Consider the following 65,822-nt stretch of genomic DNA (forward strand, 5'->3'; position numbering starts at 1 on the left):
TATCAAAACAGAACTCATAGATATATTTTCTTCTGCTCTACTTAAATGTTTTCTTTTTTTTTTTCTTTTAAAAATGTATTCATTTATTTGTTGCTGTTTGTTGTGTTTTTGTTTTGGATCATTTGTTCAGCATTAACTACTTCAGTCTTCAAGCCACTACAGATATTAAAGCTCTAGAAAATAGTTTTAATGTTGCCAAACCTTATTATAGCATTTATAAATATGCCTACACTAATGTGACATAAACAGTCTCAGTATCAAAATGTGGTTATAGTCAGTGTCACCAAATCACTAAAGAGGATCTGAAAGTATTTTATTTGTGTTAATCTGTCTTAAACGACTAGGAGAGTGACTTTATGCCATCAGATCTTTTCCTTTATAAAATAGCGAGAGGCCAATATGAAAAACCAATATTCCACCCACCCCCACCAAGCTTCCTGGGAGAAACACTGAAACAGTTCCAACAGTTAAAGAAAAAGTGCACTATTTATGGCACCCTAAATCAGCATTGCCAGTTGCAAAAGATTTAAACCATACCATAGTATGCTCTATGCTCATGTTCATACCAGGTTGCTGCACACTGGTCACACACACAAAAACAAAAAATAACAACACACACACATTCAAATCCTCTTGCACAAGATATAAAAATACAGTTTGATCTCCTAACTGTTCGTTTCGAAAAACTTCAAAGTTCCAGATCATAAAAGCGAAATTGACCTAAAGTTCAGTTTATTGAAGAAATTCCAAAACAAGTCAGGCGTGGGGGAGTGGAGGGCTCAGACATCTCCATCTGGAGACCTACTGAACAGAAACTCTACTTTAAACTTTATTTTGGTTTATACTTTCAGATATCTGACCATTCATGTGAGTGGTTTCCTTTAAGCAACTCATTGTACATGCCCAAATATATAAAAAGGACAATACCAATGAGGTAGTGGACTTTTTTATTGGATTAATCAATTAAATACAGAGTTTGCAACAACGTGTAAAGCACTGGTTACACATGAAGAACAACAAGGGCAAATTAGAACCAAGACTGACTTGTACCACCAGAATTATGAAGAGAAAAATATGGAGAAGAAAGGAATAGCTGTGAAACATGGTGGAGGCAATGTTATGGTATGGGCATGCCAATGTTTATTTATGACGTGACTTCTGATAAACGTAGGAGGATGAATTCAGAAATGTCTACATGGCTACAACCCATGCTCCAAATCAGCCAAATGCTGAAAAAGCATCATTCAAAATACAAATGGACAGTGTGGATTTTACAGGGACAAAATTTAAAAAAAAGAAAGTCCTCGGCCAAAACTTTATGGACCTGACTATGTAATAGTTACTATTATACACTATTGTTTTGCGCTGGTAAAAATACACATCATGTACCCCCTCTGAAAATGCTTTTTCTTTTTCTTTTTGTTATTGCTCCTTCAGAACATTTTATCATCTGGGATTTTCAAAAATTATCAGAGCTACAGTATATATTCATAATGCAGTCGACTAGGCCACCTACTTTTTTGCCATAAGTGTTATAATGGAGACATTACGATGCGACCCTAGTTCGGCCTGTTTCAGGGTCCCACAGCTCACGAGGCATCTGACAAAGTAAATCCCACAGCATGTCTTTCATGGAAGCCATATAAGCATATTCAGAATGGAGAAAATAGATTGGCTGATGATTGCCTGATGGGATGTTAACATCAGGTAGACAAGCAATTTACTGTACCATTGAGAATTCTTTGTGGACTTCACAAGATTGGAGATATACTGTTTGTTATTTCTTTAAGCTACAAAGCAAAGCTGCCAATGCCATTTTCCGCAATTGTACTTTGGAAAGATGCAATGAATCAGTCATCACTGTCCCTCAGCTCAATCCAAGCTGTCACCCTCTATGAAAGAGTAACTGAGTTATGGCAACATAAGTAAGAGGAAGGATTGTGAAAGCAATCATTACTGGCCAAAGAATTATATCTTGAAAAGAGCTTTAGAAGGCAGAACTGTGACGTGTTGCTTTACTGTCTGAAATTTATAGAGATTAAAAATAAAGATTATATAACCTCGAAACACTTTTAGGTGCAATTCAGCTTCAAATCTTAAGGGAGTGAGCAGGGAGGAGAGAGAGTTGTAGCTTTTTGCAATGTTACTTAAATGGATAGAAAATGATACCACAAAATGACTCAATCAGTTCTTAGCTTTGTAGATCCTGCAACATCATAAATGTCATAGGAAATAAATAAATGCACATAATCATTTGGAAGCATACTGTTGACCATAATGAATATGTACAACACATGGAAATGCACTGATTTGCTGTGCGCAGTATTCAACACTCTTGGTGGTTCTGTCTGTAAGGTGCTGATCCAAAACCTCAAGCGCTTGTACCTTAGCCTGCTAATCACAGCAATCATGGTTTAAAAGAAGAATGGGCAATGGGCCACAGGGAAAATTCCTCACCCCCTGGCAGTACCTCGTGGAAACGCCGCAAACGCTGTACGGATTCAAACGTATCAGGGATTATTAAGAAACCTGAGAACAAGGTCAAAGACTTGCAGAAGAACACAGAGCAAGTTAAACTTAACTTCCACTTCATCCCTGAGGCTCTGAAAATACTTAGGAGATAGTTGAGGCAGGCTCTGTTGAAAGCTCCCCCGCCGGCACGCAAAGCTTTACTTTTGATGTTAATTCCTTGAAAGCTGTTTCTTTAGCTGGGGATTAGTGCATGAAGAGCCAGGCTTACCATGCTCTGGCTAATAAAGATGAAACATCTAACACAGGTACTCGTACATACACTCGCTTGGGAACAGTGCCTATAAAGTTGCCTTAATTATAGAGAACTCACTTCGGTTCAGTAACTGTAAGAATAGGACGACATTTGTAGTTTGAAAATACTGTGGTATTAAATGTTGAAAATCCTCTGTATTCTTTGGACACAAGTCTTGAAGTAAAATAATGAGTATATAGGCACATCACTTTCTCGGCTCATACGATCAAAGCTGCCTTCGTAGTATGCTCTCAGTCTCCCCAGATTAGGTCTCCTTACTAAAAGACTGACAATTATGAAGTGTGTCCATTACAGCTGCTGATTAGCCTCCGTGTCTGTTCTGGCTTGAGCGAATGTTGTAGCTAATGATTCTGTGGCAGTGTGCATGGAAAAGCGACACCACAATTCATCTGCCTGGCCAAAATCTCCATGATTAATAGATGTTTCACAAGAACATTCGCCCCTTTGAATATTTGAAATGGTTCCCCCCATCACCGAGTCCTCTGCTTTGACAGTTTAAGAAGTAAATTAATCAGTCCCATCACTGCATCTATCCTGCTTTCAAGTACAATGAATGGCTTTCCCTTCATCATTTGCTTGGCTATTTTCCAATAATTAATACCAGGATGATTAATTCCAGTGGCCTTTATTTAGTAAATTGATAGGTATTATTTAACACCAGCGTCTACATATTGACAAAAGGACAATATCAGCTAATTACCTCTGTAAGTCAGGGATACAAAAGCAATCGTAACCTTAAATCAAATCCTATTATCACAGCTCAGCTTAGTGGAATTTCATTAGACCGCATTGTTTTTCTACAATGTGGCTATACTTGTTTTTTTTTTGTTTTTTTTTCCATTCTCTGGTCATCTTTGACATTTCCGTAATATGAAAAAACCTTGTACAAGGTGTATTTTGATTATGGATGAATCTGTGACCCAGTTTGCTCAATGCATTAATATACTGTGGTCACGCTTGTCAACTTGCATACAGTTATATCATACAGCAGGAAGGCACAATTATGTTAAAGCCAATGAGGGCTGTAAGCGGGTGGTAAATCTTATCTATTTCATCTATGATGATATAGCTGGAAAACATATTTGCCCCACTTGTCATTATGAATATTTTGTATAGCTAAAAAATATGAAAACATTTGCATAAAATACTCCATGAGAAAATAGTCTCTGAAATTCCTGTCAAGTTCTAAAGTCATTAATAAAATTGTTTATTTTCTTCTTTCATGAGACCTAATTGCCTGTCTGGCAAACATTTACTTAGAGCTTAAAAGTTTATGTTGTATTTGCGAGTTATCAATAATATTTTTCTTGCATTATAATCTTAACTTTGACGCTGAGAGCAACAAATCCACCTTTACAGAATACTCAAGCACCGTAAGGAAAAGGTGATTCACATGTAAATAAATGACATTAAAGTCGATTTCCTGAGGGCTCCAAAGAAAACATAAATCATCACCCTTCTGTCACCATAAATGGCTTCTGCGGTGCAGGTATATTTAGCTGGTTCACATAACGCCCTGGGTGAAATTTAAGACTCAGCAACTCCAGTTCATTTTGTGGCATCCAGCCGTTATGAGTAACAGCAAATAATTATCTTCAAACCTTATGTTAACCTACAGTACGTGTAACACACATGACGCCCATACTGTGGAAGTAGTGGCTTTATTGGTGACAGGGATTAAAAAAAGGAGACAAATAGTGTATAAAAGACTGTATTTTTACACAGAGCACCTAAAGGGTGATATTTTCTCTGGCATCTCAGGACTCAGACCCAAATGCCAGGCATTTGGGTATCAAGGCATCCATCAGCACACATAAACACACAAACTGAGACAGGAAAAGAACAGAACTGCAGATTAAGTACATGGGGAAGTTTAGGCAGTAGCTGGATACTAGATGTGCCAAAATATTGCAAGTTATGTGGTGTGTGATGGGATAAATGAAAACCTCACTCTATTTTGGTTTAGCCTAAGGTCTGTGAAGGGATAGTAATCTCTCCTGACTTTTTTTTTCCACATTCCAAGTAATATATTTGTCTGTTATTGTTAAATTGAGAATTTAAACTCAGAAAACTCTCAAATCCTTTTAAATTTGTGGTTGCTGTAACTCTGATGTAAAAATATACAGTACCTTATTCAAAAACAAGCAGTTTATGAACTTCTCCTGAATAGGTAAAATGACAGGGGAAAAAACATTTTCTGCTTTATAAAAATAAATATATAAATCTTTCTTACCCAAAGTAGTTTACAGCTGACATAATTTGGAGATTCTTGTAATCACTTTATGTTTTCAATAGTATAAAAGTCCTTGCTATGCATTGCATCACATAAGAATTCAGTTGCTACACTCAAACAAAAAAAAAAGGAGAGAAGTGCATTACCAGGTGATGTCATCAGATAGGTTGGCAGAGAGAGGCAGTACTAAAAGAGTATGAATGAACGTAGCTTGTATTACTGAGACATGTCATCAGCACATAGGTAGCAGGGATTCTCCCTTTTTTTTTAAAATCACATATCCAAATAAATATGGACCTACAAAAACCGAAGCAAGACTTACCTTACCTGGTATTTTTAATTAAAAAATTAATAAATAAAGATATAAAATGTAAACTATTCAGTTTATTTCCTTTGCTGATGCACAAAAGATGCTCAAAGCACTTTGACACAACTGTTGTAAACTGGCGCTGTAAAAACAAAATTGAAGTGAATTGAATATCTCATATTATTATTTTTTAAATTGTTTAAAATAATTAGTAATGAACATATATTGTTGATCAGTTATCGTTAGAATGTAAAGGACTGGCCTATACCCACAAGTAGCACCACTTTGTACCTCTGTCATGATTTCTTTGTTTTTTTGCATATTTGTCACACTTAAATGTTTCAGATCATTAAACAAATTTTAATATTCGACAGAGATAAGCTGAGTAAATATAAAATGTTAATATAAAAAGTTTTTCAACAATGATTTGATTTTTTTGGGAAAACAGCTATACAAAACTACACTGTGCGAAAAAGTAATTGTCCCCTAAACCTAACAACATGTGCCAACCTTGGCAGCAAGAATGCAATTAAGTGTTTGCGATAACTGGCAATGAGTCTTTCACATTGCTGTGGAGGAATTTTGTCCCACTTTTATTTGCAGAATTGTTTTTATTCAGCCACGTTTTTATTTTTACACCAAATGTAACAGGATGCAATTTCAACTTTTGTCTCACCAGTCCACAAAATATTTTCCCAGAAAATCTTTTTGGTAAATGGGAGACAAGCGTTTGTGTTCTTTTTGGTCAGCATGTGTTTTTTTTTCCTTGGAGCTCTCCTATGGATGCCATTTTTTATTGATTTCCTATTATTGAATCATGAATTCTGACCATAACTGAGGCAAGTGAGGCCTGCAGTTTTTTTTTAGATGTTGTTCTTGGTTCTTTTGTGACCTCCTGGATGAGTTGTTGTTGCGCTCTTGGAGTAATTTTGGCAGGCCGGCCACTGTTCCAAGTTTTCTCTGTTTGTAGATAATGGCTCTCACCGTGGTTCACTGGAGTCCCAAAGCCTTACAAATGGCTCTGTAACCCTTTCCAGACAGATGGCTGTCAGGGACTTTGTTTCTCAAAGATCTTTTAGCCTGCTTCACTTTGTCAGACAAAGGAAGCAAAACCAAACACAAAGCACAGGGAACACAGGACTGTCAAAATAAAACAGGAAGTGACCAACCATGACATAGACACAGACTTAACAGAACATGAGGAATAGAACACACAAGAGACAAGGGACAAAGCCAACCAGACACCTGAACACAGAGATGCAGGAAGGACAACACAGGGAGCAGGGATTTAATATAAGTACCAGAAACTAATAAGATCTATAACATAAAATAAACTAAGAACCAAAACCATCTGAACACTAAAACACAGGAATCTCAAATGAAAAATTAACCTAAAGAAACATAACACAAAATGCCAGGCATGAGGGCTAGGACAATTTGATTCAGCAGGTCTGGCAGTAATCAGGCCTGGGTGTGGCTAGTAAAATTGAACTCAGCTTAACGAAAAAAAAAAAAAATGTGGTTAATCACAGTCAATTTATAATATAACAAAGGCAACCAGGTAGATTTGGATAGGTTTTTTTCCCCTTGAAATAATCAAGAAAAACATAAAAGAAAAGAAAAAGAAATGGCCACTAACAAACTGTGAGAACCATTCTGGTAGCTAACAGCTGAAATTCTCACAATGGTACCTCAGCCCAGCACTGTGCCAGGAGGTCAACTGCTAGCTAGAAACCTGTATGGTCAGTGTAACTTCCAACATCAGAGGAAGTAAAAGTAGGAATGCCCAGAGATCAAATATATATATGTTATGATTATGATCCTCATGAGAGACACGCAGTCATTGGAAGGATGGCTGAAGCTCTTAGCATATGAATAATGGTTTATTTTAAGCCAAGCAACAGTTGCAGCATTTATGCTCACAATGCCTCTTCCCCAGCCACCAACATCAGGAAAAAATGGTTGATGGAATTGTGGTGCTAAGAAGCAGATGTAGCACTGTTTAGCAACCAGCCACTGAGTGCTACTGTAAAACACCTGTTTTAGGGTAAAGTGTTCTGCTTATGGTATTACACCTTATAAAGAACATTTAACTTCAATGTATTACACAAATGCACTGCTCAAAAAATAAAGGGAACACTCAAATAACACATCCTAGATCTGAATGAATGAAATATTCTCATTGAATACTTTGTTCTGTACAAAGTTGAATGTACTGACAACAAAATCACACAAAAATCATCAATGGAAATCAAATTTATTAACCAATGGAGTCACACACAAAATTAAAGTGGAAAAACACACTACAGGCTGATCCAACTTTGATGTAATGTCCTTAAAACAAGTCAAAATGAGGCTCAGTATTGTGTGTGGCCTCCACGTGCCTGTATGACCTCCCTCCCAACGCCTGGGCATGCTCCTGATGAGGTGGCAGATGTTCTCCTGAGCGATCTCCTCCCAGACCTGGACTAAAGCATCCGCCAACTCCTGGACAGTCTGTGGTGCAACGTGACGTTGTTGGATGGAGCGAGACATGATGTCCCAGATGTGCTCAATCGGATCCAGGTCTGGGGAACGGGCGGGCCAGTCCATAGCTTCAATGCCTTCATCTTGCAGGAACTGCTGAACACTCCAGCCACATGAGGTCTAGCATTGTCCTGGATTAGGAGGAACCCAGGGCCAACTGCACCAGGATATGGTCTCACAAGGGGTCTGAGGATCTCATCTCGGTACCTAATGGCAGTCATGCTACCTCTGGCAAGCACATGGAGGGCTGTGCGACCCTCCAAAGAAATGCCACCCCACACCATTACTGACCCACTGCCAAACCGGTCATGCTGAAGGATGTTGCAGGCAGCAGATCGCTCTCCATGGCGTCTCCAGACTCAGTCACGTCTGTCACATGTGGTCAGTGTGAACCTGCTTTCATCTGTGAAGAGCACAGGGCGCCAGTGGCGAATTTGCCAATCCTGGTGTTCTCAGGCAAATGCCAAGTGTCCTGCACGGTGTTGGGCTGTGAGCACAACCCCCATCTGTGGACGTCGGGCCCTCATACCATCCTCATGGAGTCGGTTTCTAACCGTTTGTGCAGACACATGCACATTTGTGGCCTGCTGGAGGTCATTTTGCAGGGCTCTGGCAGTGCTCCTTCTGTTCCTTCTTGCACAAAGGTGGAGGTAGCGGTCCAGCTGTTGGGTTGTTGCCCTCCTATGGCCTCCTCCACGTCTCCTGGTGTACTAGCCTGTCTCCTGGTAGCGCCTCCAGCCTCTGGACACTATGCTGACAGACACCGCAGACCTTCTTGCCACAGCTTGCATTGATGTGCTATCCTGGATGAGCTGCACTACCTGAGCCACTTGTGTGGGTTGTCCGTCTCATGCTACCACGAGTGTGAAAGCACCACCAACATTCAAAAGTGACCAAAACATCAGCCAGAAAGCATAGGTACTGAGAAGTAGTCTGTGGTCCCCACCTGCAGAACCACTCCTTTATTGAGTGTGTCTTGTTAATGCCAATAATTTCCACCTGTTGTCTATTCCATTTGCACAACAGCATGTGAAATTGATTGTCAGTCAGTGTTGCTTCCTAAGTGGACAGTTTGATTTCACAGAAGTTTGATTTACGTGGAGTTATATTGGGTTGTTTAAGTGTTCCCTTTATTTTTTTGAGCAGTGTAGTACTGTATGAACATTTAAATGTCAGCGATTTAGCTGCTGCAATTTCATCCCACCTGCTTCCCAAGCAAGTGTAATGAACTAGGTCCAAAACAGACTGGCTTCGCAGATGTTAATTGTTGAAAATTATCAAGTAGCAAGACTCAGTTAAATTGTTACATCAGCACATTTACTGATGAAGTTTATAAACATAAAGTATGTATAGTTTTGTTTTGTTCTTTTCAAAACAGTTTTTAATGATGCTTACCAAAATGATAATGTGTGTATTCAATATCTGGTTTAATGGGACAGGATAGCAAGTTCATTAAGCTGGCTTAATTAGAATGGAATTACTGTAAGACACTTAAATAACATTATTGAACAAAATGGACTGCATCTATTAAAAATGCTTCTTGATTGTACTGGAGCGTGCCCGGTGTTGCATCATGCAAACATTAGCTGTTTTAAAGGCAGCTCCCACTTGCCAGAAGTGTGTAGCTGTTTGAGGGCTTTGGCAGAAATCAGGCTGCTGGTCTTTCAGACTCCCGTTACATTAAGGGCCTGAGGTGGACTCATACCTGGCTGGCAAAAACAAAATACTGTAACTATAAACTTAATAATCCTAAAACCTGTCAGTTTCCAAACCATGAGAACAGCTGTCCCTCACATTTTCATGAACAAAAGTCTCACTTTTTAAAAACTGTATCACATGGATAATTTTAATGATGGATACTTGAGGATTACCTCATTATGTAGAATTTTTAATGTGATTATTGTGGGGTGGCTACTGAAATCTCAGTTGATTGAAGTAACTGTTAATTGCAATTGTGTTTTATAATGCTACACACAGATTGGCTTGTTATTGTGCATAAATGTTTTCTTAAGCAAGTCTCTAAGCTGTTGTCTTAGAACTGAGTTAATAACAGCATAATCACTGATGAATTGTCAGATATTTTGCATTTGGTGAAAGGACACTTGATAGAGTTGAGTGATATAAAGTGTATAGTGTACTGTATTATGTCATTAGTAAATTATCTGTGTATCATAAAATGCCTATCCTAAAACCACATATTGATGCTTGTTTGATGTATTAATAATAGATATTTATTTCAATGTGATCAAGAGAGATCACTCTTTGTTCAAAAAGGAGACAAAAGAAAGGCAGGGAATAAAAGTGAGCTAACCACCATTACCAGCTTTAACACTGATGTCCCTGTTGTAGTGTCCAATCAGGGTAAGTGCTTTATATCGATTCAGCAGTCTGTTTCAACCTGTGCTTTTGATTTCGCTTATTAGGTCAACAAAGAAGGTGAACCTATTATCAGCAAGCTTCATCTTGAAAACTACCATTTGTTTTCTTGCTGTTTTTTTCCCTTTTGATACAGGTTAGAACGGATCATGTGTGTGTATGCAAGAAAAAGAAATAGCGATTACCTCGGCTGCTCCAAATGTGACATTTAGATTTGAAACTGATGTACAAAAGCACGTTTTCTTGACTCATTCATCTCTGATATTTAGTTTAAAATCCCTACTAAATACTGAAAACAAGATGAAATAAGAGTGAGTAATGTGGAATGAGGACTGCTACGGAGAAGCTGAATTATAATCTCATCAAGAGCCTGTAGATAATCCGCTAGACGTCAGTTCATGAAAAATCGAACGCCCTGGGTTTCTAGTTCCTGTCACATCACAGGAGCTCACTTCTTGCCATTATACTTAAAAACTTTTTTTTTCTTTTTGCCAACTTAAGATATTTAATAGTTCCACCATATAGCCGTGCCATATGAAGTGGTATTTTATAAACAACACATTTATTATGCACCAATATAAATGTAACAGCAGATGCCACAGTGAAACAAGTCTATAAATGGGCGCACAGCCAGTAAATGCCATATAGTGCTTTCAGAAAACTTGGATAAGCTAATATTTTGAATATAAATTCACATGTAGATACAATAAAGGGTATTATTGCTTGCAAAAAACACATTAATGCTCAGTACTTCAAATGGCAGAAATAATCCCTGCCTAGGCTTGGGTGGTATTTAGAAATCCTCAATCCTAATGAGCAGTATATTTAAAAACATATTGTGCTTCTGTTTTTATTAACCAGACATAGAGATATGCTCTATTAATACAATGTGAGACCAAGTGATGTATTTCAGCTAGCAAACACAAATGGCGCTGGATGCCCTCTGCTACAAGACGTTTACTGTTCTTTAAATCAAATGTAGTGACGCACAAATGTGCTTAAACATAGCATACATACATTCTTCCTCCTCCAGTCATTTTTATATAAGATGATTTCATAACAGCTGTTACAGGATTTGAAAATGTTTAAACCAATTTTTAGTATTTACATACACAAAATTCACTGGTAATGAATTCCACCTTATAGCATCTCTGTCAGGTTTGATGCTGTGGCCGGCAATGCAGAGGACCCCAATGCAGGACTTGCAAGATGAAGAGCTTAATTTTAAATTAAAGCTTTAATAGCAAAACTTGGCTGGGCAAAACATAACATGATGACATGATGACATGAGGCATAGACATAAACTTGAGGCATAAACATGAACTGAAGCATAAACATGAACACGAAGCCTACATGCACACAGCGGGACGAACAAACAACCATGCGACAAGGACCAAGGGAAAACGCAGACAATAAATACACAAAGGGATAGTGAGGGAACAGGCAACATGTGAGGGGCACAGCTGAATGTAATTACACAGAGGCGACAAGGGGAAGCAAAACTAAACACAAGCACACAGGACAAAGGACTGTCAAAATAAAACAGGAAGTAACCAAACAAGGTACAAGCAGACTTGACACATAAAGGGAACCAAAACAGAAACCTAAACAAAACACAACACTGGGGAGAGAAGCAAAAGAATGAGGCAAGGGACAAAGACATGAGAAACAAAACAGACACAGGAATACTGACCACAGGAAAGACAACATTAGGGAAACAGGAACTAACACAGATAACTAAACTGAAAACAAAGGCAAACTAAAATCCTAATTCATAACTTAAAAACACAACTCAAAGAAACAGAAGGCACACTGGGCCATCCGTCCAGGATTATGACAAGTTCTGCACATTACTGTTTTCTGTATCTTGTTTTCACTTTTGGAGATGTGAACCTTCCTTCTGTTCCTGGCTCATGAGAAATATTTTAGTAATCGAGTATTCTATCAATTACTCCATCGATTAATCGAGTAACTGAATAAAAATGACTTTTGTCTTTTTAATGAGCAATAATAAATATTTAAAAAACAAAAATGCAGAAATAAATAAATAATCCCAATTACAGTAACATCACATAAGATAAGGTATACATACAACCTAAATTAACGCATAACATGAAATAACCTTTGGAATGCTTGCTTACTTAGTAAGAGGCAAAAAAATAATAATAATTTCTAAAACAAATTCTCACATTATTGCATCTCCTGGAATTAAAATTAGAATAAAATTTTATTTCTAGACCCCCAAATCACAAGTCAAGCCCAGGTGTTTTGATTTTTTTTATATATATACATACCGTATTTTTCGGACTATAAGTCGCTCCGGAGTATAGGTCGCACCAGCCAAAAAATGCATAATAAAGAAAGAAAAAACATATATAAGTCGCACTGGACTATAAGTCGCACTTTTTTGGGAAGGGGGGGGTTATTTGATAGTATCCGAGACTCAGAGCAGAAATTCCATCTTGAAAGGCAATTTAAAATAATAATGGATTAAAGAACAGGGCGAACACGGTTACGCCTAAGTTATGCTAACGTAACACATTCAGCTACATGACGCACAACGAACAGAGTACGTGTCTGGTATGTTAACGTAACATTAACAGTTATTCAGATAACCATAGCATAAAGAACATGCTAACAAGTTAACCAAACCATCAATCCATTGAATTCTTCATCCATGTGTCACTTCTAAACAACTCCGCACACTCCGTACGTAGACGAAGCGCCGCTTCCTCTTCTGTGTCGCTTTCGTCAGACTCGTCGTCAGCTGCAGTTCCAATTATTCCAGCCTTTCTGAATCCCAACAGGATGGTTTGGTTGTCACTGAAGGCCATGTTTTCTTGATCCATCCAATGACTTCCAGGAAAGTTGGGTGGCGCATTCTCCCAGTTGCCGTTAAGCTGTGCTCTCCGTCCATCATCCATTCGCCCACAGGTTACGCAAGACTGCCTTAAAGCTGCAGTTCACGGAGATGTCAAGTGGCTGGAGTATTTTGGTTCATGTGTTATAAATTTCACTTATAAGTCGCTCCGGAGTATAGGTCGCACCCCCAGCCAAACTATGAAAAAAAGTGCGACTTATACTCCAGAAAATACGGTATATATATATATATATATATATATATATATATATATATATATACATACACTCCTGATCAAATCTTAAGACCAATTAAAAAATTGCAAGAATTTGCATTTTGCACTATTGGATCTTAAGAAGGTTCTAAGTAGAGCTTCACAATGCTAAAAGAAGAAATCGGCACAAGAGACAAAAATTTTTGAGCAGGGAATTTTTTGAAAACTGCATTTACACTCAAACATGATTTTTTCAGCTGATCAAAAAGTTTAAGACCATACCTCAAAAAAACCCAAATACCCCCTCAACACAGAAATCAAACTGTCAAAAAAAGGACTCAGTAATGAGTAGCTCCACCATTCTTGTTGATCACTTCAAACAATCGTTTAGGCATGCTTGATGCCAGTGTTTCCAGGAGGAACATATAACATATGATATATGTTTTATATATATATATATATATATATATTAGGGGTGGGACTCGATTAAAAAAATTAATCAAATTAATTACAAGCTTTGTAATTAATTAATCGAAATTATTTCGCATTTTAATCGCATTTCAATATTTGACATGAGAAATATTTGTTTGTTTTAACAGCTTATTTTGAATTAAAGACTTAAAATTAAACCACAAAAAGGAGAAAAAGTTTGTTCTCTGTTTAACCAGCTGCTTTTACACAGCTGTGCTTTGCACTCACGGTTGCTAGGCGACATGAGCTACGCAGAGGTGACGGCAGGTGACGCTGATATGAAGGCTAGCCGCTCACTTCCGGCCTTTGTGGTCTTCGTGGGCTGCGAAAGACGTGGGCCGGGTCCTTCGCAGGATGCGGCCCCTAATTTGGACATTGTGCGTCGATATAATCTGTATGCCTGGAACTCGCGCACTGAGAAACGTTCCACGGTGCAAAGTGCGATTAAAATGCATTAAAATTTTTAACGCATTAATTTCCCCATAATTAATTAATCGTAATTAACGCGTTAAAGTCCCAGCCCTAATATATATATATATATATATATATATATATATATATATATATATATATATATATATATATATATATATATATATATAAACTTCTGTGAAATCAAACTGTCCACTTAAGAAGCAACACTGATTGACAATTAATTTCACATGCTGTTGTGAAAATGGAATAGACAAGTGGAAATTATTGGCATTAGCAAGACACACTCAATAAAGGAGTGGTTCTGCAGGTGGGGACCACAGACCACTTCTCAGTACCTATGCTTTCTGGCTGATGTTTTGGTCACTTTTGAATGTTGGTGGTGCTTTTACACTCGTGGTAGCATGAAACAGACTCTACAACCCACACAAGTGGCTCAGGTAGTGCAGCTCATACAGGATAGCACATCAATGCAAGCTGTGGCAAGAAGGTCTGCGGTGTCTGTCAGCATAATGTCCAGAGGCTGGAGGTGCTACCAGGAGACAGGCCAGTACACCAGGAGACGTGGAGGAGGCCGTAGGAGGGCAACAACCCAGCAGCAGGACCGCTACCTCCGCCTTTGTGCAAGGAGGAACAGGAGGAGCACTGCCAGAGCCCTGCAAAATGACCTCCAGTAGGCCACAAATGTGCATGTGTCTGCACAAACGGTTAGAAACCAACTCCATGAGGATGTATGAGGGCCCGATGTCCACATATGGGGGTTGTGCTCACAGCCCAACACCGTGCAGGACGCCTGGCATTTGCCAGAGAACACCAGGATTGGCAAATTCGCCACTGGCGCCCTGTGCTCTTCACAGATGAAAGCAGGTTCACACTGACAGACGTGACTGAGTCTGGAGACGCCGTGGAGAGCGATCTGCTGCCTGCAACATCTTTCAGCATGACTGGTTTGGCAGTGGGTCAGTAATGGTGTGGGGTGGCATTTCTTTGGAGGGCCGCACAGCCCTCCATGTGCTCGCTAGAGGTAGCATAACTGCCATTAGGTACCGAGATGAGATCCTCAGACCCCTTGTGAGACCATATGCTGGTGCGGTTGGCCCTGGGTTCCACCTAATGTAGGTCAATGCTAGACCTCATGTGGCTGGAGTGTGTCAGTAGTTCCTGCAAGATGAAGGCATTGACGTTATGGACTGGCCCGCCCGTTCCACAGACCTGGATCCGATTGAGCACATCTGGGACATCATGTCTCGCTCCATCCACCAACGTCACGTTGCACCCTCAGGAGACCATCCTCCACCTCATCAGGAGCATGCCCAGGTGTTGTAGGGAGGTCATACAGGCACGTGGAGGCCACACACAATACTGAGCCTCATTTTGACTTGTTTTAAGGACATTACATCAAAGTTGGATCAGCCTGTAGTGTGTTTTTCCACTTTAATTTTGTGTGTGACTCCAAATCCAGGCCTCCATTGGTTAATAAATTTGATTTCCATTGATGATTTTTGTGTGATTTTGTTGTCAGTACATTCAACTTTGTACAGAACAAAGTATTCAATGAGAATATTTCATTCATTCAGATCTAGGATGTGTTATCTGAGTGTTCCCTTTATTTTTTTGAGCAGTATATATATATATATATATATATATATATATGTTCAATATGCAAAATAATGTTAATAAACCCTTGAAATAAATGTGGTCTAGTACACCACATGCCCCCCTTTAGACTCATCCCTGCTTGCAGCAGGTATAACTGCGACAGAAAGTGGGTCGGCTGCCATCAGCCTTCAGCAAGCTGCCTTATTTAAACATCGTGCCAGACTAAGTGTTCATCTGCATACATATGCTTTTAACTTCTGTAGCTTTACTGTAGATTTCGCTGTGTAAAACAAACAGCGGTGGATGGGAACGGCTACAGAGTTTGCTTTTCTTCCCTTTGGAGCTTGTTGAACAGGTGGTTTGAACTCCTGACAACTTTTTCCCAATAAAGCTTTTTATGGTAATTACAGTAACAAGCACTGCTATTTTGTACGCTAGAAAAACCTTTTCTTTCACTCTATGTAGATCACCATCTCGGTAATGTCTCCGCCTCTTTGGTCTTTTCCATCTGTGTGTAGACTCCGGCTCCATGTTAAACTACCTACATGATGACAACTGAGTGTTACAGAGCTTTGGATTGAATAAAGCATCCAAGCAACACATTTGCATCGAGGATTTTTAATCAGTTTCTTCACGTTACTTTATGAACTATTGCAGCCATATTTCCAAACAATACAGCTATTGATCTTTTCACAAGTATGTGTATCATTAATTTTTGCAAAAGCAACAAACAAATAAAATTAGCTGATGTTTCTTTAGCAGTTAGCCCCCTAGCTACCATTTCATGCATGAATTCTGCAGTGTGCATGTTGCTGTTATGCACTTTTTAGAACTGTCAGTAAAGATTAAGTACAAGATGCTCTGTGAATGCACTCTTATCACAACTTTAATACACAACATAAACAAAAGATTTTACACCCCACCTACATAGCAGTCTAGCTTACATGCCTTCTACTTATACAAACAGTTCTTAGATGCTGTTAAAATTAAGGCAGGGTAAACACTGGACTGTGCATTACTCTAGTAATCACCATATTGCCCTTTTTAAATTTACTGCTAACTGGTTACTATATCCATCCATCCATCCATCCATTTTCTTCCGCTTATCCGGGGCCGGGTCGCGGGGGCAGAAGCCTAAGCAGAGAAGCCCAGGCTTCCCTCTCCCCAGCCACCTCCTCCAGCTCATCCGGAGGGACCCCAAGGCGTTCCCAGGCCAGCCGAGATACATAATCTCTCCAGCGTGTCCTGGGTCTACCACGGGGCCTCTTCCCGGTGGGACATGCCCGGAACACCTCACCCAGGAGGCGGCCCGGAGGCATCCTAATCAGATGCCCGAGCCACCTCAACTGGCTCCTTTCGATGTGGAGGAGCAGCGGCTCTACTCTGAGCCCCTCCCGGATGGCCGCACTCCTCACCTTATCTCTAAGGGAGAGGCCAGCCACCCTTCGAAGGAAACTCATTTCTGCCGCTTGTATTCGCGATCTTATTCTTTCGGTCACTACCCAAAGCTCGTGACCATAGGTGAGGGTAGGAACGTAGATCGACCGGTAAATCGAGAGCTTCGCTTTTACGCTAAGCTCCCTCTTCACCACGACGGACCGGTGCAGCGTCCGCATCACTGCAGAAGCAGCCCCGATCCGCCTGTCGATCTCCCGTTCCCTTCTCCCATCACTCGTGAACAAGACCCCGAGATACTTAAACTCCTCCACTTGAGGCAAGAACTCGTTCCTGAGCCGGAGATGGCACTCCACCCTTTTCCGGCTGAGGACAATGGCCTCAGATTTAGAGGTGCTGATTCTCATGCCAGCCGCTTCACACTCGGCTGCGAACCGTTCCACTGCGAGCTGGAGGCCCCCCCCTGATGAAGCCAACAGAACCGCATCATCTGCGAAAAGTCGGATTTGTTGGTTACTATAATATTACCAAAATATTACTATACTGTTACTAATCGATCTTACCTCATTAGTACCGTTACATGTGTTTCCCTGCATTGCTGTTTGTTTCTGCCCCCTAATTTTGGATATTACTCAAATATACTACTGTCAATACCAAACAATTGAAATTTTTTCTTTGGTAATTATATGTATTTACTTTATTATCACTCTACTATTTCCAGCTTTATTACAATATGCAATACAAAGTGCTCCTGAAAACTTGTCATGTTCTGTGGATTTAGACTGTCTTTCCGTAATCTTGGGCCACTTGCATGACAATGCAGAACCCTGCTTTTCATCTGAACAAACAATTTTGCATCACCAACATGGGACCAATCAGACACCTCCATGACAATACTGAGGAATGATGAGAATCACTGAACAATTACGAACTGAAAACAGCTGCACATTAATGTGTATCTGCCAAACATAAGGATGGTCGATTACTTTTTGGGTGCAATTAAGCTTACATTTTAATCGCATAGGTCGGTTTTTCTATCTTGTTCTCCCAATAGTCCCACAAGATTAACTCTAACTGAACATGATATACACCTTACGAAATTGGAACACCTATTACCATTTTTATTTCATGCATTTCAAATAGATTATTTTTTAACAGAAAATACCAACAAGCTTTATTCAAGTAAAAGCTATTAGACACCAGTATAGACAACTACAATGCTATACATGTCTAACATCATATTCTCCTTTTGAAATGAATTTATTTCATGGTATAATGTCAGGATCATATTAAGGTATAAAAGACCAACCAAGCCTCTGCCTGTCTTTTTTGCCCATAGCCATACTGCCTTATAAATGTTCACTGAAAAACAATTTTGTTGCTATCATGTAAACTTGCACCAATAATTGTGCAGCTTTCTTTAAAAAGAAAGAAAGAAAGATGTTTTTCTTTGTGACAAATAATGAGGATAAACATATCAGAACATATCCCGTCTTGGGATAAAGATCGGCAATCAAGTCTGTCCTGATATCCTCTGCGGTTTGCCACAGCTCCATTTCTTCTTGCTCCAGGGGAAAAGCTGCAGTGTGTCATCCAGCTGAGAGGGTCATTGCTTGCCAGTTGCTCTCCACTGAGCAGTCGCCTAATGCCAGAGCAAAGAGGAGGGCAGTGAGGATTGCCTCCGACACTGCCCACCCAGGCAATCAACTGTTGGAGGATTTGTGGGAGGTGGAATTAGTCCATCTCCACTGGCTCTGACTGCTGCTTCTACAGCCTCTTCCCAATACCTGTCCGCCTACTCAGCTAGCCTTCCAACCTGAACTACATCTCTCATCTGACTGCCTCCATGCAAACCCTACATGGTAAATGATCTTTTGCTGGTTATCCACCTAAAGCAGTCACCCTAGCACGATTGCCTTACAGGATTGTCACCTTTTGAGAGGTTTTCTGTGCTGAAGGTTTACAGTTGAGTTTAGGATCCAATTCAGCATGCTCCATTTATTTCTTTTTTATCTAATGTCAGCAGTATTACATATTAAGACTCTTTTTTGCTTTTCTTTGTGCCCTTGTGGGTGTTTTTATCGTCTTGTCTGATATACTCCCACAGCTCTGTCAGATGAGCTCAAGTATCCCTTCAGTAGCACCACCTGTCAAGTTCTAGTGTGTTCATTTGATTTGGTTTTATGCTGTTATTTACAACTATAAAACATATAAAAAACATTATGGTGGCATATTTAAAGTGACTTACATTATGCTGTTTTATACACAGTAAAGTCCCTTGTGACATGATGCAGTAGTCAAAAGTGATAATCTGCTCTCTGATATTTCCAATTAAACGTACACATGAAATGGATTATTAGTCCATGTATCTATGAGGGATGTCCTTATTAATGTGAGTAGAGTAGAAAAGATAATGTTCATCAAGGCTTAAATGTAAAAAAAAAAACATACTAGCTTGACATTCAGGAAGGGGGCTGTGCCACTTTTGTGGTGCAAATTAAATTGCAAAGAGTAGTAATTAACCTATAGATTACAGGCTTCATCTAAGGCAGTCACCAGCTATAAATTTAGATATTAATCTATTTTACTATATTTTGACAGTGAGTAACTTCAGCTTATTATTATTATTTTAGAAGAAACAGAAGAGGAAATAGAAATGTCTGAGTGGGTGATGATATATTATAAATGTGATAAGAATTTCTGAGACTGTGTCTCAGAGGCACAAACTAATTTAAATTTGACCTCTAGTCCTTTCAAGGTAACCTTTTAGGACACTTACCCCTCCCAGTGACCCTACTATCTTGAGAAAGACTTGTTCTGCTAACGCCCTCTTCCTCTTGCCCAACATGAAATTCTAGTTAAACAGTCAACATTTTGACAAAGCAGATGAAACTCAGCGCTTGTTACAAATGTGCAGAACAGGACTGCCGGGGAATGATCCAAATGTATGAGTGGTGAGTGAGAGTAATGAGTGGTGAAAAGCTGCACAGGGAGACTAACTTGAAGGGGATAACAGACAAATTTAAACCTTATTTTTTACAGGTGTGGTCTCTGTTGCTTTTTGATTACACCCCCATAGAATGGTATAACTTTTTCACACACAGTGTTTTAAATAGTGTTTCAAATAGTTAAATAGCACACATGATGATGGCTAATCAAGAATTTTGAGAAATGGCAAAGAGAAAGACATGAGCACCAATAAGAACTGCTACAGTTAATTATTATTTGTCTTGAATCTTGAAATTAAAATGTATTCCACTTCTTTTTTAAATTCACAATTTATGATCATCTGTTCAACACTTGTCTAAATTGCCTACATTAAACAAGTCATCTCATGCCTATTGTTTTTTTTTTAAAAATACCCCAGCAGAATAGAAATAGTTGGATGTCAACATTATTATTTTGTGCCGAATAAACAATTTTAATAAACGAGTAGTCAAAAGAAAACTGCTAAATTATTAGTCCATCTGTTTGTTATGTTATAAAATTATTATCTCCTGAAATGATTACTATGTATCAAATTCTGCTGGGAAAGCAGCGTTACAGCTTTAGAGAGTATTTCATGTAAAAGCAGGAATGCCTTATTGTTTCCTTTTCCCCCAGATGGTTTTTTTAAACCATATATTACAAACATTCAAGCATACACTTGCATTTGAATTTGATGGCCAAAGAAGAAGGAACATTTATTTTATTTTTTCTAAAACTATTATCATGAATAATTCTATTATTATTATATTGAAATACTGTTTTAGAAACTGAAGGGAAAGGCTGATAAAACTGAATAGCCATATTCCATTAGAAAAGATTGGACAGATGCTGACCTCTACAGGTATGTTGCTGCCTTGCATTGTTGATGGATATCACTTCATATTGTGAAGCTCATAATGCTGCTTTTATCAAAACAAACTGGAATCCAGTGCCATTGTTTACAAGGCACAACGCTACTCTTACTAAGCATAGGTTATAGGCATGCATGGCTGTATGTGCTATATAGTTGCAGACAGGGTAACAATAGCTCATTAAACTGAACAAAATGATGAGCATGTGGTACTGTAAGAAATGCGGTCTTGCTGAGGCACTGATAGATAATGAAATGTCTCACTGGAGACAAAATGTAGTGGCAGAGCAACAGGGAGGCAGACAGCTAAACCAAATAACTGGGCAATCAGCCTCTACTGACAAACAGCCACAAGCCTGACTGAACTGGGAAAAATAGAGTAGTGGAGAAGACATGGCAGCATTGGAGCACAAAGTGGAGATGGCAGCCTTTAGGACACAAGTGACAGCAGTTGAGGGTAGACTGAGTACAATTGAGTGTCAGGCAGAAGGAAAAGCCATGCTGGTGCAACAAGCATTAATGGTGACTGGCACATGATTTAAAGACAGACACAGGGGTCTCATTCAAAGGGTCCTCTCAAGCTGTAACTTGTTGCTTACTGGTCAGTCGGTCAGCTGTTTATAATGACGTTTCACACCACTGGCTTTTAAGCCTTATTTAGAATGGGGAAAGTTAGCAGAGTTTCTTTGTACTTTTATACTGATGCCAGTCATCTCCAGTGAGGAGAAGTTAAGGTCAAATGCCAAGTAAAGGAAATCACATGTGACTGCAATCACAGTAGCACATGTCATAAAAAAAATTGGTTATGTAAATTAGACACTATAAGAAATAAATCCAGAGGTGAATCTTCAGAGAAGAAAAAGCTGTAGTGTAGAAAACATTTACAGAAAGGCAAGCAGAGAAGATTCTCTCTCACACACACACACACACACACACACACACACACACACACACACACACACACACACACACACCTTCCTCCGCTATTTAACAATATAACAAGGCAAACTGGACCAGATTAAAACAGCATTTGTGCTGCCTGCCTTTTATTCCTTTAAATATGCCGACAGCCTCCTGCAGCTTGCAGCACTCTACATGGACATCTTCACCTTTCTGCACTGCTTTCTGACTGAAGAATTGTAAAATATTATTACTTCTATATTTAAATAAATATCTACTATATTACCAAAAAGCTGACAATGACGAGTGGTGGAGGAATTTTTCAAATCTTTCCTTTAGCAAAAGAAGCAATAAAACACTATAAAAAAGACCACATACAACTGCATTCCTGGACAATTATGCATAAACTATCAAAAGCAAAAATAATCATTCCACAGAAAAATGCTCCCCATCAGCCTTAAATGGAACCACATTACTGCTGAATATGCTTATGTTCAGCTCATTTTAAAAGCTTTATATTCTGTTTAATGTCCATCATCTTATTCTGTAAGCGATATGTTTGTAGTGGATGAAAAAATTGATTTTAAAAAGTATAATAAAGTATATTTATAACAAAAAGTCAGCTGAATTAAAAGTTTTGAGCAGTGTGCGACATCATTAACTGTCATTATCTATGGGGGGGATTCAAAATATTAATGAAAAATGAAGGTGTTGTGTTGGCACAGCTGCAGGATAAACGTATTCATTCATTCATCCCAATAATTTCTCCTAGATGCTGATCTGAAAGTGCTGCTGAGCCTGCACCTGTTCAGCTTGCCTGTTTTATTCGGCCGGACATGGTCAGAGCTGCCGTCCCCTCTCCATCATGGTCACAGCTTTCCTTGCTAATGTCCTGAAGGAATTATTAACAACTTTTAAACTTTCCATCTGTCAGCATCTGTCACCAGGATAAATCACAGAAGCTCATTTACTTGCTAATGCTAGTTGTATTTCCACACAAAACGCAGATCGTAACTGATCTTGGAGCAGTGAAAGCCTCGCGCGCTGGTCTCCCATCAGTTTACTGTGAAAGACCAGAGGTTCATGCGCGTGCACAAACCACCAGAGAAAAAAGCCGCTGGCTTACCCACGGGCACGCCAGTAAAACGGGGACCGCTACAGTTTCCTGTGATATGAAACAAGCGGCGCTTTCAGCGACAATAGCGACTGCGGCCACAAGATGGCAGTAATGTAAAGGATGGATGCAAAGAAGCGAGCCGCTTTATGACCGCGTTGTCTGAGATGAAAAGAGAGAGATTGCTTTATTTTTCTGTTTTGAGACATTTTAATATATCCTACCATAGTCCTAACCATCATAAACCATTTTTTAGCTGTGAATACTGGTCTTTTCTTTTGTAGGATTTTGATGGGACTCGACTGCTTTCCAAAGCTCATAAGTTTGTTAAAATTACTTTTGTTGTTTTAGCCACATGTCTGTCTGCCTCCTGAGGCCTCTGCTACAAAGCAAGCTCAAATTACCCAATATCTTTCCCTTATCTGGCTTCACTTACCCTAACACTGGCAATCCTGCTAAGCAGCCACAAACACAGGCAGGTCTACTTAGAGCAAAGCAGACCATATTTTAAAAATGAAGATCAAAGTACTGGCTAAGGAAAAATACAGTCTAAAAGCAATGGTACTGATGCAACAAAAGCAGAAAATCCTCTGCAGTATATTGGCCTATATGATTAAAAAGTGCTGTATAAAAGTGTGCCACTTCACCTGCCTTGATATATGATGATAAAATATGATAAAATTCCATTTAAAGCCAAGAAGAAAGCTGGCAAAAAATGCTGATGATGTCAGTTAATCAACTTACCACTGCTCTTTCTAGCTCTCTCTCCTAGACATACTTCCATACCTCTACAGGTAGGTCATCTAGATCAGTCTCCGTTTCACTCTTCATCCTCTTCATAGCGGCCCTCTTTTCTTCCTTATTAGTTCTTTGCACTTCCTGATTCACTAACTTTCCTCCATCTGTCCTCCTCTCTCTCTTTCTCATTTTCTATATTCATCAGCTCCTCAAAGTATTCCTTCCACTTTCTCAACACGCTCTCTTCACTTGTTAGCACATTTCCATCTCGATCCTTAACCATCCTAACCTGCTTCACATCCTTTCCAGTTCGATCTCTCTGCCTTTGCCACCTTCTCTTTTTGCTATACACCTAGCCTCCCAGTACTCCTGCCTACTTTCTTCATTTCGCTGACTATCCCACTTTTTCTTTGATAACGTCTTCCTTTGAATACTATCCCGTCCTTCCTCATTCCACAACCAAGTCTCCTTGTCCTCCCATCTATCCAAAGGATGCACCAAACATCTTCTTGCCAGTTTCCCTCAGCACTGTACTTTCCCAGTCATCTGGTAACTCTTCCCACCACCCAGAGCCTGTCTCAACTCCTCCCTGAATTCTGTGCAATATTCTTCCTTCTTCAACTTACCCCCACTTAATCCTTGCCTCTGCCTTCACTCGCTTCCTCTTCTTGATGTCTAAAGTCATCCTGCAGACCACCATCTGATGCTGCCTAGCTACACTCTCCCCTGACACCATCTTGCAAAGCTCCTATCTCTTTCAGATTGCACCTTCTACATGAGATGTAATCTACCTGAGTTCACCTTCCTCCACTCTTATATGTGACCCTATGTTCCTCCCTCTTCTGGAAGTACATATTCACTACAGCCATTTCTATACTTTTCGCAAAATCCACCATCATATGTCCTTCTGCATTCCTCTCCTTAACACCATACTTACCCAACAGCTCCTCATCACCCCTGTTCCCTTCACCTACATGTCCATTAAAGTCTGCTCCAGTCACCAATCTCTCCCCCCTGGGGACACTCTCTACCACTTTATCCAACTATGGACAAGACACTGGGTCAAAATAAACCACTTGGTATGAACATTAAGATGAGTGCGTGTGTGTTTTGTGTGTGAGGGAGTGCAGTATTGATGTGCACAGCTCTATTCAGTCTGAAAGATGATATTCATATAAGAGGAACAAAAAAAAATCTAAAATAATAAACAACCAAAGAAAAAAATAGAAGCAAATAAAATTAAATAAATTGATAAGTGGGATTGTGCACATATATGTACAAACATACACGCAGTTGTATTGGAGTTGGAGTACTGGGGAAGGCACTGGGAAATAATCAGCTGTGAGCAGTGGACACTGGGATGACTCAGGATAAAGTCCCCATTAAGAACTGCTGTATTGGTTCAGTGGGACAGAGTCTACCAGGTCTGCAGTGTTTTTATTATGTGTTCAATAAATTGTACTTTTATCTGTTATTAAATTATGCAGTTTTAAATTACCCCACACACCCCACAGAAGGGAGCCGACTCAACGCATCTCTCCTCTTAAAAGAAAAAAGAAAAGAAAGGGGGGAAAGCAAGCTTCCTTTTATTACACATTGCATTTAAATTGTGCCACTTTACAGCTAAGGTTGCTTGCAAACTTGAACTGTTCTTCTTGTAATGCTTTAAGATATGGTTTATCAGCTTGTTTTTCTGTGGTATGAATATAGTGTTTTTATCACAGCCAGAAAGCAATTTTCTTCAAAGCCTACAGATGTTTCCCCCTCTTATCATAAGTGCTAACTGGATCATTGATGAAATCAAGTGTCAAAAATACATTGTTCTGCTGATTGTTTTAGGTTGGCTGCCCAAGGCCTTGTTTAACATAAAAACACTAACAGAATCCAAAACAAGGTCTTGACTGTTTGTTTCATAGAGTTTAGCAGGATAGGGGAGAGTGCTTAGAGTGCAGAGTACAGAGGTAATCTTATTCCAGCATCTGCTGTGAACATATGGTTAAGACTTGGTCACCATTATATCAAAGGTAAAAGTGATGCTGAGTGAACCAGTGCAGTTTTATTTATCTGGAAACAAAAGTGCGTCATTTGTTGGAGACCTTAATTAAAAATGCATAAAGCTTCCTCTGATCATTACCAGTAGCTGTAGCTATGATGCTCGTATATGACGTTCATCAAAGTTATAGCAGTCTCACTGCATAGAAATGTAAGTGTTTTATAAATTCGTGTGTTTCTGTGTCCTGACAGTCCAAGCTGCAACCGTATATTGACTATGAGCGTGCTCATTTACTTTGAAGTACTGTCATGAATGAGTGGAAGTGGCAAATCACATTCAGAGACATGAAAGATTTATTGCCGAAGGAATGATAACGCTCAGCATAACCAAAAGTAAGCTAGGGAGGAGAAGAATTAAAATAGGCATGCTCAATAATTGTCAGATAAAAATAGATTGTCTGCCATGAGAGGTGTGCATACTGCAGAGGACCGGCATAATAGGTTTGGGTTGATAAGATGATGACAGAAGAGATGGGGTGTCAGTGAAACAAACAGACAATTCCTAAAATCAAATCAGCACGTAACATATATATATATATATATATATATATATATATATATATATATATATATATATATATATATATATATATATATATATATATATATATATATATATATAGAGACACACAGTGTGGACAGATATGCATAATTTTCCAGATGTTTCCCATGAAAAATAAAACTTAAGCTTAGACCATCTTAGGGTAATATCTTAATAACCTTGCGCTCATTAGTGTGCTTGGATTACAACTTCTCTGGAGGTTCAGCAGCACAAAATAGGTCATGCATGTGTGAAGCATTGTGGCTTCCAGGATTTCAGTAAAAGAAACGTTCACACGTGGCAGTTCGGGCGCAGAACATCAGCACATTTGAATAAAATTTGGTTATATGTATGTGTAGGCCCACTGCTGCGACTCCAGGTGCAGACTGTGGGAAGGCAGGAGAGGAGTTAACCGGGGTGCCTGACCTGGTTTATCGTAGCTGCTGAAGTGTTGGCTTCTCTGACACGGTTTTATCTCTAAAGTCGGCTGGTTTTCCTCATTTTCTCTGTCGCCCCCGGGTCCTCAGGCGCTGCTGCATTTCGCTGGCATAAATTTTGGTGTGAAGTTTGTGTTACAAAGAACAAATTTTATAATCCAAATCTAAGTGAGTGGCCTAGTTCTAATTAGGTGTATGCTCAACAACATTTAAATTCAGCAACCTGGTCACCTGAGTAAAGACCTTAACTGCACTCCAGTGGAGCTGAACAAAAAAAAAAAAACTGCCACATGAAAATCCAGACGCTGTAAGCATTGATTGTGTGTGACCTCACTCAGTCCAGCAGAGTATCACTAAATAGATTTGCAGGTAAGCACTCCACTCAGCCAAGCTAGTCTTAAGCTGTTTGATCATAACTTGCATAACTAAATCCATCTCTGCAATTATTACTTATATTTTAGAGGCGAATGTTGTAATTTTGCTAAGCTATTTTCTGAGACTTACATTTTTCTGATAAAGGTTTTAAAATACAGAGCATACTGTGGGGGCAGCACAGTGTTTAGCACTGTCAACTCACGGCAAGAAGGTCCTGAGTATGAATCCACCAGCATTTCTCTGCAGAATCTGCATGTTCTGCATGTGCTTCTGCAGGTTCTCCAGCTTCCTCCCACAGCCCAATTTAATTGGTGATTCTAGATTGGCAGGTTGAGTGAATATGACTGTAAATAGTTGTTTGCCTCTGTGTCTAGGCCCTGCAATAGACTGCAGACCTGTCCTGGGTGTACCCCACGTCTTGTCCTATGACAGCTGGGATAGGCTCCAGCCCCTCCTAGACCCTGAATTGGATAAGCGATTATAAAATATGGATTGATAGATGGATGAATCATACTGCAGTCCCGACACCACCTCATTGTTCAGCTATGTCAGCTTGTAGCTATTGTTCACCTGTTTGAAAAATGGCTGTGTGTCAAGTCTACAGCTGAACATTGCTTACTAAGTAGTACTGTGATACAGGGAAGCATCAGAGCTAAGATGAAGAGATTCAAACACTAAAATTGTTATTCTAAGCAAAGAGGGCACCAAATCATGGCTAAATGTCTCGTATTTTGTCTCATTTCAGAGGTAAATCATTCAAAAGAATTGTATTTACAGTAATCTCACCAGTTTGATTACAGCAAGTTCCTGTTCTGTGGCATATGAAAGGCAGATCATATGATAAAATAATATATAAAACAGAAAGAAAAGGGTGCTGCAGCAGGACAATGAGCCTTAAAACCCCTCAAAGTTTTGTGAGAACTACTAGAAGACCAAAGAATATTGACAGATATGGACATTTCTCTACAGTCACCTGACCTCTACCCCTCTCAGTAAGGTGAGAAAGCCAAACATTCTTGATGTTACAGGATCATGCTGTCTTGTCCATGCGGCTCAGGCGCGTGCTGTATGGCCCCATGGTGCAGTTTACAATCTAAACATTCTAATGAGCAACTATTGAGAAAATCACAGTTGTTTCTGCAAAGTCTGCGTGCCATTAAAGTGAAGCAGTGAGCCAACATGCACAGTTCCTGAAAATGAAGCAGCTCAATGCTATTTATTTCTTTAATAATTTACACATTTGCCTTTTTGTTTCCTACTGTGGCCTCTCCAAATGTCTTCTGTTAAAAAAAAAAAAAAGAATCACTACTATTACTTAAAAACCCTGAACAGAGGACACTGTGGCAAATTTATTTTTCAATAAAAGCCTGAGTGGACCTCTGCTAATGTTGAAGGCAGGTGGGAATAAGTGGGATCGCAGAGCAAAGGAGAACAAAAAAGATGTATTTTCATCAAGCACAAACACAACCATGCGGCAACCTGCAGACCTAAAAAATGAAGTCAAAATGATTCAGTTCGGTTTGATTTCAAAAGTAAGTCAATCTCCATAGACTCCCATGCTAAAATTGCCATGTAATTAACATGTTTACTTCATGTTTCTGCCTCCAAAAAACAAAACTTAAGGTACTAAAAAAACCTTCAAAATGTGGAGTCCAGAATCAGCGGTGTCCAGTTTTTTTATATACAGTCAGTAACACTGAGAGAAGAATGAGGGAGAATGAGGGGGAATGAGGGAGATGTGAATCTGTGTGTTAAAAACAAAAATAAAAAGCTGCCAAAAAAAACTGCCAAATTATTTTCAACCAGCTGTGTGAGTTTACCATGACTGCTCTGGAGAAACCGTTGAATCAGCATATAATTGCAGTAGGCATCATTGGATACACTTCTGCTTTTCCTACAACAATATTTTAAAATGCCAGTTGTGAAAATATCTATTATTGAATCCCAAGCAGAGATAATTAGACAAACTGATTACTCACATTTCTAATGTGAAAAAATACTACTTCCTGCAGCCTGTGCAACACATCCAAAAACAAAATTAAAGTTTAATTCAGCAGCTTGAAAAACAGGGACATAGGATGATTGTATATTATCAGCCACAGTAAAAATTTCAATTATAAGCTGAGACTGGAAAACAAGATTGAAAGCTTCACTTACTAGTGTGGCATATATGAGACCCTCATTTTCACCAAAAATTTAATTATTTTCTTGATGCTTCCCTTTTCACATTATTGCAATGATAAAATGAGAATGTCATTGACAACATTTTCAACAGCCTATAAATACCAAGAAATTAGGACAAATCGGCAAAGCAAGTCAAAGCTGGTGGAGAGCATGCCCACTCCCCTCTCCAGTCTGTGTCTCCATCCGTGCTGTTTGTGATTACAGCAAGAGAGGGGAAGCTTCTCAGAAGTGCTCTCTAACAGACCATCCTCTTAGCGATCAATCCTATGCTACACAGACTGAGCTGTCTTTCAGTTGATGCACGTTTGTGAGCCGTAGCACAGGAACATCTGCTTGTTGGTGGGGGCAATTATTTAGGCTCTCCATATCCGGCAGTGACCCGAATTATTCTGTAATCTCTGAGGCTGAATGTTAAGACCAACTTTCTTCTTCAGAGGCAAAGGCAGTCATTGTCTGCTGTCGGTGTGTGCGGGTTTCTCAGCAGGAACTACAAGTGTGGTGACTTTGTGGTGACAAAAATGACGAACGAGTCATTAAAAAAAATGATAAATAAGAAATATTGATAAACTGCTTAATGTTGGGTCACAGGTTTCTCAGTCGTCATCTGCAAATAAAATCTTAATAAATAATGAATAAAGTTAAAATTAGTATCCAATCTAGTTTAAAGTATAAAAGTTTTGTTAATAAAGTTTAACTTTTTTTTAGGAGTCAAGATGAACTATGACATCACTGTTTGAATCTGCATCCCAGTTACTTGTGTCTTACCATCACTTCACTCTCATTTGGTTTTAAAAGATATGAAAAATATCCAGGAAGAATGTGAATGACTGCAATATTACAATTAATCTGTATGTGGCCAAGAAGTCCATTTGAGAGGTCATTCTAACAGAGCTGGGTTTATATCCACTAATTGGTTCATGTTTTCAGTTCAATTTTATTTATACTGATTTCTATGAAGGCATTTTTCCATGGTGGATGCTTTATTAGAACCTTTTTTGTTGCAGTTAGAGGATAAGAAGTGCTCTATCAGTGGGGAAATGCAAGATAAAGCATAATGTTATCATGGAAAAAATGATATTCTGCTTTATATTGTGCAGTAAGGAATGTCTGAGTTTTTCGACAGCTCAGGCACAATATGATTTTACTGTTATGTTACAAAATAGCTGTCATTGTGCTAGCTGCATGATGAATAGTGTGCTCATTCTGACTCCACGACAATTTCTGTAAAAATCGAGTGAAGACAAAAGCCTTAATATCTCACTTCCTCTCAGTTTTTTCATTCACTGACTTTTTTTGTTACTCTGGGGGGGGGGGGGGGGGGGGGGGGGGGGGGGGACAACAGTTTTGTGGCGCAACAAAGACTTGATTAAAAAAATAAACATGCATGAGATAATATCCAAATTGATTTTTTCCCCAAAGACTGTTCCATTACTTTTAATGAAAATCTGTGTTTACAAAGGCAAAACCTCTTTTTATGGTGTAGTGTTATTTAATTTTTGATGAGTGCATTTAATAAACTCAAATCATCACTTACTTTCTTATCTACCCATATGTGAATGTATGCACACTAGACCGGCATATTTTGCACAACCTTTACTTGATTGACAAACTGTGGGAATTCACACTGTTTATAACAATTTAGAAACTATGCAATGTTTGTGTCCCTGAAATAACAGGAAAGCATGAGGGGTATTTAAATACTACGTGGCAAGACAAACACGACGGTAGTTGTGAATGAGTCTTGTAATTGTGACAGTCAATCATGTGAGAAGACATTGTTAGTCTGCTGTTGGCATTTCATGCCAGGTGATGCGTAACATCTGCGGTGCTTTGGAAGGGGTTAAATAGAATTCAAAATAATTAGCTGCACTCAGAGCATGTTGCATGACAGGCAGACCATCTAAGCAGGATGCAAAACACAGTTTCCAATGCTTAATGTTCAAAAGGGAGGGGGAAAAAATTGCAAAAGTAGGCTAACCTATTCTAATCCTGCAATTTTAAAGCTGAAAAGTGGTTAAAGACAAAGGGATTGATATTCTACTTTAGCCCTTTAGTGGGGAAAGAGGAAAGTGGAGAGAGATAGTGTGAGTGTGTGTGTGAGAGAAAGAATGGGGGGGGGTGACAGTGAGATAATCTCTTTTGTGTTTTTGATCCCTAAATGTGGTGGTTGTGTCCCCTTATCCTGGCTACTTAGTTTCTGCAATGCGTAAGTGATGCCATGTACTTAGGCTGTGAAAAGCAGGTCAGTATGACCACTGAGAGGAAACCACATGTGCATCGCATGGATAGCCTTGGGATTATTCCTCACAAAATGTCTTAATTCCACTGTTCACTAATGATCCAGGGAAAATGCCCTCTAATCTCCATTCCATTAATTAAAAAGAGCATGAGCCAGTAGAAAACCTCACCATCTGCTGCGGTTTCATTCCTGCGGACAGATTGTGTTTTCAGTTTGAAACAGGGGAATGGGGCTTTTTCTGAGCAAATGAGTGAAGTTAACATCGAGGTGGATAATAAACATCATACAACTGCTTTATTTAAGTACTGATACACTAAAATATTCTTGGGAAAAGATGCTTTAAACGGGAACAATCCCTGCCAGGGTACTCTGATGGTGTCCGAGCTTACACGTGACAGTTTTACAGCTCACAGACTTTATGAGGTTATCACAGTCAGAATGACTTTAACCTTTAGAGACTTTGTGTTTTGTTATAAATATATGTATGCTGACTGGGTTCCCTTCTTCTTTTATTCTAATCTAACAAAGGGTCAAATGAGATTCTTACTTCTTAAGCTGAAAAGAATTTTACACTAATAAATCCATCCACAGTTCCAGTTCAGTCATCATAATGAGGTTATTAGTTTCTAATAAAAATAATTTCTCAATCATTTCCAGAGGGACCATTTTGTCCACTTTTTACTGCCTTGTTTTCTAATAGTAATATGCATTTCTTGAAAATGTAAATGCAGTTTGATTACACCGTACAACTTTAACTTTTTACCAGTTGTGTGAGTTTGTGTTAATACACTGCAGGAAGGTGTGTTTATATCCGATTATATTTCACTATGAGTTCAAAATGATGAAACACTCTTATAAGAAATTGGTTGTTGTACTTTTGACCTGCGGTCAAAGTCTAGAGGCTGTGACATGAATTTGATCGAGCTAGTAGGCGAAAGATTATCCCACCAGATGTCGTTTTTCCTCTATTGGAACAGTGGGGCCAATAATAAACACACACACAGACACACAGACACAGTAATCTGAGGCAGGCGAGTAGCCCTTGCACATCCCTTTCTCTCTTCTCTTTTCTCTCGGCCAGACAGTGACTGTTCCAGTCCAGCCAATGTCAAGTTTTATCCAGACCGCATATTGCACAGTTCATCTTTTATGAATGCACTATTCATTACTGTGAGTTGCGGAATTGCTTCAGCCTACAGATGGACATTCAAGGCGCGATGAAAAGACTGAGTGGGAAATGGCATATAGTGCATTTGGCGCTGTTCACTTGTTTCTTGGATGCAGTCTGTGCACAGATACGTTACTCTATCCCAGAGGAACTGGAGCATGGAGCGTTTGTTGGCAATATTGCAGAAGACCTGGGTTTGGATTTGGACAAGCTCTCTGCGCGCAGATTCCGGATAGTCTCTGGTACTAAGAAGCAATATGTGGAGGTAAATTTGGAAAATGGAGTTTTGTTCGTCAATGAAAGAATTGATCGCGAAGAACTATGTGAGCAGAGTTTGTCCTGTTCTTTTCACTTGCAAGTGGTTATAGAAAACCCTCTGGAGCTGTACAGGGTAGAGATAGAAATTTTGGACGTGAACGACAACTCTCCTAATTTCCCGTGGACAGAGTTTAATCTGGACATATCGGAGTCTGCTGCGCCAGGTTCCCGTTTCCCACTTGAGAGCGCACAGGACTTAGACGTGGGATCCAACTCCCTCCGAACCTACTTGCTAAGTGTAAACGACCATTTCTTTTTGGATATACAGACGCGGAGTGACGGCAGTAAATTCGCAGAGCTAGTCCTGCAAAACCCACTGGACAGAGAGCAGCAGAGTGCGCATCAGATGGTGCTTACGGCAGTGGACGGAGGCGCACCGGAGAGATCAGGCACTGTGCAAATTGATATCACCGTTCTGGACGCAAATGATAACGCGCCTGTGTTTGATCAGTCATTTTACAGAGTGAGGCTTGCTGAAAACGCACCCAAAGGCACCGTTGTTATAAAACTAAACGCATCCGATCTCGATGAGGGTCCCAACGCTGATATCACCTACTCGTTCAGTGGCCACGCTCCCATCAAAGTGCGCCAGCTTTTTAGCGTAGATTCGGAAACGGGAGAAATCAAAGTCAAAGGAGTGATAGATTATGAAAAAGCCAGGATGCATGAAATTTATGTCCAGGCTAAAGATAAAGGGCCCTCCGCCGTAGCAGTTCACTGTAAAGTGCTGGTCAACGTTTTGGATAAAAATGACAACCTTCCAGAGGTGATCTTGACTTCTGTATCTACACCTGTGCAAGAGGACGCGCCCCCCGGAACGGTAATAGCCGTCATCAGCGTAATGGACAAAGACTCGGGTGAAAACGGGAATGTGGACTGTGAAATTCCTCATCACGTCCCATTTCAGCTTCACTCCTCATTTAAAAATTACTACACATTAGTTACTTGCGATTTTTTGGACAGGGAGACAATCGCAGAGTACAACATCACCCTCACTGCCCGAGATATGGGCTCCCCTCCTTTATTCACGAGGAAAACTATTTTAGTACAAGTGGCTGATATGAATGATAACGCGCCGAACTTCAAACAGCCTTCATATACAGTGTACCTGACCGAGAATAACGCGCCAGGGGCATCCATTTGTTCGGTGACTGCACTGGATCCGGATTCTGGTCAAAATGCATACTTATCATATTCAGTCCTAGAAGGTGACATACAGGGAATGCCCGTATCCACGTATGTGTCCATCAACTCAGACAACGGCAACATTTACGCGTTGCGATCCTTTGACCATGAACAACTTAAAAACTTTCAGATCACAGTTCAAGCTCAAGACGCGGGGTTTCCGCCTCTGAGCAGCAACGTTACAGTGAATATCTTCATTTTGGACCAAAATGACAATACACCTGTAATAGTTTCGCATGTTCCGCAAAACGGCACTGCGCCGAGCGAAACAGTGCCCAGATCAGTTGACGCCGGCTATCTTGTCACCAGAATCAGCGCGGTGGACGCAGATGCGGGTCAAAACTCGCGACTTTTCTATGAGATGCTCCAAGCAACAGACCCGAGCTTGTTTAGCATTGCTCTTTACACAGGCGAAATCAGGACGATACGCCAGTTAGTGGAGAAAGACCCCACAAGGCAAAGACTGGTCATTCTGGTGAAGGACAATGGTCAGCCGCCCCTCTCGGCCACAGTTTCCATCATTCTGTCAGTGGTTGACAGCCTGCCAGATTCCCCGCCCGATCTGGGTGACCTGTCACTAAGCCCACATCACAGCACCAACTTTACTCTGTACTTAATCGTGTCTCTGGGCGCATTCTCCTTCACATTTCTAGTGGCTATTATCGTCCTCGTCGCGGTGAGGAGACTGAAGGGCAGACCTTCCAACAGAGAGTCCAAGTTTCCCTCCATCAGCGGATGCTGCTGCCGCTGCTGCTCTCCTTCAGAAATAGCCACCACTACAGAGGTGTTCAAAAAGTCCAACTTAAATGTTCGCATGTCCACAGGCGCGTCAGGCTGCGCAGAGTTAAATAGCAACGGCACACTTCCCCAGGTCTACTGCTACAAAATGTGCCTGACGCCGGAATCGTCCAAAAGCGACTTCATGTTCCTAAAGCCGTGCAGTCCGGTAATGTCAGTGCAGCAGAATAATGCCAAAAGCACAGATTACCTGACGTCTGGCTGGAGCGCGCTGGACCACAATGAGCTGGCGAACAAAAGAGCAGCAACCCCAAACGAGGTAATTTAGAATGAATCACCACTGAGCAATACAGTTTCTCTCTGACTATCCACTTTAAGGCATCACAAACAATATCCACTCTGCCCTGTCTCACAGCTTTATAGGTGTACTACAGGTATAAATGCCATCAACACTTGAGGAAGATATAACAAAAATTTAGCCTTCATCAATGTTTCCAAAACGCATAAATGCTAACCTGTAAAATCCTAAAGTCAAATATATAAAAAAAAACAAAAGAAGTCTGACTGCTCTGCACCGGGAAAGTAATGAAATAGCAAATACAGGCTCAGCTCTGTAGCTTGTAGCACATAGACTACCTTGCTGTTTGAAAGATCATAGTGTGACAAGGTGTGTAACACAAGGCATAAAAAAGGTGCTGCAGGGATAAAAGAGCTACACGTTTTATCACCAACTTGAAGCTATCTTTTGATGGTAACACAGCTCCTGCTGCATTTGTGCTCTAGTCAACAGCATTACTGTCTACACCTCACATTAGCCGCACATTCAGATTAAATGGTAACTCCTTCATCGCTTTTCAAAGCCTTGCATTTGTGTGCCTAATATCTGACAGTTACAAAAGATATGTAAGAAAAAAAATGTGTCACAAGTTTAAAGCTTAAAACTGACTTTGTGTGGCTTTCTCTTGACTTCAAACCTATCCAGTGCTGACAGCCAACCATACTACACTTACACAGAAGTGCGGTGCAGCTGTTCTCCCTGAAGTGCGTACTGATATGCAAAGTTTCCTTCTGTCTTAAACTTGCAGATTAAGTATTCAAACAAGGACTGGACGTGGACCAAGAACCAACGCAACTCAGCATACAAGAGGTGAGTACGTGACTCAGTTGGGCAAACACTCACACACAGCATAGGCACACATTAATTTACACTTCTGTTGCCTCTGTTATCTTTATAGGTATAGCTCAGCAAATATGGAGGGCACGCTTTCACGCCATCAAAAGTTTGACTCTGATGGGTTTTCCTGCTCCGACGCGCCACAATACTGGACCTGGGGGAACCACATGAATGGTGGGTGGCAGCTGCGCAGTTTTGGCACATTATTGTTCATATGAAAGAGGGTGGTGGATTTCTGTGCCTGAGGATTTAGTATAACATAAAAATGGGAAACCAAAAGGCAGATAATACCAGGCCCTTAAACTAGGGGATTTTTTTTTATGCGTCAACATGAGGATTATAGAAGTCCCTGCAAGAAGTGTTATTTCCAAAAAAAAAAAAAAAGAATTAAGAAAATGCCTTTAAAACCACCTTATTCAAATCAGAAAGACTTTAAATATGGCCACTGAAGAAATAATCTCCAAAAGCAAATTGTAATGTATGCATATTTTTACAGACTGCAAGATGCCTCTTCAAGAGGGAGCAGCTCCAAACTATTCGTGGACTCCAAAGTACACACAACCTCAATCTGAAACACCCGACTACCAGCACAATGTATACATTCCCGGCACCACAGCCGGCTACCACACTGTGAAGCTGGCGCCCAGAGGAGAACTGGATGTGTACAACAGCTTCTCTACTTTTGGAAAGAAAAAGAAATTCATCTCAAACTATGAACAATCTTTTGACAAAGATGACGGTCTCATAAGTAATTCTATATTTAAATAACAAATCGGCACTTTTCAGCAAGGACATGCTGAAAGTTTGACTCTGAAAATGTTGTCTGTGTACCGGTCACATTTCTGTAGCCTCTCTGTGTGTCAGAGCTGTCAATGAACTGCTGTAACTGTGCTAGCAATATGTTTCATAGCCGTCAGGTTAAAGGTTTCTATTAATAGCCAGATTTTAACAAACATACTTTTAAGGTATGTTTATTTTTTCTAAAAATGTCCAACTGTAACTGTTGTATTCAACAACAAAAGCTCTGTTTAATTACAATCCTGCATGTCTGTGTGCATTTACTGAAGTCCTTACTGTAAATAATGCACTATATGTAATATACAGAAAGAGAAGAGAAGTAAAGAAAAGTAATGCAGCATGGATTTTTTTTTTGTTTGTTTTTTAATAAAAGCAGTTAATCTGTCAAAAATAAATAAAAACATACCACTGAGATGAAGAGCATGAACACTGATGCTGTACATCTTACTTTGAAGGACTGTGTTATAGAGAACAGCTATGATCCCATTCCCGTGTCTCGTGCAGTAGACCATCACGCCAACACGTCACAGGGAACTGTTGGTGACATTTTGAAGGGCAATAACACTGCTGAAGTGATGTGGCTCCTATAGGGACATAAGTCACTTACTGGTTATATATATTCTTGATTTATATTCATTACTAGTGGTAGGACTTGGATATCAGTGGGTCATTACATAATTATTCTTAGTGGGAGTAATTACTCTGTATACATTCTATGTACAGTATACATTAATAAACCTGCAATCAATTCTATAACCTGTTTTCTTTCTTTCTTTCTTTCTTGATGAAGCCACTATATTTTTATGCCTCTGTGAGGAATCAAAGTCTCAGTTATTTAGATGGTGAATAACTTAATACATCAGTGCACATTAATTTAAGACATAAAGAAACATAAAGAGATGAACTGGCTGCTTTTTTTTAAAAAAGAGACCACTTCAGTGTGGTCTCTCATTAACTAACAAGTCTCTCAGCTGCTGACAGTGATACTGGGTTCCAGTGGTGTCAGTGATGAGGCATCATTTCATATTTGGGGGATAAAATCGTGACGTGTTTGGACTTACGGCTTAGAATGTTTTTTAATCTTTTCTTGAAGCTCTCCTCAGTAAACACAGGGCTTTTAAACTGCACTCTGGGACTTATCCTCAGGATTCATTGCCTGTAACTGAGCTATTACAGAGCAGTGGGTTAATCTTGGGCTAGGGCCTGACTGCCTCAGTGAACTGCTTCAAGCTCAGTACCAGGGGCCAGTTTGGATTCTGAAAATGAAGTAATGAGGATGAAAATCTGAAAAAAATAAAAATGAATATTTTACTCTGTTATACAGAGGCTATGAGGAATTTAGAAAACAAATCCAAATATGCCCATAGCTGCATCCTGCCAAAAAAGACGGTTAATGAAGCCAAGATTTATCCTTGACTGTATCATAATCAAAAAAACTGCCGTGCTTAGCAGTCCCATGTGCTATAAGCAGGGACAGATAGCATATGTCCTGTTTCTGCGCTGTGCAAAATCTATTCCGAGCCAAATCTGTGCTGCTTTATTTTCCTTTTTCTCCCTTGACTATCTCCCACCAATCCATAGCTTCCACAACTCTGGCTGAGAGCAGGGATTTCCTTTCATCTCCACCAGAGGGCACCTTTACTTCACAGATCCCTTGCTGAAGACACTGGTCATCCTCGTGCATGGTGTGTTTGGTATTTGATGTCTTAAATAACACATAACACGATGTTTGTCTTTGACAAGCAAGTGTTATTTTTAAACACTTTTTATTGTAAAACAGCAGAAATTATTCCTGTCAAGTTTTGTGGATTTTAGAATGATGTTTTTTTTTGTTTTTTTTTGGCCCCAAACAGCTGAATTTTTGTGGAGTGTTTGAAGAAAAATCGTGCAATATATCAGACGATCCTTGAAACTTGAATTTTGTGTTTGATCTGAACAGTTAAAGAAAAATTTAATCAAACTGAATTTTTGTCACATCAATTTATTCTTTTAATTGAACATTTTTACCATTTTCTAAAAGCAATGTTTGAGGAGAAAACAGCTTGAAAAAGTTTAAAACCTAAATGAAAAACACCAGTAACTGACATTATTCGGCAAAATGACAAATGCAGTGAAAAAGGGAAAAAAAAAAAAAAAAAGACTTGCGCACAACACTGTACTTGTAGTAATTTTTCTATTAAAAGGTCAAATTAAACAATTAAAGCAACAAATCTTTGTTCCTAATTAAAGCTCAGATGGCATAACTGGAGCTCAGTGTTATGCTTGGCCAGGAGCCTCCATTTCAGTAATAGGTTAGACTGAGTTAATGTGCACCACTGATGTTTAAATAAGGGCCAGTCAGTGAGTTGGTGTTTTAATACTAAGGCTGCTATGAAAAAATTAATTCAGCTTTAAGTTTTCTTTAGCTGCTCCTCTGTTGAGTCGGGCAGACTTGGCTAACACATGCCTCTAATTCACTTTTCACTAATTCACTTATTAAACTAATTTGTCATAATTCCAGCAATGTATTAGTCAGCTTTCTTTTATTATGAAATTAAGTAACATAGTAACTCTTCCTAAGAGAGGGGAACAGAGTATGATGACTTCCCCCTTTTCAAGGTATAATAAAAAAAAAGTTATAATACTGTTATGTACACAGTGCAATAATTCAAACAGTGTCTTAAGTGTACTGGTGAAAAAGCAAACAAAAAAACAGCTGAAATATGCTGAGATTTCAGATTGCATAGGTGTAAGAGTAGATGCACTGACAGGGAAATGATGCTTGCTGAGGCTGCATGTATGGGCGTAAATCTTTGTCCCACAATAATGGTTTTGGCAAGACTGACAGCATCAAAATGCAGAAACAGTGGTCATATCGAGCTGCTGCTTCTGCGTAATTCATAATGATAGTGAAAGCTTTTAACAACAAGTGGACATGACACAGAAGGAATGCGTACACTGAAAATTGTTTGATCAATTCAAAGTAGCCTTCCAAATGCATTAAAATAATATGATGTGTGTTTTTGCATGCATGTACTCTGTGAGGATTAAGGCCAGAGTGTCCTGTAATTTTCTGTGTTGTCACTGGATGGAGCCAAAGGAGAAGAAAGATTAAGGACTAGCCTCATCTCGTCATCTGCCATGTCAATGCAAAATGGCTTTAGCTTGCAGAAAAAGCTGACAAGTAAAAATATGACAGCTAGCAAAAATAATGACAAGGAGTATGTGCTGCATAGGCTATATTAAAGGGAGCAATTGAAGCTTCTTTGCAGTAGGTTACAAAAGTACCACACTTCCCATCATCGGATCAGTGGAAGACTCAGGCTGCCTGAAGGCAAAGAAGTGAAAAACTTAGGGGCATCTGATACCTTCATCGGAGCCTCATCAGCAGAGAACAGTGATGGATGTTTGATAAAAAGCCGCAGTTAACATTCACATTTTAGGGTGATTTAAAATATACAGGAAACAAAAGCTTTGTATTTTAACAAGAAGATTTGCTTTACAGCTTTCGTGGCACATTTAATATTCCTAGATTTCTCAGTTGGGCTGTGCATCCTTTTAATTTCCCCTGCAAACAATCTCTCCTCTCTCCCCTTGCTTTTGAAACTTTATATTTAACCTCTGATTGAAGCACTACCTCTAGCTTCATTTTGAAAATGCCTTCAGTGCCTGTCTCCTTTTGGCCCTTTAACACAGAGTAACTGATTACAAATCTCCCTTTCTGAAAATACATATTAGCCCAAGCTAGAAAATTGTAAAACCAATCTCCATCTGCATGGACCTTTAGGGAGCGGTATCTCATTCTTTTCACTGGAAATCCATTCATTTTGTTTGTCAAAAGGGCACTCATCATGGTATGTTTGCTCACAAGTGGAAGAGCCAAAGCCAACAAGGCCAGTCTACATGTATAATGTGACGCACACAGATACAAAGGATTATCTGTCCCTTACACATTTATTGGAAAAAGAGCTTGTATAAGATGGTGGACACATTTTTCAGAGCATCTGAAATGTATTAAATTGTTTTTTCATAGCAAATTTGATTAATTTGGATATGAAAGGTCTGTAACAGCTGCATGGTTATTTTATCTGAGGCTATTCATGTGTGCTAGAGCCAACAGAAAGTCAATCAGTTCAGCGAATGAGTCTTGGTTGCACATGCCCTAAATGAGCACTAATATGCGTGCTCATGGGCCCAAAAACGTGGAAGCAGATGTGAGTACTGTAGTGTTTCTGGTGACCATAAGAAGACAACCAGCTTAATAACATAACGTCGACTTTATTACGGACCGCAGCACTCACATACATGCGTCTGTTCTACGACTTGTCCGCCGAGCCTGCTACCACTCGTTTTGTCCACTTGGTGGTGCAGTTTTCCAACAACACACAACACAACTTGGAATATGACATTACCCCCTTTTTTTCAGTTATCTCCGATAATACATAAACAAACTCTGCTTGCTTTAAACAAAAAAGAACATTTACTTAACCAGCAACTCCAGTCTTGCTAAAATTCAGATTATTCAACATAAGAATAAATTTGACAATCTCCACAAACAGAATTAGTAGTCAGGGTCTCAACATAATGTCACATATATTAACACGCTCCAAGAACAAAAAAAAACACATCAGAACGCTCAGCCACACTAACACGAGAATCAACAGGAAGATTCAAGGATTCAGTGTCACGTCTCTTTACCTGCACTGAAATTTAGTGGTTAGAACATCATCCACATAACATCAATATGCATATATCAAGTAAAGTCCTTTAAATATGCAGGTGGGCGTCTGTTGTTCCTATTGGGATACCTCGATGGAGTATTCCTCATTGCAGCGTTGTCAGGCTGACTGCAGACATCATCGTGGCCTGATGGAGCACCCACCTGTGGCACAATGCTTTTGAAGAATGAAGAGTTCCTTGTGATGGATTGTCCATTTCTGGAAGCTGTGATCATGGAACCCTTGATTCTTGTCACTGTATATGGTCTGACATCATATGGTGTGGTAAGCTTATTGCGCTTGGGTTGTCGATGTAACACTGTATCACCAAGAGCCAGAGTGTGTGGAGTGACACGGAGGCTCCTGTCGGCGTGAGACTTCATTTTGGCTTTGGCCTTGGCATCTCTTGCTCTCACAGCCGAATCTGAACATCCTTTTGGTGTGCTATTGAACGATGGAATCTTTGTATTCATTGCACGTCGAAATAGGAGTTCAGCAGGTGATCTCTCTGTTGTGCTGTGGGGTGTGGAACGATACTCTCGTAGGAAAATGTTCAACTGCTGTTTCCAAGGAATTCCTTGTGCGTCTGCCACCCGTAGCGCTTTGCCTAGGGTGCACATGAATCTTTCAGCTGTAGCATTAGCTTGTGGCCATAGTGGTGTTATCCTGTGGTGATGGAAACCTAAATAGTTGGCAAACTGGGAGAATTGCCCACTGTTAAATGGGGGACCATTATCAGTCTTAACAACTCTGGGAATCCCAAACATAGCGAAAACTTTGTCAAAGATGGGAATGACTGTGTGAGCTGACGTTGACCTCACAGTTTCAACTACAGGGAAGCGTGTGTACTCATCTATGATGACCAGCAGATATTCTCCAGTTGGAAGAGGTCCATAGAAATCCGCACTCACACAGTGCCATGGTGTTTCAGGCAGTGGTGTCATTTTTAATGGCTCTTTCTGGATGGAGGGGGTGGCAGCCTGGCATGCAAGGCATCCACGTACTGCTGCTTCTGCTTTGCAGTCAATGCCTGGAAACCAAACTTTGGACCTGAGCAGTGCTTTTGTTTTGACGATCCCCTGATGTCCTTCATGGGCGAGCTGGACAACTCTTTCCTGCAGAGTGGTGGGAATAACTATCCTTGTCCCACGCAGAATGACGTCAGATGCTGGTGATGCTGTCAGTTCACTACTGACACAACGGAAGTGTTTCATGATGTTCACATGCTGTGATTTTTCAATTTTATGCCACGTGTTGTCTCTAATGTGAGTACTGACTTCCTGAAGAATGGAGTCTTTGAGTGTCTCTGCTTTGATCTCTGCAAGTGTCATGGCTTTTGGTGTGGCATGAGTTGCAATGAAGCTCACATATTCTTCCGCCACTTTCGCAGCACGTGTACTCTCAATTTTTGGAGATGGAATCGGGTGACGAGACATGTAATCAGCTGGGTTGTTGGCTCCCTTTCTGAATTCCACCTTGAAGTTGTAGGGCTGAAGCCTCAAACCCCATCTTTCAATCCTGGCTGGTGGTTTTGATCGGGGATTGTTCCATATGATTTCCAGTGCTTTATGATCTGTCACTAGTGTGAAGGGATGTCCGTATATGTATAGGTGAAAATGTTCACAGCTCCAGACAATAGCAAGTGCCTCTTTTTCAGTCTGGGAGTATCTCCTCTCAACGTCACTGAGAGAACGACTGGCATATGCTATTATGTGTTTCACCCCTTTTTCATCTTTTTGACATAGGATGGCACCCAGTCCAACGGGACTGGCATCCACAAGCAACTCTGTATCACGGCCTGGGTAGAAGTAGGACATAACGGTGTCACTAGTGAGGCTGTCTTTTAATGTTTGAAGAGCTGTCTGCTGATCTGGACCCCACACCCAAGAAACATCTTTTCTGGTGAGCTGCCGCAGAGGTTCAGAGATGGAAGAGAAGTCTTGGATGAATCTGGAGCAGTAGTTGGCCATGCCAAGCAGGCTTTTAATTTCAGTTGGAGTCGTAGGGTCGGGAGCCTGATGAACAGCGGCAACTTTCTTCGGATCCGCGGAAACCCCTTCTGCAGAGAAAATGAAACCAAAAAACTCCAATCTGGACTTATTGAATTCACACTTATCACGATTGAGTGTGAGACCGCTTTCCTTCAGTCGTTGAAACAGAGCTCTGAGGTTGTTATCATGATCACTCTGGGACGCACCGTAGACAATGATGTCATCGCTGAGATTTTTCACTCCAGTGAGACCTTGCAAGGTCTGACAGATGGCATTCTGGAAAACTTCAGCGGCAGACGAAATGCCGAAACTCAGTCTTTTGTAGCGTTTCAATCCAAGATGAGTGGTGAACGTGGTAATATATCTGCTGTCCGGATGTAGCTCCAGCTGATGATACCCAGCTCTTAAATCCAGCTTTGAAAATACTGTTGCGCCATTTAACTCATGTACCACATCATCCATGGTCGGGGTAATGTGGCGCTCTCTCTCAATGGCCGTGTTAGCCTGACGCATATCAACACAGATCCTCACTTTTTCGGGATCTTTGGGTTTAGGCGGTGCGACGATCGGTGAAACCCAAGGTGTGGGACCAGTCACATCTTCAATGATGTCGTCCTCCTGTAGTTTCTTAAGTTCATCCTCCACTTTTTGGCGTATGTGGAAGGGCACACGTCGATGTGGCTGGCATGAAGGTTTAACATAAGGATTTATGTGAAGCTTCACCTGAAAATCTTTCAATTTTCCAATCCCTTGGAACAAGTCTGGATGACTTTCCACCAGCTCATCAGCAACGGTACGACACTGTGCTTTAGCTGACACTGCTGTGACCACGTTGATTAATCCCAGTGCTGTTGAAGTTTTGTAGCTCAGAATGTTGAAGCCATCACCTTTAATTACAAAGAACGTGCACATTGCCTTCTTGTGTCCTTTTTCCACACAACACTTGAAAATCCCTCTCACTGGGAGTGGAGAAGTAGAGCGAAAAGGATAAATCTTTGTTTCAGTTGAATACAATTGTGGACGTGGTGTTAGCTTTTCGAAGCTTGTGTCACTTAGACAGTTGGCTGAGGCTCCTGTGTCTATCAGAACTGACGAAATGGTGCCATTTATTTTGATCAGAGTAGCTCAGAAACTTTATCTGCATCAACCACAAAAACATAAGCATCATCACTGCTAGAAGAGGTGTTTTCTGTTTCATCTGGGGCAATCTTTTTGACATGATGAACGTTCTTGAAATGTGCATTACTACCAAGTCGGGGCTCTTTTCTGTTACTGTTTCTTGGTGTTGATCTGCATTGTCTTGCAAAGTGATTGAATTTGCCACATGCTCTACACTGTTTCTTATTAGCAGGGCACTCACCAGCATGGGGGTAGTTGCCTCCACAGTTCCTGCACTGATTGGTAGAACGCCGTTTAGCTGACCATTTGTGATTCTTTTGATGCATCTCAGAAGCCTTCTGATCCACCTTGTTAACTGTGGCTGCGGCACCTTTTTCTATGTCGCTAGCTTGCATTTCTGCCAATTCAAGTGTTCTCCCAAAGTTAAGAAGCTCCTCCAAACTTAGTTTTTCCTCCATCAGTGCTTTCCTGCGCAGTTGAGATGATGCACAGCTGTGTATGATTTGCGTTTTAATTTCAGTTTCCACATCTGCAAAGTCACAATTCTTTGCCAGCATTCTCAGTCTGGTGTGATAACTGTCCACATTTTCCCCAGGTTCTTGTGTTGCTTTTCTAAACATGTAGATCTGATACTGGACGTTTTTCTTCGGCGAAAAGTACGTGGTTAACTTCCTTTTTGTGTCAGCATATTTGTCATCTGCTGCTGCTACTGTGTCGTAGATATCATGCACCCTCTCTCCAGCAAGATGTAATAACAGTGCTTTGAGTCTTGCATCTCCTGATATGTTCATGGCAGTGGTATAATTTTCAAACCTTTGCAGCCATTTATTCCAGCGAGGTCCAACAGAGCCAGGATCCCTTTCTGTATCGAAGGACGGGAGAGCAGTCATGTGCGCCATGCTTGCCTGGTGCGTAGGGGTCTGTTGCTATTGCTGTTAGCGTAGCTTAGCTTCTGGGAGGTTATAGCTTCCTACCCTTTTCTTGAACGTCGGCGCTGACACGCCATGCATCCAAATTTACTCCTCGTCGCCAATGTAGTGTTTCTGGTGACCATAAGAAGACAACCAGCTTAATAACATAACGTCGACTTTATTACGGACCGCAGCACTCACATACATGCGTCTGTTCTACGACTTGTCCGCCGAGCCTGCTACCACTCGTTTTGTCCACTTGGTGGTGCAGTTTTCCAACAACACACAACACAACTTGGAATATGACAAGTACCTCATGGAGATCCTTTGGTATATGCACCAATAAGCAACTTTCATTCAAATGAATGGAGGTACAGAGCTCCAGTATCCAGTTTTCCTGAAATAGCCGTTACAGCCCCATTCTTCATTCAGTCGCTGTATCATGTTTTGTTAGTTTTATGGGTACTTAAACAACAACATCACATTTCATCCAATAATATGACACCAGCAGGGGGACTTCTGCTCCTTCAACGCAATTTGTTATGGTTCAGCAGGTTTGGTTTGGATTTTGTTTTGTCTCTCTCTCTTTTTTTTTTTTTTTTTGTCTTCCCCTCCCCCGTCTGTCTCCTTGTGAGATCGCTCTCAGGTGAAGTTGTTGGGCTGGCTTGGCATTCCTGTTCTGCCCAGAGGCAGACTCATCCTGGCTGAGATGGCCTTCCACACCTGTTTTGGATGAAGCAATTAAGTGTGGAGTATATCAGGGCTGAGTTGTGCCACAGTTCTCTGCCAGATGGTCCTTGCCAATATAGTGACAGTTGGGCCTCCACTGTTTCAGTCAGGCTTCAGAATATTCCATTTGCTTTCCCAGTTTATTCTCCTCTCAGCAACCTGTCTGGAATTCTCCCTGGAGACTCGTTTGTTCTTAGCAGAACTCTGGGACATTTTGAACACTTTGTTATGCTATTTGGTTTAACCAGGCTTTCATTAATGAAGAGTTGAGGGATTTCCTGCACATCTTTGTTTTCGTCTATCTCAGTGACATGTTCACAGAACACCACCAACATGTCACAATGGTTTGCAGAGATTACTGGAGAACAGCCGAAAAGTGTGACTTCCATGTTTTGACAGTTTCATTCCTGGGATACATATATTGGAGAATGGGCACCTGAAGAAGGTAAAGGCAGTCACCCAACAGCCCACTCCATCCTCACATAAACAACTCCAACGCTTCTTGGAATATGTTCATTTTACCAGATATTCATCAAGAACTATAGCTGTCTCCAGGACATTTGAACAGACCCCAGTGGCCAAAAGAGCATTACAGGAGTTAAAGAGACTTATTAGTCCCGCAGTGGTCCTCGTCCAACCTGATCCTCAGATTTGTGGTTTAGGTGGATGCTCCAGACTCCAGGGTGGGAGCAATATTGTCCCAGTGGTGCAACCCCAAAGGCAAGCTGCTCGATTCTGCCTTCTTCTCCTGTCATCTTTCTTCCTCTGAGAAAAACTACAATGTTGGTAACTCTGAGCCGTTAGCTGTAAAGCTAGCCTTAGAGGAATAGAGGCACTGGTTTGAGTGAGCCGAACAGCCTTTTGTGGTCTGGACTGACCACAAGAATCTCTCCTACCTGCAGAAGACTTAACAATTGAACTTGAGATAGGCTAGATGGTCCTTGTTTTTTGGTTGCTTCAACTTCATTTCACTTCTCACAATATAAAATCACATACTTTGTCTTGGAAGTTCACTACAGAATCTAACTCAACGTCTCCAGAAACCATGTGGTCTCCCTCCTGTGTGGTAGCAAGAATCTTTTGGGAAATATCCTGGTAAAACAAGATCAGTCCACAGGACCTAAATCCCATCCGTGTAACAAGGTTAATTCTGAATCTGCCTCTGGCCTATTGCAACCTCTGCCAGTTCCCAGTAGACCATGGCCGCACGTTGCCCTAGACTTTGTCACTGGGCTACTACCATCTGAGGGGAATACAGTTATTCTCACAATAGTTGACAAATTTTCCAAATCTACCCATTTTATTGCCCTACCAAAATTCCCACCGTTTCTGAGACAGCACACCATTTAGTTACACCGGTTTTCTGCTGTTATGGCATCCCTTAGGTATAGAGGATTTCAGATAGAGACCGCAATTCATTTCAGAAATCTGGAGAGCTTTTTGTAACACCTTTGGAGCCTGGTCAATCTGAAAGGCTAAATCAAGAGTTTGAGGCTGCTTTATGCAGTGGTGCTTCCACTACCCCCGCCACCTGAAGCATTCATCTACCATGGATAAAGTATGCACATAACACCCACACTTTAACTGCAACTAACCTCTCTCACTTTGAATCATTATTAGGATACCAGCCTCCTCTGTTTCCATCTCAAGAGAGTGAGATAGCAGTTCCCCCTGTTCAGCAGCACCTCCGCCGTTGCCAGAGGACTTGGAGACAAACTAAGGAGGTCTTGTTGAGAACAGCTGAACAGAACCACCAAATTGTCAACTGATGGAGAACCTCAGCCCTGCAGTACTCACTCGGTCAAAAGGTTTGGCAATCCTCTCGAGACATCTAATTGAAATGTGTGATTACAAAACTGGCAATTAGGTATGTTGAACCTTTTGAAAGAGACAAAATCATCAACCCATCTGCTGCTTGTTTGAAATTGCCTGCAACTATGAAAATCCACCCCACATTTCATGTCTCTCAGATCAAAACTGTAGTCTCCAGTACTCTGTGTCCTCCAGCAGATTCTCCTCATCGTCCCCAGGTGGTGCATGTCAAGACTGTGTATGTGGTCTACAAGATTTTGGATGTCTGAAGGCAAGATCAGTGTCTCTAGTACTTAGAGGACTGGTAGGGGTATGGACCAGAAGAGAGATCCTGGATCTCATGGTCATTTATTCTTGACCATTCTTTAACTAATGACTTTCATAGGGAGCATCCTGACAAGCTGGGTAGGCCACCTGGAGGTGACCACTGGGGGGACTTGACTTGGGTTCTTTTTCTTTTTCTCTTCTTTTTTTTCCTCTCTCCCATCCATCTCCTTATAATCACTCTCGGGTCAAGTTGTTCGGCTAGCTCAGCATTCCTGATCCACCCAGAGGCAGAGTCATCCTGGCTGTGATGTCCTTCCCACACCTGTTTCACATGAAGCAATCAAGTGTCAAGTATATCAGGACTGAGTGGTGCCACAGTTCTTTGCCAAATCTCTCAACCTGCGTGGCTGGTCTTCACCCACTCCACCTCAGATTTCCACCCGCTGGCCAAGTAACCCTCCAAAGCTCTCGCTCACCCGCTAGGGATGCGCCGATCCGATATTCAATATCGGTATCGGTCCGATCCTGGCCTAAATTACTGGATCGGATCTCTGAAAGAAATAAAAAATGCAGTCCGATCCGACCCACATTAGATGCATCTTCTTCTTCTTGTGGGTTTGCGGTTGACCAAACCAGCTTAGAGCTGCATTACCACCACCTACCGGAATGGAGTGGGGATCGGGAAATAACCCCCTCAGTTCTCCGTCGCTGCGACGGATTCCTTTTGACACTGAGTGGATGATTGCTGGCATGTTTTTTCCACGCCTCCACCGCTCCACCGTTTGTGTGTTGTGCTCACTGTGCTGAGAATTTCAGCTGTTATTTTTTCTCTACTTCAGCTCCCGGACATGCTGCAAGCGAGCGCCACTTCCGGTACCGGAAAGACCCCTTCCCCGTCAAAATATTTTTTATGCTTTAATCCCTGATTAGTGACTAAATATAGACCTGCAGTAGAAACGTATTTAGGAGAATGCTTGTGAACATAAAGCATTACAAGATTACACTCACACAGCCCCCAGTTTTTCAACATAAACACTGATGACACAACAGTTGCAGTCAGCTGATTTACCTGCAGTCAGTCTGTACAAGCGCAAAGAGGTGGAGCCGGTGAGCTCAGATGGAGCGGGAGAAAGCTTTTCTCCCTGTAAGCACCATTAAACCTTTACATCTGGAGTTCCTTCATCAACCACCTGATCAGTAAGTGAAGAAAAGAGAACTTTGTAGCTGCTCCATCCACCCTGTTTGTTTCACACAGAGAAAAACTTCAGTATGGAAGTTAAAATATGCAGATGAACTGTTAATGTGAAAAAAGTATTTCTTATCCAGTTACTCATGTAATTGATAGAATACTCGATTACTAAATTAAGCAATAGTTGCAGCCCTTCTGAAATTTGCAACATACCATAAGCCAATGCATCACTTTCTCACATAGAAGCAGCAGGATTGAGGTGATAGAGCCATTGTTGTAAGTAAAGTTTATTTATTTATATAGCGCTTTTCACAGACAAAAAGTCACAAAGCGCTGTACAATAATTAAAACACAATATAAAAAAACCCCAGATAAAACATCATGTTAAAAACATATTAACATTACCATATTAAAAGAAAAAAAAGAAAAATAAGGTCACCAGAAAGCCTGGTTAAACAGAAAAGTTTTCAACTGTTTTTTTAAGACGCCACAGAGTAAGCTAAATGGAGCTGGAGTGAAAGAAAGAGCTTTGTCACCACCTCCTGAAAAGCACTGCCTCTCCCTGGTTCTTAGTCTTGTACGTGGGACAACTAAAAGATTTTGATTTTGTTCTGTGAGAGACTGTTGACTTATGTAAAATGTATCCAGGCATCAATTGTTTTTTTTTTTTGTTTTTAAAAAAAAAGAAAAAAAAAAAAGATTGGATTTGTATCGGTATCGGCAGATATCCAAATGTAAAATATCAGTATCGGTATCGGACCTAAAAAAGTGGTATCATGCCATCACTATCACCCTTGCAACAAGTAAGGCAAACCTAAACAGCCAAAGGACTCTTTGCAATGTTCCTCTTGCCCCATAGACAACATTAACACTCTCTCTCCTCTCTGACAGAGCTCCCCCATACTGAAGCGACTCACTCACTCCCCTCTCCAGATGCCCCACCATATACTCACATCTTTCAACAAACCTTTAAAAATTGCCAACTGACACATGAGTCTGCTCACTGACTCCAGCTCGAACCAAATTATAACAATATTTAAATTGCCACAAAGGCACCCCGTCCCTATAGGCACTTTAGTATTATGTTTTTCCTCTTTGTGTGGGTGCTTTAGAGGGCACTGTATCATGTTCAGCACTGAGCACCTTTGGCGGCCACAACAAACTTCTCCTTTGTTACCATGTCCAATGAATGCCAGAGCCACAGCAGAGAACATTTGGCTACACTGCCATTATGTCTATTTCAGACACTAGAGCATTTCTACTGAAGTCTGTTGAACCTCCCTGAGTGTTTTAGGAAAACATTTAAGGACACACTAAATGGGTACAAAATTAGTTAAAATGTAAGGCCGACCTCAGTATGTGATGAGCTGGGAGTCAGGCTGTCTTCTGTGAGAAAAGTGCACTACAACAGGAAGCACACCAAATGCAGTTGGGAAAATAAAAGCACACAGTTATTTAAAGGAGAATCCCTTGAGATCTGATTTTCAGACACTGAACCTTTTTTGGCACAATTTTTTTTTAAATAAACTTGTGGCCTACAAGTGCTGAAGACCTTCCAAAAAAAGTCTGCTTTGCAGTCCTTTCAGATTTCTATGTAAAATACACAAAATACAAAAATTTGTGTATTGTATTTTGTTTTCAAAAATGAAACACACACATACTCACTAAGCTTATGATCTTCCTGAAGGCTATGATGCACCATTAATCAAAAATGTTTCTCTTAGGTATAGAATAGATAAAATATAAATACATTTTTTAACCAGTACTAGTTGTATCTAATACTAATACTTTACTAATAATGGAAATATCAGAGGCTCGGTCAGAGAACAAAAACTGACCAATAACTATGTGTGGATTTTCTAATAGCTTGTGGGGGAAAATGTTTTCTGAATTACTTACAAGCAGCAATTGTTATCCTGCTGGTTTTTTGTTTTGTTTTTTAATTAGTCAAAATCTGTTCTTTTACTCTTTTTTTCTGTGTTTTGATAACACAGCTGTTGCACAGAATGTAACGCAAATATAAAATAAATTCTTAAAAAAGAAGGGTGCCAGATGGGTACCCTTTAACTTCACGGAGGCAACTCCACCAGTCTGCACAGGCGCTGCTCAGAGTTTGCATACGCCCCTGCAGAGCAGAGCCGTCAGAGCCCCCGTCTCCTCCAGCGGCACTGTGCTGTAAATGGCCTACTGCAGCCACAGATACAAGTCGCGGACGCAAGAATGATACCGGCGCTCCCCTACATCAAGACAACTTGAGCGTAAGGACGGATTTGTTTCATTAATTTCTTTAAAAGCAAAACAAAAACAAAATGATGGCGCTTATCACTGCGTCTTTACGGACACGGTTAGTCGTGGGTGTTTTTTCGTTCATTGCAATGTGGGGATTTGCGCTCTCCATCACTCGGTACTCTATTCCGGAGGAAATGGAAGAGGGTTCCTTTGTTGCTAATCTGGCCACAGATCTGGGTCTGGATGTTCGTAGTTTGGAGGAGCGCAAAGCAAAACTCGATGTCATTCACAGTAAAAATTATCTTGACATCAACAAAGACACGGGGGAGCTGGTAATCCGCGAAAAGATAGACCGGGAAAGCATATGCATGACTAAAACAACCTCGTGCTTTCTGAAAATGGATGTCATACTTGCAAATCCAGTTCGCATTTTTAACATCGAGCTGGAGATTATGGACATTAATGACAACGCGCCGGTGTTTCGCAGGAAGACAATGCACTTAGACATTTCCGAGGCAACCCCTCCCGGTGAGAGATTCTCATTGACAAACGCCGTGGATGCGGATGTGGGGGCGAATTCAATCAAGACCTACTATCTCAGTGAAAGCAAATACTTCAACATCGACATCCAGACCGGCAGCGATGGCTCCAAATATGTCGATTTAGTGCTCAGTGGTAATTTGGACAGAGAGGAGCATGCAGTTCATGATTTAATTTTAACCGCTGTGGATGGAGGTGTGCCTCCGCGCTCCGGCACAGCCAGCATCATTATTAACGTCCTGGATATCAACGACAACGCCCCCCTGTTCAGTCTGCCGGTATATGCAGTCAACGTTTCAGAGAACTCGGCAGCAGGAACAGTAGTCATGACCTTAAACGCAACAGACTTGGACGAAGGCACAAACGCTCAGTTGATATATTCATATACACTGTACACATCCGAGAAGACACAGGAGGTATTCTCACTTGATCCGAATTCAGGTGAGATCAAGGTGAAGGGGGTGATCGATTACGAAGAGAGCCAGAGTTTTGAGATGCACATACAGGCTCAGGACAGAGGGACAAATCCTCTGTCTGGACACTGTAAAGTCACAGTGTTTGTGACAGATCTGAATGATAACTACCCTGAAGTGACCATCAAGTCTCTGAAAAGTGCGCTGACCGAGGATGTCTCTGTAGGGACGCTGATTGCAGTGGTCAGTGTCAGTGACAGGGACTCTGGAGCCAACGGGGAAGTGGAGCTCACTTTGAATAGGCAAGAAACGTTACCGTTCGTCTTAAGCAAATCCTCAGAGGGTTACTTTGAAATGCTGGTGTCAAAACCACTGGACAGGGAGGTAATAAGCAAATATGACATCATACTGAGAGTGACAGATAAAGGTGTGCCACCCTTATCTGAAAATGAAACAATCACTTTAGATATTCTGGATGTCAATGACAATGCACCCACATTCTCCCAGTCCTTCTACACAATCCATGTTACGGAGAATAATCCACCAGGGGCATTATTGACATCTCTAAGTGCATTTGACCCAGATCTGAATGAGAACCAGTACTTGGTTTATTTCATAATGGAGAAAGAAATTGTTAACATGTCCATGTCAATGTTGTTTTCTATCAATCCTGAGAACGGTGATCTTTATGCCCTGAAGACCTTTGATTATGAGAGAGAAAGAGACTTCCTTTTCCACATTGAGACAAGAGACTCTGGTGTTCCCCCGCTGAGCAGCAATTGTACCGTGCATATCATTATTATGGACCAAAATGACAACACCCCTCTCATAGTGTCACCTTGGCGCGCACAGGGCTCTGTTGTAGAGGAGGTGATACCAAGGTCAACTGATAAGGGACACTTGGTGGCCAAAGTGATTGCCATCGATGCAGACTCGGAGCAGAACTCCAGGGTCACGTATCAGCTGCTTCAGATCAGTGACTCAACCCTCTTCAGCCTGGATCAGTACAACGGTGAGATCCGGACAACAAGGATGTTCAGTTACAGAGACCCAAGACAACAGAGGCTGGTAATTGTTGCCAAAGACAATGGTCAACCTGCTCTTTCGGCTACGGTCACCATCAAGATATCAACAGTGGAACACGCCATGTCCTTTTCAGAGACTACAGAGCTACCACTAGACTATGACGTCTTCACAGACCTAAACCTTTACTTAGTGATAGGTTTAGGAGCGGTGTCCTTTCTGCTACTGATAACCATCTTGGTCATTATTGTGCTGAAGTGTCAGAAACCAAAGCCAAAAGCCATCAAGATCCCTCCAGCCAATAGAAATAGTGTGATCAGCAGGAACAGTGTGATCAGCCAGAGAAGCTCCACTATTGCAGATTCCACTCTGATCTCCAGCGATGCCTACTGGTACAGCTTGTTCCTCGCAGAGACCAGGAAGGGCAAAGTGGTCGTGAGACAGCCCATAATTCCCAAAGGAGCTGGGTATTTTGTTTCCAGTATACCCAGGAGCATAGGGCCAAGTGAGACCACAGATTCCAGAGCATCAACACTGGAGGTATGTTGAAATGGTGAATCTGTTTGGTAAACAGGGGCAGGATTATTTTGAAATGCAGTTTCTGATGGGGCTAACTTCCTCTAGCATAAAAAGATCCCGCATGAAGAGCATGAAGAGCACAGGAATATTTTCTTTGTAATACTCTAACATTTGCAGGTACAAATACAAGCTTGTGTGGGCAGTACTACACTAACAATTTTCTCAGTATCAGCATTTCATATTTCTGGTGAATAATTTATTAAAAATGTTTAACATGTCCAAGTTTTGGGTGAACTGGTAACAAGTTTTTCTTTAACCTAATGTTTTATCTCCCCAGTGGCAGAAGATGATTTAAGTCCTGCATTTAAGTATAAATCAGAAATACTATACAGTACATAAATGCTTTCATACTTTGTACTTACGCTCTACTACATTTCAGAAGGAAATATTGTAGGTTTTGCTCCACTAAAATAGTCTGACAGCTCTACAGCTTTAGCTATTAGCTATTCCTGGGGTGAAGATTTTAGCCAGTCTTGGGATCCCTGAAGGAAACCGACCCCTAGGTTAGCTTAAACGACTGAACTGTATAGAAATCTCCTAATATGACATGCAATGCATAATGCAACATAGTTTCCTCTGGTTCCGCTTCAACAAAGAAACCCAACACTGGGCAGTATTAAGGATGTAATAATGTGGTATTCAAAATGTCATTTTTTTTTTTTTCACTTTTGATACTTTAAGTATGGTTAGTAATATTTAAGGAAGATTTTGAATATTGCATTTTAATTTGGCATATTTAAAAGTTTAAGATTGGTACTTTGACTTGGTTAGAGGAACTTAGTACTTCTTCCACCACTGTGACTCTCGCTTGTGCTTTGAAATGCATTTAGGGTGACACTCCTGACTGAAAAATCAAAGGTCTTTCTATTATTTAGCTTGAGTCTGTGTTATGAGTCCGATGGGCTCGTTTTCTCTGCAGTCTGAAAAGTCTGATACAGATCGAAAAACAAGAGTGGGGCTGACGTTTTATTGAGAGGTAATTCATTTGATAATCACTGTGAGTTATCTCATTGGCATTAATTGAGTGAGATGTATAATGGACAATAATGCACCCATTTTCAAAATGATCAGAGATACGTTACAGCTAAGAGGGCAGCTGTGCTGTTTTTTTCATCATGTGTGTATTTCTAGAGCAAACTATCAGTGCTGCTATTGCATAATTAGGCCAAACAAGGCCACCCCATCAGAAATTGCCACTTTTTGATGTCTTACGTAGTATGTAGGTCATGTACTGCAGATACATAACACAGAATCATAGCATAACCAGTAGGTGTAAGAGGGGGAGTTTGATAAAGAATATCAGATATGGGAGGGTTCTCTTCAAGGACAAGGGAGATTCCTTATGAATCTCAGTGCATGGATGCTAAAAATGATCCAGATGTTGTTTATGTTTATACAGATGGACCTGCAGAGTAAACCGAATCAAGCGATGCACTGAATGATTAGACAACATGAATATGTATGTTGCATGGGTACATGTGGAGGGAAAGAGACAAACACCCATGTATGATGTGGATGTATTGTGAGTGTGAGTTTGAGTGTCTGCATTATCACTGAATTTGTCTCTTTTTTTCTATTCTTAAGTACTCAAAATGAAAGGAAGTTCTTTCTACAACTGGAGGTATGCTGGTTGCTAACTACATCTGTAGAGCCACTATAATTGTGTAGACATTTTCTATCCCTTTCTATTTGGTATTCATGTTTTGTTTGGCTAAAAAATTTGGATTTTTTTTTTTTTTTTTTACAATCTCACATTTTCTGATGCAGTTTTTTGTTTTTTGCTATAATCCTTTGTCCAAGATATTTTCCTGATTAAATAGAGGTGGATCAAATATTTCCATTTATCCCGGGTTACGCTATCCCACAAAATACAACACTCCGCTCTAATTCACTGATTCTGTGAGCTCTAAAATCTAAATTGGCTGGTCTCTGAAGTGGGAAAACCTTATATCAGCTTATACTGAGAGCCCAGATTAGAATAAAATTGGCTGCTTGTCAGATTTCTGTTGTGCACATCTGGCTAGCTTTGTAGAGATTCAGGGCAAAAATGATGGCGCAGACAGGAAAAAGGATTAAGGAATGAATTGCCCTGAATGGCTTCTCAGCATACCTGAGAGCGGAGACTGTACAAACTCAGATCTCTGCACACAAACTCTATTAGACAATGTTTTAAGTGTGGGGAATGTATTATAGTCTGTTCTTTGTTTCCCCTCTGTTGAAAATAGACCTTATACAGTACAGTTGTAACACTGGTGCACCAAAATACCAAATAGCATATTGTGATGCTTGCTTGCGCATGCTTTAGTCACACCTTCAGCTTCCCTTATTTTAGTGAATGACTTTGTCATATTTTTTTTTAGTCAAGTGTGTTAGTCAAACTAATTTTGAAATTTGTGGATACTGATTTAAAAATTAAAACTAGACCTAATTATGAGCGTGTTAGGGATTTTATCCTTGAATTTAATTGCCCCTAATGTCTATTGACATATCAATGATGGTGGCAGTAACCAGTCACGATCCACTGTTGCATGAGTGAGGACTTTCTGTAAGTTTGTATTAAGGCTTAGTTCCTGTGTTGGCTAATTCTATGTTCTTTCTCTCAGCAGGGGCCCAGAAGAGAACTGCCATGATATAATCATCTCTTCATGGGAGTCTCTGGCTGAAAATCTTCCCTGTGACTCACAAAGATGTTTAAAAAAAACCCTCCCCTAGTCCCGCTGCTCCAGCTGTTCTTTCTCTCTAGTTCCTCCATCGACCACTAACCACCTCAGCCTTCTACCTTCGTTAATCTTTTAAGCATGAACCTGCATGATTCTCCAAATAAGTATTCGGACAGCAATTTGAAATAATTTCTGGCAGGATATGTGGACGTTACTGAAGGGACATCATGTCATAAACCATTCTCTCTGTAGTGCTCTGAAACTTTTAAATGGACAATATTGCCTTTTCTCCGGGGTTCAGGCTGAGTATTGTAATTGTAGAAACCTTCATCATTTTACAATATTCTTAAGTCAAAGTCATACAGCATTTTATTTAAGCAAGAGTTCAAAGTTTGCCTAATCCTAAATATACACGTGAATCAGGGTGAATATGCTTCTTCCATAAATCTGATAAAACATAACTGTAACTGGTTATGTCACCGATTCAGGCTTTGCACTTGGTTTTTGTCTTCTTTGTCGGTTTTTAATGAAACGTTTCTACTGTATTGTGGGTCTTCAGCTGTTTTCACACATGTACTCCAGAAAATGTTGGACGAACTAAGTAAGGACATTGTCTCCAATTGCCCTTTCCACATGTAGCACACAAAAGTGAATAGTTGCTGTGAGATGCGTGCTCTCTATTGGAAACACTCTGTGTGGTTTTGGCGAGGGTGCTGCCTTGGTAGACTGTGCAGAAAGCACACTTGCTGTGAATTCACTGGGCCTGCTCTATTCTCAAATGGGTGCAATCAGATATTACATGGTCTTTTTTTTTTTTACTAGAGAGCTGGCAGGTTAAAGACATTTGCTTTCTCACATAGAGCTCTGCTGGATATCGTTGAGAAAAGCTCAGGGCTGTGGTGCAAGTGTGAAAACAGCTATAGTAACTTTCTAAGAAAAAGAGCAAAAAAGAAAAAAAGTCAGTTATTCAATTTTAGATTTTTCTAACCAACATTCTTTGTGCTCAAGAAGTTCTGAATGTGTCAAAGTGGCAAAAAAGAATGAAAGACAAGAAAACATCAGAAAAAATAACATATTCTAGGTGATGCATTGTTTTTCTTTTTTTATTTGATTGTAGATACAGTAGTTCTGTAGGAACAATAATGAGATCATAAGAGTTAATTAACACAGATCTACATTTTATACCTGACCGGTCTGGGAGATATGAATTACACTGAAATATTGAACTTCCTCAACCAAAGGGGGCAATCACAATCAGGAGCATTTAAAACGCTCAGACACAATAAATCGTATTTAAAAAAAAACAATCAAATTTCAAGTTACCTGTGAGAAGGTTTGCTTATCACAAGCTGTACTCTCCCCAGTGTCATTCCCCTGAAAGCTGACAATGCAGATATTAACTGTGTTCACTCATTGCACAAAGTGCAAATGGATTAATTGAAAAAAAAATGCATTTAAAGTAAAAATAGGAAAAAAAAAAAGGAGTAATATAGAGCAAGTATATCCAAATGTATTTATCATTGCCAGGGTACAAAGGGATATCAGGTACAGGCAAGGACTTTATGAATATTACTGTTTTTATATATTTTTTGGTAGTTACTTTAAATGCTGCTTTTGTGAGCTTCTTTAAGGGCATTTTTTGTTGCATATTTGTAGTTTAGTGTGTACGATATTGTTTTGATAGTGTACATATTAATATATAAATAATAAAACTAGAATACTTCTCTTGACCTCGAAAGTAGCGCTGTTGCACTACTAATAAGCCCAGGACTTTCATTACTCAGAAACAAGGAGCTTATTAACGCCACTTATTAGGGTGCTAATTGATCAGATGTAACTGCACTGGATTACGAGACGAAGAGCGTAGTGTTAATTATAGTTATAATGGTAAAGTGCATACTCTGCAAGTCCAAAAATCTGCTGAGCCCGTACACGGTGCATGAAAAGCATTAAGCAGATGACAGCACTTTGAATCTGACTCTAAATGTGATCCCTCGGTAATGCAGTGAAGGTAGAAGATTTCAGGAAGTATCAGTCTTCATATTTAGAGTCGGTGAAATTGAACCTCTCTTCCTCTCTCCTACTGTTGCACCAGGCTGCCCAGACATAAACACATCTGTCTGGCTGTCTGTCAGGCTGAAGATGTCACTTAAGGAGGGATCTCTCGCTGTGAAGAACATTTTATATGTTTGATTCATGTCTGAACCAATTCGAACAGTGTTTAAAAAAATTTTTTTTTTTTTTTTAAAGAAATTGCACATATGATGAGCTCTTTGTGTGCCTTCTGCATTGTAAAAGATAAACGTGACTGTTGATGAATGAAATAACGGCATTCCACTAGTATTACAAATTACAGTGACTCCCATGACACAGTACCTTAATTTCTTGTTGGATGGGGCGCAGCCTTTTTGGTTTCAGAGCAGGTTTTCAGTTAAAAACCAACAGAAAAAAACAATCAACAACATGCATTTACTGTAAAATGAAATGCTTTATACTTTGTGTTTTTTCTACAGTAGACCTTTTTGATATTTTCTGTATTCACTGTGACTGAATGGTGCAGGAGGTGCTTGTGCTCTGTATTGTAAAAGTGAGTAATTCTCATGTGTACACAGCTCAGTTTGACTTTTTTTTCTCGCTGATTTGCCAGTCAGATTGTACAGTATGCTTCGAGAGTTGCATCAAACGTTATCCAGTTCCATTCCACTTAGTGGATCAAAGACAGTATGGGTGAGAATGGTCTTGCTTTGTTTTCAAGTCTAGTCAATTGTCAGATTTTGATGTTGCTTATTTGGCTTAAATGTTCTGCCTGATCATGCTAGTTTGAATAAAGCTTTTTAATCTGTCTCTCTGCTGTGTCTCTAATGAAGAATGAAGCTGAAATGATCAGAAGTGACTTCTTCTGAATGTGATGTTCTCTCTTCCCCCTCTTCCTTGCGCTCTCAAATTCCCTCACATACACACATTTTGACCCAGTTTCTCTTTATAACGCTCTGTACTAATTCTTGGAAATTGAAAACTAAATAAAGGAGATGCGCCTGCAGTTCAAATCACAGAAGCAGACAAATAATAGCTTTGTCAGGATTAGTAAAAGCCATGAGCCAAATTGCAGTACTCTGCTCTGCGCTGTGACCACACAGGGCTTTCAGTCTGTAGTCCTACGGCAGACTCGTGCATGAGAGCCCTGTGAGTCTGTGTGATGAGTTATTGCCACTATCATCAACAGCAGCAACTCTGCCTATGTTAATGTCCATCTCTGGATTGATACACCATGCTTTCACAGTGTCTTACAGCATAATAATCAGTCTTTTCAAATGAAAATAATATCCCAGTATAATAATAGTATTAAGTGCAAAGCTGAAATCTAATATCATCTAAATTTGGATTATAAAATTCAAAGCAGTTCGTCCCACTCATCTGGGTGGTAAACCAGTCACTTCAGAAACACAGCACCTTCTAAAACTGGCAATGCTGTATAGAAGTCCCCACAGTTCTTAAGTAACTTGTGCTTTAAAAGAAACTGAAGTAGGTCAGTGGAAATGAGCAGTGCACCTGTGGCTACATCCCGTGTGCTGAGTGCCGCTGCCACCAGTTCTTCCCCCAGGAGAGCTACACTTTCAGAACCACCAGTGTGCGCAACGTTACTGAAATTGTTGCGCAACCCACCTGTGATAAACCAGAACAAGGTACAACTAAGGTACAAAAGTGTACAATCTAATCACACTGGTTCCTAGAATGTAGAATTGTGTTGCAGTATATTAAATAAGTAATGTACTGCACAGGGTTATTATAATGTGATTAAAAAGTAATCCAAAACCTAAAATATGAAATAAAAACAACACTAAATGGAGATATAAAAAAGTAGGAAAGAAAAATTAAATTATTTTGTGTACTTACAAAAGTAAATATAATTTAAAAAATACAAATATATGAAGAAAAATGATTTTTAATCTTTGCTATTAGTTCAAACATCTTAATGCAGCGGGCATTTATTTTTCACTGGGTGTCTACATGACTGCGGGCTAACTGCCTCTTGTGTATTTTAACATATATTCTCAACTTGCCTCTGACAAACCTCCATAACACACCAACCCCACCCTCAACTTATGACGGTTCAAAAGCAAAGTACAGAAATAGCTCAAAAAGACTAAACTGAAACAAGTTTCATCAATAAAAAAAACAAACCGTCATCTGCAAATCATTCTGGAAGCCAAAACCTATAATATCTGTCCTGCAGTATTTAGGGCAGCACAGTCTAGCCACCGAGCGCTGATCGGTTTAGGGATCCACGCAGTATCAATGCAGTAAACTGGTGACCTGCCCAGGGTGCTTTGTTCAGTGTGCAAGGATTGATTCTTGTCCCAACATGACCCTGAAGAGAACAGGAAAATATGGAAAATCAAAGAGATGTTAATACTGTGTATGGATGTACTACAGTGGGGGGATAGGGTGATAGATCAGGGACCACTGACTGACTGATTTTGGTCAGGTGCTACAAGAAGTGTTTCCAGAGCGCACTTACAGAATATACTGCATAGCCATCAGAGAAAAGTAGCAGCACCGAAAAAACACGCTCCTCTCCACTGTAATGCAGTACAAGTTTATTTTCAGATGACTATTTGTGGTCTGAAAGAGGTTTGCAATTAAGCATCCCATTATACATCCTCATGACTTTGTTTTGCAATGCTGCAGTGCTTTCATATCTAATGTGTGGGCTTCATTATAAATCATTTTAAAATCAGAGTCGGAAAAAAAATGCTTTTGTTTGCAGCTAGAGCAGCAGAAAGCAATTTATTGATCCATTAAGTGTGTTTCGTTCCTGAATTCATTGTGTCAGTGTGGAAAGCTGCTTAAACATACAGACATGGAAAGTAAATTGTTGGGGCAGTTCTGTTAAAGAAAGAAAAACCCACAGTGGTCACTGAAATAACCTGAAACTGATAAAAAATAATAATAAATAAAAATGTACTGAAAATTAACTCGTGAAAACTGCTTTTGAATTGTGGTTCAACAGAATTCTTTTAAAACGCAAACTAATGAAAGTGGCCTGGACAAAAATGAGGGTACTCCTAGAAAAGACTAAGCTGTGACCTGTAATTAGGATCACGGGTGTCTTATAACTTGTAATCAGTAAGTCTGCCAATTTAAAGCATAAAACGGAGTTACTGTGCTGTTTAGGATCATGGTGTGTACCACACTGAACATGGACTACAGAAAGCTAAGGAGATGAGTGAGACAATGAGCATGTTCAAGGAAAAGGCTACAAGACCATCTCCAAGCAGCCTGATGTTCCTGTGACTGCAGCTGCACATATTATTTAGAAGTTTAAGGTCCACAAGATTGTAGCCAACCTCCCTGGATGTGTCCGCAAGAAGAAAATTGATGACAAATTGAAGATAATATGAATGGCAGCCACAGAGCCCAGAACAACTTTCAGAAAGATTATAGGTGAGCTCCAAGGTCAAAGTACATCAGTGTCAGATCACACCATCCGACGCTGTTGACCGAGGAGGACACCACTGTTGAAAACAAACTGTAAAAAAATGACGCTGGAGAATGACCTTTGGACAGATGAGACGAAGCTGGAGCTTTTGGGTAAGTCACATCAGCTCTATGTTCACAGATGAATAAATGAAGAATACGAAGAAAAGGACACTGTTTCTAAAGTGAAACATGAAGGAGGCTCGGTTATGTTCTGGGGCTGCTTCGCTGCAGCTGGCACAGGGGGTCTTGAATCTGCAGGGTGCAATGAAATCTCATAACTATCAAGGCATTCTGGAGTGAAATGCTGCCCAGTATCAGAAAAGGCACAGGTCACGGGTCCTCCAACAGGATAATGACCCAAACACACAGCTAAAAACGCAGGACTAAGAACAAAACTGTGGACTATTCTGGAGTGGCCTCCATGAGCCCGGATCTAAATCCTATTGAACAAGAGGAGTGGACCAAAACACCTGTCGACAGGTGCAGGAGTCTCACTGAGAGTTACAGAAATCACTTGATTACAGTGATTGCCTCAAAAGGTTGTGCAAAAAAATATTAATTTAAGGGTACCATCATTTTTGTCCAGGCCACTTTCATTAGTTTGTTTGTTGTTTTAAAAACAATTCTGTTGAACTGCAATTCAAAAATGATGTCTGAGTTTAATGATTTAATTTTCAGTAATTTTTTATTTATTATTACTTTTGTCAGTTTCAGGTTGTTTCTTTCTTTGTCAGAACAACACCAACAATTTTGTCCACACCTGCATTTTTTTTGCCAGATGATTTGAATTTGCTCATGTCTGGATTTTGGCTGCTGTAAAAACTCACTTTAGATCAGTTGCAGTGTATGTATTTGCATTAACAAACACTGTTCTAAACCTAAAACAATTCTCCTTTTTATGAATTAATGTAACTTTAGTCTTTGTAGTTGTCCACAACAGTTCCAGTTCCCAGCTTAAAGCTGTGGATGGCAGTAGTCACTCTGGTGTCCTCTGCATTTGCTCTTTATTTCTGTTTGTTAATGTAGCAACCTATGTCTATGGAAATACTGTGAGATTTCCATAGACATAGCCAGGACACTCAGGCAAACTTTGATAACCTGTACAGAAATATTATGCAGAAACTCTGTATCAATGTGAGCAATGGTAAAATGCATCTATTGTTAAGATCTATTGTTATTGAAATCATAAGATTATCCCTTAGCAGGGAATCTCTATTTCACCTTAGTACTTCAGTCTGTTCTAAATGAGGTTTGCCTAACTATCTGACCCATATTTCTGAGAACCGGATAATAAAGACGTCACTGAGATTTGGCAAGAAGCTACTGGGTCAGTTTGACTTCTGGGGATGAAAGAAGAGACATGCGAGATAGTCCAGTGCAAAGCAGTTATTACACTTGTCATCGGGATGTGATGTTTAGAAAAAAAAAAAAAAAGCAAAAAAGAACCAAAACATTTTAACCATTTGATTCAATCAGGTCAGATCAGAGCAGCTTTACCTGCTACACAGGCTTACCCTTCTTGTTTCGTTTAAGAACCCATGTTGCTATTAGATTGGCAACACTGCTGGTCAAAGTGTCAGACAGCCTGTGAGAACTTGACCCATTTATATGCATGAGTCAGATGAGCAGCGAAGATACCCTGGCTGGAGCCCATGCACAATGGGGTCATGAGTCTCATCACCTAGAGTTTTGGTTTGGACCACAGCTGAAAGAAAACTAAAGAGGTTTCCAGCAAGCATCCAGCGATGTGTGCCTCAAACAAGAGTCAGAGAATTAATATGTCATTTGTTTGATTTTGTAAAAACAGTTATTACATTATTGAAGAAATGGACATGAACAGGCTGTCACTCTGATTTGGGGAGATACACGGGACAAGACAGGGATACAAATCTGTTACTGCAAATGCAGAATCTAATAAGCTAGATCTCCACAGACAACATCTGCCTCATTGCTTTTATATTTCACCAGTAATTTCTGAGGTCATTTCAGCTGTATATTACAAAAAACCTGTTGTATATTTTGAATATTATAGCTGCAGAGAGAGCTATAGAGGTATATACATGAAAACCAACAGGCTTCCCACTCACAGAGAAGCTAGCGATGGAAATAGTGTATGTTGAACTGGAGGGTAATTTTATGAAATGCTATGATGGAGTAAAGTGCAGTGTGACTTAGACTCCATCTTGAGTGATGCCTGTGGCAGGTTATCTATGTGCATGGTTGCCCTTGCCATGGGGTTACTGCTGCACTCATTTGTGATGCTTCTGCTGGTTGTTTTAGCTGGATGCATGTGAGCAGGGCTCCATTAAATACTGTGCAGTTGGGGCAAAATGACTGTCTGTCTAAAAACTCACAAATAGCTTGTGTTAAATTGAATGTTCACACAAACTGACGCAGACTTTCCCCCAGCAGGCTAACTTAAGATCAATTAAACTGGATCTGTGATGAAAGGTGCACTCTCACAGTTAAGCCTGACACAGCTTCCCTAAACCTTTCATTATGTTGGAATATAAATAAGCATAGATTTGTGTGAGGACAGTACATCAAATTTAGCTCACATATTCATCAAAATGCTGTTGCTATGGCAACACAAGTCTTATGCAACTAATGCAAAATGGTTCTTATAACCAGACAGGTGAACAGTAAGGAGCATGGCTGAATGTAAAGTCTTTTTAAAAATAATCCTTGACATGTAATACCATTTTGCACATACATTGACATACATATATATGTTACACACACAAAGCAATATATATATATATATATATATATATATATAGGAAATTTAATGGCTTGTAAAAGTCCAAATTATGGAATAAAGATACTCAAATCTTTTTGGTGTGACAATTACTATTGTGCAGCGAGAGCAGGTGGAGAAACAATTTAGTGTAATCGGCATTTTTTTTAGTGCACTCTTAAATAAAAACATGTAGATGGCTGTTTTAAAGTCTGGCATTTCGTCTTTATTTTAGCTGTGATTCCTGATATTAGCATTTTCCATCGCATATGAGATTATATTTCAATAGATGTTGTGCTGCAGAAATAATGATAAAACCTTGATTATTATAGCAACACCTTCTAGTGGTCCAGCTAACTGTGCATATGCTGTGCAATATCCAAAGGAGCCATTATGGCTTTCCTCCATTGGATGCATTCATCCAGTGATCTATTCTGCTTAAGGCTGT

At 40.2% G+C, this 65,822-nt stretch overlaps 2 protein-coding genes across 4 annotated transcripts; both read left to right on the forward strand.

The window, feature by feature from the left end:
* The first annotated feature begins 32,663 nt into the window (after window positions 1-32,663).
* On the forward strand, window positions 32,664-37,733 carry LOC115792166 (protocadherin beta-15-like). Its single transcript, XM_030746593.1, has 4 exons — window positions 32,664-35,344; window positions 36,111-36,172; window positions 36,261-36,373; window positions 36,696-37,733. Exons 1-4 carry the CDS (start codon window positions 32,816-32,818, stop codon window positions 36,965-36,967), a joined length of 2,976 nt encoding a protein of 991 aa, XP_030602453.1. The 5' UTR covers window positions 32,664-32,815; the 3' UTR covers window positions 36,968-37,733.
* A 14,158-nt stretch (window positions 37,734-51,891) lies between these two features.
* Window positions 51,892-59,999, forward strand: LOC115792470 (protocadherin alpha-C2-like). Of its 3 annotated transcripts, XM_030747014.1 has the most exons (3): window positions 51,892-54,457; window positions 56,081-56,117; window positions 57,100-59,999. In XM_030747014.1, exons 1-2 carry the CDS (start codon window positions 52,022-52,024, stop codon window positions 56,090-56,092), a joined length of 2,448 nt encoding a protein of 815 aa, XP_030602874.1. In that variant the 5' UTR covers window positions 51,892-52,021; the 3' UTR covers window positions 56,093-56,117; window positions 57,100-59,999. The 3 variants fall into 3 exon arrangements, with proteins under 3 accessions (XP_030602874.1, XP_030602872.1, XP_030602873.1); XM_030747012.1 differs by lacking the exon at window positions 56,081-56,117; XM_030747013.1 differs by lacking the exon at window positions 56,081-56,117 and having other exon boundaries at window positions 57,103-59,999.
* Window positions 60,000-65,822: the final 5,823 nt, after the last annotated feature.

The sequence above is a fragment of the Archocentrus centrarchus genome, chromosome 14, assembly GCF_007364275.1.
Source record: "Archocentrus centrarchus isolate MPI-CPG fArcCen1 chromosome 14, fArcCen1, whole genome shotgun sequence".
Taxonomy (NCBI): Eukaryota; Metazoa; Chordata; class Actinopteri; order Cichliformes; family Cichlidae; genus Archocentrus; species Archocentrus centrarchus.

Excerpts from the sequence above, each read along its gene's own strand:
- LOC115792166 (XM_030746593.1), top strand. The coding sequence starts at position 32,816 with ATGGACATTCAAGGCGCGATGAAAAGACTGAGTGGGAAATGGCATATA. Across the intron at positions 35,345-36,110 it reads GAGCAGCAACCCCAAACGAG|ATTAAGTATTCAAACAAGGA; the intron begins GTAATTTAGAAT and ends TTAAACTTGCAG. Across the intron at positions 36,173-36,260 it reads CGCAACTCAGCATACAAGAG|GTATAGCTCAGCAAATATGG; the intron begins GTGAGTACGTGA and ends TTATCTTTATAG.
- LOC115792470 (XM_030747012.1), top strand. The coding sequence starts at position 52,022 with ATGATGGCGCTTATCACTGCGTCTTTACGGACACGGTTAGTCGTGGGT. Across the intron at positions 54,458-57,099 it reads CCAGAGCATCAACACTGGAG|CAGGGGCCCAGAAGAGAACT; the intron begins GTATGTTGAAAT and ends TCTTTCTCTCAG.